This window comes from Rhipicephalus microplus, chromosome 2, assembly GCF_043290135.1.
Source record: "Rhipicephalus microplus isolate Deutch F79 chromosome 2, USDA_Rmic, whole genome shotgun sequence".
In the NCBI taxonomy this organism is placed as follows: Eukaryota; Metazoa; Arthropoda; class Arachnida; order Ixodida; family Ixodidae; genus Rhipicephalus; species Rhipicephalus microplus.
The window spans coordinates 254,058,220-254,130,308 of record NC_134701.1 but is presented as its reverse complement, the minus strand read 5'-3'; the positions used below and the strand labels follow the sequence as shown (position 1 = coordinate 254,130,308).

The following is a 72,089-nucleotide window of genomic DNA, read 5'->3' as shown; positions in this document are numbered from 1 at the left end:
TGGAATGGTCGTCTGCACACAATCAGACGCTTCTTCAGACGCTCAATGTGAGTAACGTTTAATTTTTTTTTTAACATTTCAACACAAAATAAGCCAGAAAATACAACTTTTATGTTTGTTCGTTTTGGATTTCTTTTCTCGACGCAAGGTAGCACCTCGTCGCGTAAAAGCCGTCCAGACTTCTTTCAATTTTCGGACAGCATGGAGCCCCGCCACGGTGGTCTAGTGGCTAAAGCACTCGGCTGCTGATCCGCAGGTCGCGGGCCCGGCTGCGGCGGCTGCATTTCCGATGGAGGCGGAAATGCTGTAGGTCCGTGTGCTCAGATTTGGGTGCAAGTTAAAGAACCCCAGGTGGTCGAAATTTCCGGAGCCCTCTACTACGGCGTCTCTCATAATCATATGGTTGTTTTGGGACGTTAAACCCCACATATCCATCAATCGGACAGCATGGGCTCGGTGCTGTCTTTTAAGCAGTCTGCGTAGACTGTCTACGTGCTGTCTAAGAATTGGAACACACCCACGAAGGGTGCCGTTAAACTGCCTACCACTACGAATCACATAAAAAACAGCGCCAATAACGAGGGACAAGAGAAAGAAGGAGACAGCGGCAGGAGACAGACAGACAGCAACCACGTTAGCTACCACTACGACCACGTGAGGACACTGTCTCGTGTGCAATGCGCATGCGCGGGCATGTGTGTGCACTCGCCACGCTTCGTGAATGCGGTTTCACGCGGTCACTTTTGATCGCGATCGTATCCGATTCGGATTGATGGATTTCTTGATCGTGATTGGCTTCTTGACGCAAGCTGGAGAAAGGAGCCTGTCGCAACTGAGAAAATGGATGCACATCGCGGTTAGTCGCGATCAGCATTGCATCGTGGGGCATGGGTAAAAGTCATGCCGGGTTAATTACGTGCACTTGTAGTTACTGGGATGCAAATGGGTGTTACAAACGTAGACCCGTGACATACGTATTTCACTGTGTGAACGCAATTACTTTTCTTTTCATTATTTTGCATCACGAGTCAAACAGTTCCGGGTTCATAAAAAAAAGACACGAATTTTCTTTTTCAGAAAAGGCGATAATAAATTCAAACTGAACTGAACAACTGAACGATACGGACATAGCGAGCCACTTGCAAATATGAGGCGCCCTCATGCTCCCCTATCACTATATAGATGAGAGGGAACTTGTCCGGGTTTAATTACTTCCCCGCCTGTGTTGCGTGATAGCTCTAAAGAGCTCGTTTTGTGCCAATTCCGGCGTCGGCGTTGGCGTCGTTGGTTGTGAGCGAAAAATCGCCATCTTGTAATAAAAAGTATTATATTGTTATGTGAAAAGTATTATATTAGTATTATATATTATTGTGCGTGACCGAAAAATTTGGAAAGATGCAAGCAAAAAAATAAATGTTAAGAATTTTAAGGTCCATGATAGGGTCGAACCCGGGCTGTCTGTGTGTCAAGCAGGTGTTCAAATACATAGACACGGTATTTACTGATGCTTCATTGAAAGAAAAAAAAACATCATAGGAATGACTTGCAGTGGAAGGAGTTTCCTTAACGCATCATATTTATTGCGTAGCAGAAAGGTGTAATCACGCTAGGCGTCAAAACGTGTGAATCGAAACAGGATGGACCCGTTTTAAAGGCCCACCCGTTACGTAGTGCTCAGACATATTTAACCATCAGCAGCAGCAGAACCAATGCGAATAGCTGCTAGGTTGGCGTATAGTGATTCGCAAAATAAATAGTTATAGCCTGATGGGCACTTCACAACCGTGCTGCGATAAGCACTCGGCCAATGTTACGTGCACAGCCATTCTTTTTTTTTTTTACGGCATGGTTGAGGCATGCACCGAGAACTGAAGCAAGCTAGAAGTTCAGAAGGCGATGCACACGAGGCCCGATTACGCTATCGCGTCCTTGAAGGCGAAGCTCAAGAGTCGTCATTTTTTTTTTCATTTAAAGCTTCCATATCCCCCTTAACTTATGTCGATAACAAGTAAAAACTACTGATCACTATATGGCCACGAAATAATTTTCCTTTAAATGTAGCTCACGTGGCGGCCACGTCTGCTGTCTTTCAAATAGTTTGCCTAAAGCTCTGCGATATCACAACGTGTAATCGTATGTTAGTGACGCGCTGAACGTGTATTTTTCTAAATGCTATCGTGGCCTGATTTACTGCTGATATATTCAGGAATGCGTATAAACTCCTCGATTCAGGCGTTTGCTGCCTGTGGCTCCGCGCGCTCATCTTCGTGTGCATGTGACGCACGTAGCGATAGGTCGCGCTATTGGCGGCGAATTTTTCGTTATCATCATCGCTTATCGACCACACCACTGCGGTCTCCGCGAATCATCTTCGTGGACGAATCCTGACGAGTATATCATCTTCAGCACAATTCTGTCCACTACAATGCGAAGATCTGACGCCGAATCTTTATTGCTTTCCTCCTCCTCTCTCTCTCTTTGTGTCTCGCCCTCTTTCCTGCTATTTCCATTCGCATCTTGCCATACATCGCGCGACCATACAACCCACGCCTGCAACACCCATTATCAGTAACTGCAGAAGCGGAAATATCTGAGTGTATACTTTAAAGACAATGTATTCTAGAATGTCTGTGTCACCAGCTTGACGCGCGATCTTTGCAGAGCCGTCGGCGCCGGTACAGTATCGCTAAGCTGGCGCCCTCAAGGCCACTTTTATTAGCTTCACGCTTCTGCATTTCGAAGTAATCCCACAGCATATCGGTCTGCAGAACAATACCGGTAGAGATTATCTGGGCCCCTTACCTCGCAAAACAGCGTGGCTCGACTGTTCGAAGAAGATCCTGGACGCGCACGAGGTTTTAGCTCTGGGCCGTTTGTACAAGAAATACTCGCTGATCAAAGCCAATGAAACGCAAGTACGCAATGCACGAGCAACGCATTACTGTCAGCAAGTGCAGTGATGCGCTAAAAAATACGAATATTTTTTTTTAATCATGTGCACTTATTTGTATTGCCTAACCAATACAAACTTCAGGTAAAGGTAATTTTTGTGCGGTATATGTATGAATTGTATGTGTCTACACACATGTGGAGATAAATTTGCTGTCTTTATAAAAATTGTTAAAACTTTTTGCTTGTTTGTTTTAGTGCGCTTTCTTAACTTAACAAAATGGGACGGTATGTTGAAAACCGTGTCATACAGATAGGAATGCCTAGAAAAATCAAGAATCCGTGGTTATCTCCCAGTTAAAAATAGTGACAAGGAACGTTCCAACCGGGTTTGCTTTTTGCGGCACTAGTTGCTCAATTCTGCCAGTAACCGTAGCAGATTATGATATCCAGGTCACTTAAACAAAGCACGTTCTTGGTTTCTTTTTTTAACGACGATTTTCTTGGGGACCTTCGACGCCAAAAGTTTGGTCTGTCTGTCTGTCTGTCTGTCTGTCTGTCCGTCCGTCCGTCCGTCCGTCCGCGGTAACGATACCCCACACGGCACCAAACGATACTTCAAACGGCCAACCTCTTCCGCAGCGCCCACCAATATTGCTCAAGGTTTAGCGTTCATACTTGTGCGATTGTCAATTAAAAGCAATTATCGCGCATATTTGAGGCACCATAACAACACGTCGATGTTTTGTATGTGTGCCGTTATACTAGAGAAGGCACACACAAGTTATTCTAAGGACCGTAGCGTTTATCACGCTGCGCTGACAGTGCAACGCGATGCTCAAGAAGGCAAAAGTTTTCAACGCTTTGCTAAGACGACCCGGTGGTGGTCCCTGCCCGTCGCTTTGCGTTGTACTCCTCTCGCCTCCAAAACAGGCGAGGCACACATTTTTCTCCGCGGGCGCGCGCACCTTCCTTCGTTTCGAAGATAACTGCCAGATGCGCTCGTTCGTCTTCGCTGCACGGATCGAGACTCTCTAACGCAGCGCTTCCAGAATACAATTCACCGATTTTCTCGCGCAGAACATCGAATGAACGTCTTATTCGCTCTCTCCACACGCAAGACTATCGTCTTTCGACGACATTTGCAGTGAAACATGCAGATACGGGTACATTTTTGTTTTGTCACGTTGAAGAACTTCGCGCGGTTGAAACTTCCGGAGCCCTACACTAAAGTGTCTTTCATAAATCATACCATGGTTTTGGGACGTTAACTTGAAGAACTATTAATAAACTAAACATGTAATGAACCTAGGAAACATTACACCGAGCTTTTTTTTTTCGAGTTTCCAAAGGTTCTGCAAAACAGTGTGGAATGGTACACTCTATATAGACGACGAACATTGCAAATACCGGTATTACGTATTATAGATTATGAATACACTTCTATTGAGACGGTATCATGCATACCAAAAAATAAAGACTCTTTTCCAGCAAAACACGCCCTCCTAACTCCACTCGCACAAAACACACGCTACACGAAGCAGTCACGCGTGCAATGACCCCTACACTCGTACAAACTATGGTCGCCGAATGCTGCAGTACTTGCTGCCACAGGCTCTTAATTCCTCCGCTAATATGATAAACTAAACAATTAAATAGGCTACCATAACTAGTGAACCAAGTGCAATTTCTGCCGCCATGATTTTTAGTCCTGTCATCTAAATGTAAATTGAGAACTGTACCTATCAGCCATCGCAATGTTTATAGGTTCTTTTCTTAATAGCACTTATTTCTTTGTCCACTGTTGTTTTTGCCTTGTATAATTTCGTAAACGGGGTGCTAGCCTTTGTCAAGCCATTAGAGGGCTTTTGCGAACCCTCCGTAGCCTCACCAGCATTATATTCTTTCCATTTGGTGCTGAAATAAAGTTTTATTATTATTATTATTATTATTATTATTATTATTATTATTATTATTATTATTATTATTATTATTATTATTATTATTATTATTATTATTATTATTATTATTATTATTATTATTATTATTGCTGTTGTTAATGATGATGATGATCATGATGATGTCTGTCCATGAGTTAATTTTGTGTTCTTTTATAGTTATTGACGAATTTACAATAAGAACTATTACGTAAGAGAGAAAGATGAGCAGCCTTAGCCCCTTCTAAGCACCAACATACACTTAAACACATTCAATAAAAATATTAATGTGCAGCTGCTAGAGGCTTAACAATTGAAGCAATATTTTTGAAGTTTATCAGCTGTCAGAGCTTTAAAAATGTCCCGAGATTTAAGCCACCTGTGCTAACTTTACGAAGAATTCAATATTTTTTTCTCGGTTATTATAATTTTCGCACCCTCTAACAAAATGATGCAATGTACGCGAGAACTTTCGCTCACGTCAGCTTACAGATGAAGCCCGCAATAGAAACTTATCACTACTCCTGACATGCCCCGCCGCGGTGGTCTAGTGGCTAAGGTACTCGGCTGCTGACCCGCAGGTCGCGGGTTCAAATCCCGGCTGTGGCGGCTGCATTTCCGATAGAGGCGAAAATGTTGTAGGCCCGTGTACTCAGATTTGGGTGCACGTTAAAGAACCCCAGGTGGTCAAAATTTCCGGAGCCCTCCGCTACGGCGTCTCTCATAATCAATAAAAGGTTGCGGGAGCACTATCTCTCTTTGCATAACGGCACGCCTTCCCATTTAGCTTCGCATTGTGCCACGTGTGGGTGCACACCTCTTCTGTCTAACACTGTTATTATTTTTAAGCACCACGATCAATTCACCCGTGAGGTGTCTGAAGCCTTTCATATTAACAAGTCACGTGATGCTTGCGTAAGCCAGACCTCGGTTACATTGCACAAAAAAGAGTTCACTTTTATTGATGAGCGTATCACTTAATCTCGTTGTACCTCACTTGTCATGCGCGGCTATTACTTTTTAAATTCTTGTTGCTCGGATTAAACTTTCAGTTGTGAGTGCAGCGCTGTGTGTGGTTCTCTTCTTTGTCTCCGTCTTTTTTGTGCGCCGCTTTTCTTTGAATATGAATACGCACCAACTCGCCCAACTTTCTATTCTGTTATCAAATAGTGGTTTTGAGACGTTAAACCCCACAAATCAATCAACTCCTGACATGTTTGAATAGAAAAAAAAAAACCTAGCGTAGGTCTTGCTTAACATCCCACGACGGGCAGCACTCCAGTACGCCCTCGAAATCAACTGTACAACTGAAGTGATAGCGATACGGAAGTCAAGATCAGCCAACGATCCCCGTATATATACTTACATACAAGATTACCGTACCGATAATGTTCTTTTGTCATTAATGGAATCTATTCGACACCTACCAACACCTCCACTGACCCTTTGTTTGATATGTTGTAGACGGGCCTACGTGGGCTTTCGCGACCGGAATTCTCGATTACGAAGCAACTTTTGTGTGAGGCCTTGAGTGGCGCATTCGTGCAGATTTTCCGTCTATAGAACGGCCTCCGTTTCCATGAAGTCCGCGCGAAAGCGAACTATCTGTGATGGGCATACGAATGAGGACATAATGCCAGCTATCGCTAAGAATCCACCGATGGTAAACACAAAAAATAAGGACGAAATAAAAATTGGGGCACACTGGGACTTCAAGAGCAGGTCGCGACCGCGTAATCAGGCCTCGAGCGCACCGCTTCCCGAACTGCTGAACCTGCTTCGGTTCTCGGTGCATGTCTCAACCGTGCCGTAAAAGAAACGAACGACTGCGCGCGTAACATTGACCATTTCAAAGTATGCCCCGCCGCGGTGGTCTAGTGGCTAAGGTACTCGGCTGCTGACCTGCAGGTCGCGGGATCGAATCCCGGCTGCGGCGGCTGCATTTCCGATGCAGGCGGAAATGCTGTAGGCCCGTGTGCTCAGATTTGGGTGCACGTTAAAGAACCCCAGGTGGTCAAGATTTCCTAAGGCCTCTACTACGGTGTCTCTTATAATCATATGGTGGTTTTGGGACGTTAAACCCTACATATTCAATCAATCGTTTCAAAGTATCATTGAACACCTATTGCAAGCGCAGATGTTAGGTGCTCAAATACGCCATAATCATTTTTATATTGCGAATCAGCGAAGGGCTTACTATAGGCGTCCGTAAGACAATATGCGAATTAAGCAGTTCACTTTTATTATCTTTCTGCTGCTGGTGACGATTGAATATGTCTGGGCGCCTTCTACTGGGTGAGCCTTTAAAACAGTCACTCGTTCAATTCAAATGATTTGACGCCTGGCGCGATTCTACGCGTCCGCCACGCACTATATGATGCGTTATTAAAATTCCTTTCACTGCATGTCATTCATATAATGTTTTTTTTTTTCATTGAACTTTCAAGAAATATCGTGTATCTGTGGTAGAACACCTGGATGCCCTGCAAACGGCCTGCAGGGTTCGATCCTCGCTTTGACCTGACAATTTTTATTACTTCTTTGATTTGCATATGTGTCGCTTTTTCGGTCAGGGACACGATGATGATTTTTCGCTCACAACCAACAACGCGAGCTCTGCAGACGTCGGAATTTCTGAAAAACGGGCTCTTTAACGCTATCGCGTAAACACATACGCGGAAGTATTTAAACCCGGACCAGTCGTCTCTCGCCGAGTGATAGGCAAGCATAAGAGCGCCTAATTCCTGTATTCTAAAACCGCTCTTCACTCAGCGCTTCGCCTTCACTTGAGAAAGCCGTTGGGAGCGCCATCTCTAGGTATGGCAAGTCACTGCATATCAGCGATAGTCTGTTGCGGTTATAGAGTAGCGCAGCGTCATTTTCAGTCAAGTGGTGGAGCAGTGCTCAACTCTGTCAAGTGAAGGGTGAAACTCGAGTCAAGGAGCGTTTGTGAATATGGGGGTAAGTCACACCCACACGCCAGACAGCCAGTCGCGGCTGACACGCGACTATGACTCTGTGCATATCGCGGAATCAATTCCAGTAGGCCATGGCGGCCACGCTCCCATTAAGCGAGATTAAAAAAAAAGAAATTCTTGAAACTTATATAATTGTTGAAGAACCCAAGGTTGTCGAAAATCAAGCCAGAATTTCCCACTGAGGCATCCCTCGATGTCGTATTTCCGTTTAGTAAGTTAAGCAAAACCACTAATACTGATAATTACTGGGGCTTAACGTCCCAAAAGTACGATATGATTATGAGAGACGCCGCAGTGGACACTTCCAGGCATTTCGACCTCCTGAGGTTCTTTAACGTGCACCTAAAGATCCCCAGGTGGTCGGAATTTACGGAACCCTCCACATACGCAACACCACACAATTTAATTTTAACGCAGTTTCTGCCTATATACTCCGCTAATATGACGCGAAATGTCAAAAGCCTGTGTGATCACTTGTAATGAATTAAACAACGAATGCTTCCTTGTGTGGGGTATTTGTGAATAGCCTGAACGCCTCATCCTCTTCCTAAATGTACAATCCATTTTTTTTTTTTTTTTACAGTGAAGACTGTTATCAGATCGCAACACGTGTCACGCGCGGAGCTGCAGTTGTCCGCCGCCGCCGGTGTCCGTAGTTACTATCGCACGAAATAAGAAAAAAAACCTCAAATAAAAACCACCAAGGGCATAGTTGGATGCGAACCCGAGTCCACAACGTGCTAGCCCAGTATTCTATTGGTGGGCCACGCCAGTGCTTGGGACTGGTTCGCAAACTTGTCTTAGGCAGGCTTGATGTCGGGGAAGGAATCACGTCAATATGAGTAATAAAGCGTTTTAGAACAGCCAAGCAACGGCCAGGCGCCACTCAATGCGAATTGCGTAACGAGTGGGTCGTCCACTGCTTCGACCCATTACAAAAGCTTGGCCCCCACCCAGTTCAGGCGTAATTCTTCATAGTCGTCAGTCACTGCATGAAACACAAAATGAGCACAAAATTCGTGGCAAGTGTTAAGCGGATACCACGCTTCTCTGAAGAATGACGAAGGATAACACAGTGAATGCCAGCTTACTACACAGACCTTGCGATTATTTATAGCGTAGTGGGTACCCAGCAAGTGTGCTTCTAGCATTCATCCAAAGAGTGTTTAAAAAAGGCTCTGAAAAGTTTCTCTTCGAGCATTCGCTGTGAATGTGCGGTGCGTTGTGCAAGGGCTTGATGATTTTATATATATATATATATACCGTGACCTTTCCTTTCCTGCATTCACTGCACTTGAATTAAATGCATCCATGCATATTTTTAGTAACTTCGCACTGTTGTATTGAGTTTTTTGTTTCGCTCCTCCTATGTTTTTGCGTGCGACCAACTATGGTCCCACCAGCCTGCCCTCGATGCGGCGCTGAAGCAAGATCTCGCCGTCCCGTCGTGAGACATGCATGAGCCCGGTCCCCCGAAACCCTGGAATATTCAAAAAGTTATAACGAACCAACGGTAATGGTATTCAAAAGAAATAAATAAGCCAATGAATAACATTCTCTTTCCATCACCTCACTTCTTCATACTTATATAGCTCTCACATGTGACATCTGATCTTGTACGCTCAACATGCCTTTCAGTCTACAGTACAATGCCTTCAATCGCTGCACGGTTCTCTTGCAAAAAAAAAAAAAAAACGAAGTGTAGCTAGATAACTCCAAGACAGAAAGTGACACAGGTGACACAAATTGATTACCTAAACATCTACAACCTCCGTCAACGATTACTGCAATCTGACCACATTGTGGAGAACCGAGGCAGTGTCTGCTATTTCACTTTACTTTCTTCGTTTTCTGTTTAACAACACAAAAAAAGATGACACGCTTCTTTGTCTTTGACGTGAGTGGTCTCGGTTGACATTATTGAGAAATCCAGTGTTCCGCGCTATTCAGTTTCAAAACCACGCATGGGCGCGTGTCAGTTTACTGAGGAACAAAAAAAAGCTATAAAAATCGACTTCGTTGTTCACATGCCAACGATCCACCTCTCGAAGCTCTCATTGTGACGTGGGCAGCATTTGTTCACAAAGAGCCTCCAGACACCGGCATTGTATGAGAACGGCTAAGCTTTTAGACGACCGTGTGTTCTAAGACCTAAATAGAAAGAAAGAAAGAAAGAAAGAAAGAAAGAAAGAAAGAAAGAAGGAAAGAAGGAAGGAAGGAAAGAAAGAAAGAAAGAAAGAAAGAAAGAAAGAAAGAAAGAAAGAAAGAAAGAAAGAAAGAAAGAAAGAAAGAAAGAAAGAAAGAAAGAAAGAAAGAAAGAAAGAAAGAAAGAAAGAAAGAAAGAAAGAAAGAAAGAAAGTAGTCTCGTGGTTTCGGTGCTCGACTACGCAACCCCGCAGGTAGCGGGATCAATTCTCAGCCGTTGCGGCCGCGATTAACTCGCGGCAAAACGCTATGCGCCCGTGAACTTAGACGTAGGCTCTCGTTAACGATTGTGGTTCGGGACGTAGAGTCCCAACGAATTATTATGTTTATTAGATTCAAAGTAAAGTGATACCCCACTCGCCCCGATAATGAGCGGAGATGCCACCTGGTGGCTACTGGCTGAAGCGCATCTATAGTGTGGATGGCTCCCTAGTTGTGTAGTCTGCTAGCCACATAAGGCTAGCATGTGCGCGCAAATTACGTAAATCATTAAAGAGCGGTTTGTCTCGTTCTGTTAGTGCAAGTTTGTCTGCTTGTATACGCTTGCCTAGCACGATCTTCGGACACGTTTGGCCTTGTTCGGCTGTATATGCACGGCAATGAGATCGGTTCATGCACTTGCCGGGAACGCTGTATCGTCATCGTGTTCGCCAGTATCATATCGGTGTGGGTGCGAGCCGCTCTTTAGTTGAAACACATCGTAAAGTGCACTTGTTGTCATCCCAAGCATGAGAAATGTTAGATATTGTGTGAATGCAGAATTTCGGCGACTAAGTGATAAACGAAGTTTTGCATTGTTGTTAGCTATCTAAATGCGGAGCTGTTGCTTATCGGCTATACGACCAGCTTAAATTGTGCTTGGAATAATCTTTTGTTGTATGGTTCTGGTCTCACTACAGCGAAATATTTCTGTCAAGTAAATTCTGACACTTCGATACTCAAATCGTTCCTTGAAACGAGCAAAAAATGGAATCATGCCCGTGGAGGTGATTAAACTTGTGTCACCATGCGCAATTTCAACATTGGTCGATATTTGTACAGACACACCCACGTGCTTAGATGTCGGTTCGCATGAAAAAATCTAGATGGTGAAAATTAGTTCAGATGGCCTGCTTCAGACTTATGTCATATAATTTCACGCAAAACTTCGTCCTTTTTTTTAATTATTCGAGCACTTTTGTGGCGTTGTTATAGGCTGACCGAAGGAGCGGACATTATGCGCTTAAAAAAAGTAATAAATGTCCCATGAAATAACCGAACCTTTTTTGCATCACTGTCATGCACATATTCAACCGAAGAAAGGTGCGTGCTGAACTGTTACCTTTTTACACTATTGTTATTGGAGTGAGAACAAGCATGCGAAAGCGCTCTTATCCACGCAGCTTCCCTAACTAAAGTTATCAAGAGAAGCTAGAGAGAAATATAATTTTTTGTAGCTCCTGGGTGGAATCCTTCAGAACCCCAATAAAAGTTTTTCATCCATCCATTCTGCCACGGTTCCGTACTTTGTCTTCACTGCAGCAAGATGTATAATGCAGTGAAAGCATACAGCGGAGCAACGCCAGCTTTCTATCATTTAGTTACGATAGCAGATACATAAACACTAGAGGCGCGTTCACAGGGTCAGCGCAGCGCCACTTTTATTCGCTGGACAATCAATAGCACACGCTCAACACGAGCACGTATGGTTATAGTAACGTTGGTTAGCGATAGTTAAAGGTGTAGAGTGCTGCAAGTACGGCAATTCAGCTGAAGCACGGGAGCGACGTGAACTGCCTCCTAAACTTCGAACGGCCTTGTGACTAGGCGAATCGATAGTTTTGAGCGAATCAATAACTTTGACTAAGAAATGATTGAGTTTCGTTAGTGCCGACGCCATGTGTCAAGTGCCTGGCGGGTGACATTAACGGTTCGCACTCAGACGGTAACGGCACACTACGTTCCGGTTGAACAACAACGAACCCCGAAAATAAAATTACTTAAAAGCTGTACCTCGACGGGGAGAACACCCGGCATCACATTTATATGTGGTGCAAGGCACTGCTGTATGACATCCCAGATGAAAGCGCGCAGCAGGGTGTTTTACTCTCGTTTTCATTGTTGCTCTGAAACGCAAGACAAGCGTACAAGCGTATATGACGGAGGCAGTGATGGTTACGAAGGTTAATATTACAAAGAAGTGAACCTGTTGGCGTAAAAAACTCCCCCAAATAAGTGAAGAAAATTTTTGGCAATGGCTCTAATAAACTAATAAACAATTACAATGACATGAAGGCGGGAAGAATAAGCAATGAAGTAATCATAAGTCAAAGTGTCGATGACACGTCGTTTACTCTGGACCAACGGCACTGTCTGTTAAGTAGCGGTGGCCCAATACATTGTGGCAGCCCCTCGCATAAAAAAGAAAATATGAAAGAAAACAGTCTGTCCACTACAGTCTATCAAGCGTGCGTTGACCGCATACGTGTACACCAAAGATGACATGCAAATCAAGTTGTTACGACAAAGGTGCGTCTTATAATTGGGTCATGAGGCAAGACGTATCAAGTTGTGGGGGAAAGCGCGCCTTATAATGCGTTGCCGCACGCTTCCACCACGCTGCGTCGAACTGTACATGTAGCAGAACGTCGTGTAAAAGACCGTAGAGCGAAATGCGATATGTTTGATAACCAGTCACTCGAGAACGTAGGTGTGCGGACGTGTCGGCATGCACCGTTGCAAGCAGCGGCTAATTAAGCGTGCTACGGTTTGTCACGCACTCGAGTGAGTCGCGAACGATTCCCATCGGTTTGCCCTAATCACTGGAAACTGCCGTAACACGCGTGACCGTGTTCGTCAAATGCGGATCGATGATATCCGATGAAGCAGATTGGAAGAGGACGAAAAAACAAAAACAAAGGGTGAAGGGGTGTGTGTGTGGAGGGAAAGGCATGCTACTCCGCGATGCACGATTTCCCCAGAGCTCGCCAAAGCAACCCAGCCAGTGGCCAGATCGTTGCCTGCGTCTGGGGATCAAGCTCGTGATGTGACGCAGCTTTAGCGGGAAGCCTCTGACGTCAGTACTCCCTCGAACGTTTCAACTGCGCTCCCGATCTGCCAGTCGCAGGTCTGCACGAAAGCAAGCACACTGCACTCGTGACGTATACATAGTCATAAGCGAACCGATAAGAAACAAGACTGTTTCACAACGAATGAGTCTTATATAAACATCTTAGTTCGTATCCCTGCAGCCGCTAGAATCTTTGGACAGCACTCGTACTGATTTCGCTTCGTTCAATTAATTTACTTTAAGCCCTAAAGGGCACGTACGTTAAACGCAAACCTGAAGGAACTGCACTGCTGAGAACAAACACGCGCACCGACCGAGTTAAATATTGTCGAGTTAGTTTTTTTTTCTTCTCATTAGTTGTATAGTAATTACTTGCGAATGCATTTTCGTTGTGAGAGGATAAACAACCCAACACCGTATAAGTTATGTAATCGTGAATTACACAAGACTTTTATGTTTTTAATGTCTGGCCAATGTCATAGCTGGCACACCTCGTACTTGAGTAAAGCTAGAGGATATACATATATGCGTCAAAAGCGAAGCAAGAAAAGAGAACAGAATACTGACAAGGCAAGAAAGCTTTGTATACAGTATAAAGGGAAGATTTTTTTTTCGAGTAGTCTATAACTTTTATAAGAGTAGGAAATGGAGTAGTAGAAAGTTCTCTTATTCTTTTGCCACACTCACCATAGCAACTGCATGCTTCATTGAAGGATGGAACAGGTGGGTGTGGGTGGATGGCCGCTAATAAGAGAGAGAGACACTCTTTATTAAGAAAAACAGATATTTTTGCCAGCGTCTATATATTGCTAGCACGCTACTCTGTACAGGGATGGGGAAGGGGACTGAACTACTTCAGTGGGAGTCGGGTTGTAGATATTGAAATAAATAAGAAAAGAGAGCTGAGGGTGGGGGGGGGGGGTTGTAGAAACACAAAGGGCGGCGGTCAGTCAACCGCAGATGTGGTTGAGTGGTTAGAGTATCCACCTGCAAGGCTGGAGGGACTAGGTTCGATTCCCAGACGGAAGCCTGTGTGCCGTAACGGTGACACAATAAGCCGGCTTGCAAAAAAAAAAAAATAAAAAGCAGAGACATGGGCCCGACCTTTATAATTTCAGGGACAAGAAAACGCGGGTTATACTGTCCAGGAAAGAGCACCTACTGCCAGGAAAAACCACTCGCTCACCAGCTCTATTCATCGCCATTACGCTCATGCAACAAAGGACGGTATCGGCGAAAGTACTAGATAGTGTTAATTTTGTATAATATTGCTATGTCGTTCATTCGCTGCCATTCAGACTACTACTTTTTAGTCGCCCATTCAAGCCCGAAGGAAATTACTCAATCTTTATGGGCAAAATGCAAATTTTACTTTTGAATGCCGACGATAGTGGCATTCGCGTATCTAGACTTGAGCCACAAAATAGGATTGAACTATATATTAAAGTCCTCAAAGTCCAAGTTTAATGTGAAATTGTGTTGTATTATGGTTGGCATGCATGGTATCCGAGGGTAACTATATGCGTTGAAGTGCAGCCCTTGCTATTGCAGAACTCCACTGTTATGTTTCTCAGCGCTGCGTTTCCCCCCGCCGCCTGGTGGTTACGGTGTTCGAATGCTGACCCGCACGTCGCGGGATCGAATCCCGGCCCCGGCGGACGCTCTTTCTGTGAAGGCGAAAATACCAGAGACCCGGGTACCTATAGACTATAAGGTGCACGCGTTAAAAACCCAGGGGGTCGAAATTTCCAGTCCTCCCCTACGGCGTCTCTAATAGTCATATGGTGGTTTTGAAAGATTAAAGCCCATAAATTATAATTATCTTCCCTGTTACGTCGTTTTCCGCCGTTCCCGGCATAACTCTCATAGGATCTAATGACATGAGAACCCCGCAGTTAGCCGTCAGAACTACGCAACCATTCTCGTAATCGTTATGTGCGCTTCGAGTCGGGCGAGCGACCACGGAAGAGAGCCCATGTCGACTTTTCGGGTGGCTTGGCCTGCCTTGAGCATAAAGGCTGTTTCACATGACATTTTCTGTCAAATGAAACAGCTTCGTTCGCAGCAAAAAAAAAAAGAAAGAAAGGATCGTTCTCTCTCATCGCAGCAGACAGCAATGAGCGTACAATATATTGGATTTTTTTTTTATTTGCAGTGGAGAAGTGATTGTCGCCGCCCGTTGTAGTGGCGACGAGCCGGTCAAGCCGTTAAATCTGAGATCCTCCCCTGCTATCCCTAAAAAGTACTGCGTATGTTTCATTTGTCCGCCCGATTTTGGAATGTGCATGTTGTGTGTGGGATCCGCGCCAAAAGTCCTTGATTGATCTGATCAAGAAAATACAGAACAGAGCGGCAAGGTTCGTTCTCAGTCGGTATAATAAGCGAGGTGCCAGCTTTACTCAAATGAAAAACGACCTGGGATGGGAAGCGCTCTCCTCTCGCACAAGAAAAATTGCGTTTGAAATTGTTATTTCAGATATACCACAAGAAGACTGGCATCAATAAAGACACTTACCTTAAACCACCGCATTATCTGTCTAGAAAATGTGATCATGACCTTATAAGATTCAAGAATACCGGACTGGAACGAACCTTTATGCTAATTCTTTTTTTTTTGTTCATACTGTACAAGAGTAGAATCAATTGTCTTGTGACCAAGTGTGCTGTCATAACGAAGACTTGTTTTTTTTCAAAGCTGTAACCCCCCCCCCCCCGCTTACACGCCTTTGGGCAAAGCAGGGTATTTCTGAATAAATAAATAAATAAATAAGTAAATAAATAAATAAACTTGCCTATATGTGTTTTTTTAGGTAATGGCCGATGTTGCGCACTTTAAAATAGGTGTATATTGGAAAGTGTTCTTAATATGGCCATACTCGCGCGCTCTTCGTTGCCGCGGGTGCCAAGCCATTGAGGTCCCGCCCGGACTATAGGAACTCCGACCGTTAGTCAATAGATATGATAATGGTTTACATCCGTCTATCGTATAGTTACCATTCACGAAAACTTAATGTCATAACGCACAGATCGTTACCTTACATTTGATTTTTTTTTTTTTTTTTTTCAGAGCAGCGGGAGACCTGGCTTCTCAGCCCAGACCCAGAGGAACAGCTCTGGGCTATTCGACGAGCCGAGGACGCCGCCAGGGCCTAAGGGCTCCTTGCTGACACCTAGGCGTGGAATTCGCAACACCGAGGCCACCAGATTCTCAAAACAAAGTTTGTTTTTGTTTTTTGTTTTTTTTTCTCCTGAGTGTCAGCTAGTCGCAAACGGCCGTTCAAGACTACGCCAGCGGCATCAATCTCCCCCGAAACATTGCGGATGCTTAATACAGGAAAGATTCACGAAGTGTACAAATGCGTGCACATTCTTTGGTTCCCTGCCCCACACGCCTCTAGGTCACCCGGAGGTCAGTCCAAATGAAGTATCACAAAACGTGGCTCGAGGTCTTATGTTCCGATACGCGTAAGCAACAGGCACTCAAACGGACTTTTCAGCGCCGCTAAGGGAATGGGACGATCGGCCCACTATATTCTCAAATAACTCAACACTATCGATTGCAAAGGCGGGAGTACCCTCTGCCTCACGCAAGCTAAATCGGGTCCAGTCCGTTCAATGGCGGCAGCTACAAACACGCACACACACGAACCCATGTCACCATGCACCACATATATCTCGAAGTCTATAGCACTAATCTGTGCCAGTACCGTACCCCCAGAGCCACTCTTCGTCATATCTTACGGGCATGTCCAGCGTTAATCTGCAACTCTGGGTTGAGTGATCCAGCAGGTCAACGAAGCTGCCGGAAGACACAGTCACTCCTTTATCTCCTAGATGGGAGCCTATAGCCCATGGCAATCTGCCGGAAATTAATAAAGCTAACCTCTCTCTCTGCCATAAAGGACGGCAGCAAGTGTTGCTCGCCATGCCAGTAGCAGAGTGAAGATCGCAAACCATTCGAAGCGAAACGAAACCACCATGAGCGCCGCTGGTGAACAGAAAGAATAACGCGAATGAAACTACTTTTTTTGTTGTTGTTGCAGTCGTGGCATGTGAAGCAGCCTAAAGATTAGTCGCATGAGTGGCGCAGACAAAATGTACTCTGGGTTGCCGCGAACAAAAGCAAATACTTCAAATTTTGCATTGCAAGCATGACGTCTACGACGCAAATTGGTTTTATCTTGTTCTTAGCGCTCACGAAAGTAAGGTCTTCAAAAAGTTCTTGGTCCCACTCGTTGGACTAGTTCTTAGTTTGACCCGTCGCACTGGTCATGTTATGCGTGGATCTATAGAGTTCCATACTCCCGGTGCTATACAGGGTGTCCCAAATTACTTGATTCAAGAATTTGGAAGAAGGAAGACGAAGAAAGTTTAAGCGGAAAGACAGGGAGGTTAGCCAGTTCTTAGACCGGCTGGCTACCCTGTGCTGGGAAAGGGGTGAGAGGAATGGAAGATGTTAAAAAGAAATGTTGCGAAGAGAGGGAGAAGTTACAAAAAAAAATTACTGCAGCTCTGGATAGACTAGACGATCGGCCTTTGTCGGAACAAAGGATTCTGGGTCATTGACCGAGCCCATCCTCAGCCCAGAAGGCTTTGAAAGCTTTGCTGCACTTTTTGCGGACAACTGGCCTCATAGACAGACTTTAGTGTCTTATACTCTTTGATGTTGCCTTTCCAAGAATTTGAAAGTGAAAGGAACTTGGGAGGCGAATCGAACCAAAAAAATGCGTACTACTCGCACTAGCCTGTAGGCACTCAGGCTATCTTTATTTATGCGCATACTAAATAATTAATAGTTCCTAGTTACTTATTGTTTAATTATGGGCTGGAAACTCAAAATATGAACACTGAGATGTATAGCACTTTCAGAAACCACCGACTACATTGTTTCCTGTACGATACGTCTCGCGCTGTTATTTTTTCCACGTTGTAAAGAGAGCCCGCGAAACGTGAAAAGAAGCCGTGTGACAGACCGCGAGCGCACTGCTATAGTGCTGCATGCTATACATTTTCTTTACAATGCGGAAAAAGTAACAGCGCTAGACGTATCGTACAAGAAACAACTTATTCGGTGGTTTCTGAAAGTGTGAACATTCAAAAAATTATGAACATCCAATGTTCATAATTTGGGTTTTCAGCCTATAATTTAAAAAAAAAATAGGTAATTAAGAATTATTAGTTATTTAGTAAGGGGAGAAATAAAAAAAGTAGCCTGAGTACCTACAGGCTAGTGCGAGTAGTATGCGTTTGGTTCAATTCGCCACTCAAGTATCTTTCATTTTCAAATTCTTGGCTTGAGTTATGTGGGACACCCTGTATACAACTTGAGACCCATTTTTGAACGTTCTGGTAAATTTCAAGTGTCGCACTACAAGCCACGTGACCTTTCTGAGTGTTTACTGCTTTAGAGTGACCAACCGTGGTGGTCTATTGGCTAAAGTACTCGGCTGCTGACCGGCCGGTCGCGGGATCGAATCCTGGCTGCGGCGGCTGCATTTTCGATGGAGGCGAAAATGCTTGAGGCCCGTGTGCTTTGATTTAGGTGCACGTTAAATAACCGCAGGTGGTCGAAATCTACAGAGCCATCCAATACGGCGTCTCTCATAACCATATCGTGCATGGTTTTGTGACGCTGAACCCAGTAATTATTATACAATGCTTTACAGTGCGGCAACAAACAGCTGCATAAACGAGCTGTATACACTTCTGTCAAGTTTGCCTAATCATCATACATCTGTAAAGGTCATAATTTTCGCATTTCACACAGAAATGAATTGACAACGTAGCAACCGACACAATCAAAAGGCCCCGCCGCGGTGGTCCAACGGCTAAGGCACTCGGCTGCTGACCCGCAGGTCGCGGGATCGAATCCCGGCTGCGGCGACTGCATTTCCGATGGACGCTGAAACGCTGTAGGCCCGTGTGCTCAGATTTGGGTGCACGTTAAGGGACCCCAGGTGGTGGAAATTTTCGGAGCCCTCCACTACGGCGTCTCTCGTAATCACACGAGGTTTTTGGGACGTTAAACCCCACATATCAATCATCAATCGGCACAATCAAAAGCGTACGTTTGCGGTTGTGTATACACTCTTTGGCAACAGGCGTGTTAAGCCTGCAGCTCAAGTCAACCTGCTACAGTTTCTACGAAAGCGGCGAAAGTTTTCTGATACAGCAAGCAGCTAGTTTGCTTGGCCTTGACGTGTGCGGCATAAACGGACACCCACAGATATGCATCCGCGTGCCGTCCCACAAAAACGTGCCCGCGCAGCCTGCATGCCGGCGGGTCACATTCGGGACATTCGAAATGCAAGAGAGGCACGCCGACCACCTTTATTAAGCTTAACGAGCCGTCGGCGGGGTTGCTAATGACAGATTCACTGGGTCTCTATACCAACCGGTCCGGCCAAATGAGATTGCCGGCACAGAGCTCTCGTTCGAGTCCACGTGGGAATAAACATCATCACAACAGCGCAAGGCCGCTGGAGAGCACGAAACTAACTTTGACGAACGTATGCGTCCCCGTAGCTTTAGCAACGTACTTCCTCTGTCACGCTGTGCCGTATGTTGGATGGAAGCGATACGTCGTCCATGAGTTCCAAGGTCGCATAAACCTTTTTCTGTGTCCCGTATCAGAGGCTGTTGAAACAATGGTTTTCCTTCAGGAGTGCGCTTTGCCACAGGCAGGGCGCGCCTTCGTTTTATCTATCGACCCACACTCTTAACACTCTATCACTACAACAAAAACAAAATAAAGAAGAAATAAGTGATTTGACCTTTTTTTTTTTTTTTGGCCTATGACAGACAGCCAGAGATGGGTATATATAAAATGTGGTCATGTATATGCTGACAGTAAAATAGTAAGGTATGCGTGTAAATAGGTTATGAATGTGTGAACTGCGCGAAGAAAACTGTGTATTGGCATGATATTTGAACTGGTTTCAGTGTGTTATTATGTTTTTTTTTTCTTTTCCGTATTGTTAATTTTTGGGCACCGTTCTGTATTATTATTTTATTTTTCGCTGCAGAACTTTATGATATGGAGTAGCCGAGGAAATAAGCACCTCAACCTCTCCACAGCAAAACAGTTAAAACAGAACAGAACAGAACAGACTCTTTTTTTTTTTTTGCCAGTACCAAGAGTGAACTCTCTTTGGAGACCATTACGCTTTCGTCAGAGAGGCGTGGTACCCAAAAGAGAGTTAAAATGAACTCTTTAAAGAGAGTCATGCACGTGGGAAGACGCCCACTCTCTCTCTCTTCTGAAAGTACACTAGTATGAACTATTCTGGCGTAGAAACCATTTTACAAACAAAGATTCAGGATAATTGCCTTTTGGGCGAGCCGGTACACTGTTGCACTCAAAAAAAAAGGAACACGAAAACACTAATATTGAAAAAAAAAAACTAGAGGCAGAAAACAAACAGTGGCACAGAGGTTATTTCCTGTTTCCAGTTTTTTTTTTTTCTATTTGCGAGTTTCACGAATACTGGCTCAACCGTTTAGCTAAGAGCACATGTACGAAGGGGAAATCAAATGAGGGGCGGGAATATCAATTACGAGACAACAGTGCCGAGTCCCCCCATTGAATTTTTGCATACACATATTGCAGGTCTGATCTGGTACAGTCACACTGAAGCCTCCACTGCGACGAGAGTGAATCTCTACATTATTTTATTTTAACATGAAGTTTATTTGCGAATAAAAGGAAAATATTGTTAGGAGAACATCTCCGTAGGATGGCTTTAAATTTATCTCTTCCAGTGGTCTTTTCCGTGAACGTTTGCGAAGCCGTAAGCGATTTCTCGAGGGAAACAAAGGATGTTAAACTTAGGCATAAATTCCCTTTCTTTTTAACCCTATCAGCTTGTTGGGTTTTCTTTTTCTTTATTTATTCTGTTTCTAATCCACGTATTACAACTTTTTTTTTTAATATCCATATCTAAACGTGTTCGGCTAATACAACAATTTCAATTATAAGATAAGGTACCATCCAAACCGCCGTGCTAGGCTGCGCCATGAATTTAAACTTACCACTAAGCCATGAATTCAAACTTACCACTAAGCAAAACTTACCATCCGGCGAACTTTGCCCAGCACAATTTGTAGAGGGCCTAGAGGCTCGCAAGGCGGAACGACTACTTGTTGCTACGGAATTTGTAGTTTGCATTATAGTAGCAGCGTTTCACTTAATAAGCACGCTAGATTATGCTCTATTCGGTTTCTCGACTCAACTTAGTAAATTTACGTTTCCGCAGGCCATTAGTACAGTGTTCTAGAACGCTGTAGCATTAGGAAACCTAGCTGCAGCTTGCGTGCCGTCGAGAACAGCCGCATCGTGATAAACACTCGTTTCGGCCAAGCCAATCCTCAGCATCATTTGCAGTATTTTCGTGTTGAGCCGGGTTGAGCCATGTGTGATTGACGGCGACCGTGTTTCTTGTGCGTGTCATCATGAACACGAATGATTTTTTCAAGAAACTTTGCGTCGGCGTGAACTTCAATGTGAACAAGTTCAGATCTGATGCGGAGCGCTTCAAGGTACCCTGATTTCAACGCTAAACGTGCCCGAAACTTGCTACACACATGTGGTTCTTTTTTTTTTTTTTTTCTCCCAACTGGACCTGGTCGAGCTCGTCGCTCGAGTCCGGCGGGCCGTCCAGGCCAGAGGGTTCCTGGAATAAGGGACCCTCCCACCTTCACCCACAAGCTTAATTGAATAAATGTTTTCTCTTTCTCTCTGTAGCTCGCAAAAAAGCTGCCGGAAAATGCTGCAGGAGCGGACTTCGAAGACGCTGCTCACAACCAAAGCGGTAAGCAAGCTCATCTACATTTCAGATTTTGCTGCAGGGAACACGGCAGCGATAGATTGGAGAACTGTTTTCGTATGGTGACAAAACTAGGTTGTCGCTGGATGTTAAACGCTGTGATAAAGCTGTATGAAGTTCATCAACTCGTGTAGGTTTCTGCGCAGTAAGATCGCCGTGAAACAGCAGCACTTCTACGATATGCAAATTACCTCGGCCCGTGGATGTGAAAGGAAGTTGCTGATGAGCTTCAGCTTAGTGTTCGGAGAAAGTTTCATTTTGCTCGTTTTCCTTTGTTTTTTTTTCACTATCATTACTGTAATTACTAAGCTGCTATGATGTTCACTAATATGATCGGCAGCTTTGATTTGTATCTGCACTGATCACCTGTATGTTTCTCGTACAGCGTTGTACATTATGGCGTTTAAATTGATATGAAAACAGACTTACGGTGGTTGACCACGATCGTGACGGTAAAAACACGTTTGTCCCGAATAGCAGCATAAAGGCAAAGCTTGTGTAGCGGTACAGTAGCGAGACTCTTTCTTTTTTTCGAAGGAAGATGGGCGTAACAATACTTTATGTATCTATGTACGTGTGTTTGTCCGGGTGCATGCATATATATACACATGCAAATTTGAAAATTTCAAAGGAGGCGGGGCGGGGGCTAAACCTCTTCCCAACAATCTCGGCTACACCAGTGGTGTTATCAACACATTATTGTCAATGCTTTCCAGAAGCTAGTTAATTGTATAATAATAAAAAAAGATAAACCTGCATAATGGTGACCACACAGTTATGCTTATCACAGATGATGTCAAATGCATTCCAGCTGTGGCATTGAACTGCTGTCTGCAGATTGCAAAAGGTGTATTTTTTTATGTATATCTTTATATGCTCATAAAGTGCTTTGCTTCTTAAATGTTTCAGCTAGCGCCGGTACCAAGCGGAAAATCGATGGTGATGAAGCCATGGAGCAGCAGGTGCATGTGGTATGCTAAGATTTCTGTCGTTTTCTTCCACTGTTGATGAATAAATATGGCGTGAGTGTAATAGAAGAACACCTTTGCAGCCCAAGCCCAGCAAGAGGCAACGCATTCGAGCAAAAGGCACAGATGTTCCAGCGTTGCTCGAGACCTTTGAAGAACTGGCCACCCGCTACAAGATTTCTCGAGTACTGCTTCGCAATGTTAAAGACTTGGGCTATGAAGCACCGACACCTGTTCAGCGTCAAGCCATTCCTGCCATGCTTGAGGTATTCTTCACTAATCACATTCCTTTGTCATATTGTTACGGTGTTGTTTGTGTATCTGCAGAATGCATTTACATTGAACAATTGTACAGAGTCAAAATGGCTGACCTACACATCTGCGCACCAGTCAGCTTCTCTGGCTCATTGTCTTGCTTCACTTCTGTTTCCGTAAATATTACTGGTTTTGGAAAGCACATGGAATCATGGCATTGCCACTGTTGCACATTTTGCTGTAAGTCAAAGCACTTTTGGGGGATGGTTTGTTGTGTTTGAATACCAATGGTGGGTATATTTATTTATGTCCTTTGAGTTGCACAATTAAGTTCTGTGTAATGACTAAGTTCTAATTAGAACTGAATCACCAAAACAGACTTTAGAATGTAAATTGAGGTTCATTTTGTTGTGCTCTCAAGCTCCAGAGATGAGAATGACTTGCTTGCATTGCTTATTCCAGTACGATCGAGTTACTATAGCAGAATGCAAAATTTGCAGTAGGGCATTCATTGGCAGCCATCAGCCTCAGGCCCCACCTCCTGTGTCACCTAGTGCGGTTAGCAAAACAGGGTTATCTGATTTCTCTTTTCGTCTCATGTTGACCACTTGTCTTCAGTTTTCATTGAGAGCTTCTGGAGTTCATGATTTTATTATATAAAAATTTTATCTAGATAAACAGTGGTATAGTAGTGCCTTGTAGCGTCATAAGTCATCTTTTATTCTTTTTCTGTACAGCGGAGAGAGCTGCTCTGCTGTGCACCAACTGGTTCAGGAAAAACTGCTGCATTCCTCATCCCCATCATCGCACAGCTTCAGGTGAGTTGAACGTTAACACAACACCTTTTCAAAGAGCAATGCAAGCCACAAATGTGCTTGAACTCTGATTCATCGAAACGCCGACCTCAAGGAATAGGTAAAGTATCATGGAGGTTAATAGCATTGCTTGATACATCTACCATGCACACAACATAGCAACTTGTTCAGTAGCCATGAGAGGGAAGACAAATGCATAATCATGTTGTTGTTTTGGAACGTAAAACCACACATATCATTATTATGAGCTCGTGTCTTCCGAGTTGCACACCTTTGAAGCATCGTGTCAACATTTTCTGAAGGTACAGAATTCAATGCACAGTGCACACACTTTGGCATCACTAACGATGCCAAACCTGCCTGCCTCCTTGGTGTAAATGTGAAAATTTTAGGCCAAAGTGTGACTTCTAGTAAATTTCATTCAAAACGGCACCGTTAGGACATCCACTGTTTTCACATGCTCCATCCTGATAGCTAAGTAACGTGGCCACAATGATTTACTAATCTGAGATACTACTAACACAAGTTGCCTTAGGCATCTAGCATATCCACTGCTATTGACACCGGTTTCGATGATTATATTGTTACGTGATTTCGGCTGACTGTAACAGGGCATAGTGGGACTACCCAAAGAGGGTGCCTCAGACTGAGAGTGAAGAAGTGGACGTTGTAGGTCAGCTGCGTTGTGGCTACGGACTGACTACTGTTATTTTCCACGTAACAATCATAAATGTATCAGTACCTTCAAGCAGCTTTTTGTAAATGGGGTACTTCAGAGATAGGAACTGCATCACTGTCAAGGTGTCTGTTTCATGAAGTCAAAAAGGTTGAATATGTGGACTTGTTGGTAGTGGGTGATTTTCTTAAACTTTGTCGTAGTGCAGCAGAGGACACCAGGAAAAGTATGCAACCACACACAGCGCCAACTTGCTACCATAGCTCTGCAAAAAAATGTGGACCTCACTCCAGACTCACTCAAAACATACATATTGTTCTTGAAGCTCACTTGGACTCAGGCTCGCTAAAATTTTTTCAACTTGACTCACACGGACTCAAACTCACCAAAAGATGTACTCATTCGGACTCGCTCAGACTTTGACTCGCTGCTCAACCTAGGTCTGAGTGAGTGCGTTGAGTCGACTCGTGAGCGAGTTTGCTGACCTATGCTTCGAACAAGCATTTAGTATTTTCATTTTTCAGAATTGTAACTCTCGCCATCACATGACACATGTGGATTTCACTGTATCACGCAACCAACCCGTAAACCACGAGGGACCTTTTGAAATGGTCCAGTCTACCTACATTGTGGACAGATACTGCAACTCTTTCTTGGATGACCAAATCTATGGGTTGCTGGCACATGCGTCACTGAATATGGTCATGTTATTCGAGCAAGAGTTGCAGTATCTGTCTATACTGCTACAAATACTGCTGGAAAACACAAATAAATGTTTGTTGCAAGGTAGATCTGTATGCTGTCGATGTACGGTTTTTCAGGTGTCCATGTCCTTTGCTGTGCTATGACAAAGTTTTAAAAAATGACTGTTTTATGGCTCCGGTTGACTTTTCTTTCCTAGTTTTCTGCACTGACAACGCTCTTGTCATATTATTCAGCTTCATTTTTCTTTTTTGTCATTTCGTCAATAAACAAATATTTCGATTGACTCTCATTAATCGCTCTGGTTACCCACATATCATAGAAACCTCCACCAGTTGCCAAGGGCAAAAACGATGGCAGTGAGCAGCAGAAGGGTGGCTTTCGGGCGGTGATCCTGGCACCAACACGTGAGCTGGCACGGCAGACCTATCGTGAATGCCTGCAGCTTATTCGTGACACAGGACTTCACGTCTATCTCCTAAGCAGCCTCTCATCTGCCCGATCACGCCTCCCCAAAGCGCAGCGGAAGTTGGGTCAGTTTTCAAATCCTGTTTAATTTCATCAAATCCACTTTTTTTTCTAGCCTGAGTCTTGCATTAGCATGAACTTGTCTCTTGTTATACTATACAACGGGATCTTTACCAGTTCACTATTACAGGGACTGTCTTTGTCTTGGTTGACTACATGTTCTGATGGTATCTTAGATTTTCTTTATCTCTTAGCTTTTAAAACAATCCTTATGCTTACATATTTTTTATTGAGCAGTTCTAGTATTTTTGTACTTTATCTTTGCTTAAACTTGTGGATACATGATCAAACTTGTAACAACATCCTCCCAGAGTTCTGATAATGCCTGGATCATTCATATGAGAACAAGTGCTTGAGATACCAATAATTATCTGTGTACTGGTCAACACTGAGCCAAACGACTAACCTTCCAGAAACGAATGCATGATTTGGCATTGGCATGTCAGATCATCTGTTATGAATAGACCACCGAGATGCCAACACCTCCTTAGAGCAGTCACGCCTTTGCGGTTTTCTAACTGCAGGTTAGATTGGTACTGTGGTATTTCATCGTTTTTCAGAAAGTTAGTTTTGTTCAGCATCATGAATATAAATCAGATTTTATAGAGGATGTTGTTGTAAGTCATTTTAAGCTAGAAAATTATGCTGTAAGTTGAGTACAAGTGAAGTGATGTCTTTAACTATTTTTTTACCGTTAGCTCAACTGTCCCTTTTCTTACAGATATCTTGGTAGCTACACCAAATCGGCTACTTTGCCTGACAGACAGCGGAGTGCTCACTCTTAATAGGTAGGCTTCATGTCACGTATGACTTCACAGGCTTTTCTTACATAGAGCATGTGGTATTTTATTTTAAAAAGACAAGTTTACAAATTTGTACATACAGTCGACTCTCGTTAATTAAAACTTGAAGGGACATCTGAATTTCGTTTGAATTACCAAGAATCAAAAGTTCTCAGATATATGATTGTGGGTGAGGTGGCACCACACATTATGAATAGTCATTGATTTTTTAAGAACATTTTAAGCCTTTTTAAACCCTAGCTGCCTGCAATGAACAGAAAGCAGAGGTGTAAGGCTCACAAGTTTATTGGCCATTTACTGCTGATCAGACCTTTTAAAGAAATCGCGAATTGCCAACTGCTTTTCTGCTATATGCGCCTTCAGCACAAAGCTCTCAATACCAGTTGAGAACCATGACGGTTTACCATGCATATGCTTCGTTTCTGACATTTGTTTACTTGGAAAGCCTTTTTTTCTTGAAGGCTTAAGGCACTTATTTTTCATTTTTAGACAGGATTATATAAGCATGCAAATTTTCAAATAGTAGTGAGAAAGCAGCAGATATTTTTTGGTAAGGAACCGCAAAAAGTATAAGTTAACCGAATGATGTAGTTTTTTTAAATACATTGAAAGAATAGAGGGTCAACCAAAAAATTGAATTTTGTTTGGATTAACCGAAAGTATGAATTATCAGAGTTTTAATTATTGCAAGACTATTGTATGGTGTACAGAAATGTCATGGTAAAGAAATTGCAGTGATTTGTGCCTTTTTGCTTTGCCATCAGTACAAAGGGAGAAGCACATTTTTAATGCATAATAAGCAGTTGGCACTTGCATTATGAGTCGCTGAATTAGCATCATTTAAACTGTTGTGATAAGGCAGCCACTAAAGCCACTGGTGGAAAGAAATTCTACTCTTGCCCTTGTTGGTTTGAAACATCCTGTATCACTGCTGGTCTTTCTTATGTTTATTGCTTGCTACCATGCTCCAACTTAATTTGCAATAACTCAGACCTCCCTTGAGATTAGTGTCAGAGAAAGGCTATTCAGCTGCTTCCCGAGAAGTGCCATGTGATCGGGATTCTCTCGTATCTCAGTTATGTTCAACAGTGCACTGCTGAACGTAGACCGCCTTGCAACAGCACTCTAGGGCACTCGACAATAACTAGTCAAGCATGCTATAAGAAGTACAAGTGAGAGTGAAAGCACCACAGATTGTTATTCGTTAATTTGTAAAAAACTGGCTCTGCAGAACTTTCTCATGATGTGTAACTTGTCTACCCCGTGTCCTGCTGCAGGGTTGAGTGGCTGATTTTGGACGAGTCTGACAAGCTGTTCGAAAATGCGGGGGGCCCCCGAGGCTTCCGTGAGCAGCTTGCCAAGGTCTGCCAAGCATGCAGCGCAAGCCCACTGATGCGTCGAGCCCTGTTCAGTGCCACGGCTACTGACCAAGTGGAGGCCTGGTGCAGGCTTCACCTCGATGCTTTTCTCTCGCTCACCGTAGGAATACGGTGGGTTACCATTCGGGCCAGCTGACATGTCAGGACAAGCCGGATCTTTTTAGCATAATAAAAGTTCATTTTTTGCAGAATTCTGTACCATACCGAACAAGTCCATTAGGTGTATCCGTGTACTCAATCTGTGATGGAAGACTTTTGTCAAAATACCTTTTTACTTTCATTGTTCAAGAACAAGTTTGCCTTTGAGCATTCACTTTCATTATTGTAACAATAACCGGAGGTTCTAAGTGCACAGAGGCAGAGGGAGCACTTGTACATAATTTCCTGAGAATCAATGCACCCAGAATTCAATCTCTCTTTTTTTTCTCTTTTCATCAGGCACATTAGTACAAGATTGAAGTTTTTACAAAGTTATAGATTACCAGTTAACAATGTTACGGAAACCTCTCATTATCAGATGTTTCCATAAGATTGCCAACTTTTTACGTAAAACCTGGTAAAAATTTGGATCTTCTACTATTGTGGCTATGTCAAAACATAAAACCAATTCCTCTCATTAAAAATTTCTTTAGCAGCTCGATGTAAATTGTTGACTACTTTCAATAATATCCTCTTTATGTTTTCTGTACATTCTCTGTACCTAGTCTTCACAGCATGTTAGAGTTAAGTCAAGCATTTGAAAGACTGTGAGCAAGCTTGAATAATCTTCTTATCTAAAAAAGATGTTTTGGGAAACGAGTGTTTTCATGAAACATTGCCTTATCACAGGAATGCAGCTGCAGACCTTGTGGACCAAAAGCTTCAGTTTGTGGGCAGCGAGTCAGGAAAACTTCTCGCCATACGTGGACTCGTCAAGGAGGTCAGTTTCATTTTATGCATTAAAATATGCAGTATTTATTCTTTTCCATGAATCTTTTGTACCAAAACTGAAAGCTTCATTCAGTGAAGGCACTGGAACTTAACTACAATGCTTCCTTTATAATAGTACAGTGAGTTCATTTAAAAAAAAAACAGCGAGTTCATTTTAAATAAACTTTAAAGGGACTAGCAGCATTTTTCCACCCTAATTATGTAAGATTTGCCATGTCACATTGTGTGCATTGACCAGAATTTTCATGGCACAGTTTCTGTTTACTTTCTGGAAAGGCTTAGAGGACAATCTGATAGTTTTTAATTGTATTATAAGCAATATGCAAATGCTTGCTTTTGTACTTTGTGTTCCCTTCCCTGAAGTGTTCATGAAAGGAACACTAAAGAGGAAAATGCTTTTTCGCGTATTAGTAAAGTACAATTTCACAATACCGAAAACACCACTCTTATTACGACACCACACTTGGTAAGCAAGAAAACCTGCAAAAAGAAACTGCAGGTGGAGACGCCACCGTGAGATTCACCCACAAAACACTGTGACTTCATAAACTTTGAAGGTGTCTACCTGGTCCTATGTAGCTTCTTGAAATACGTACATTGTAATCTGTGGGTGCCATAGACTTAGCATATGAAGTTTTAGAAAATTTCATCAAGCCAATGTCATGAAAATATGAAAAATAGTACACTGTGGAATAGTACACTGTGCGAAAATTGCGGCACGAAATTTATAAATGAAACTTCAACATTGATTTTCTCTGTGAATAATGAACTTGTGGCAGTGAAACTTATCACATTAGAGTTCTCAAAGTGCAGCTTATCAATCTAAAGCAACTCATTTTTCCTCTTTAGTGCCCCTTGAACATGCTATTGCAATGAAATGTGCATTTGTGCATTTAAGAAACGTGGCAACTTTCTTCACATTACACCTGTGCGCAGGGAAAGCTCCAGCCACCAGTGCTTGTGTTTGTACAGAGCAAGCAGCGGGCCAAGGAACTCTTTGCCGAGCTCGTGTACGATGGCATAAACGTGGATGTGATCCACGCCGAACGAACTCAAGCGCAGCGCGATCGTGTTGTGCGAGCTTTCCGGTCGGGACAGGTCTGGGTACTCATCTGCACCGAGGTCTTGGCGCGCGGTCTGGACTTTCAAGGAGTGGGTCTCGTCATCAACTATGACGTACCACCATCTGTTGTGTCATACGTTCACCGCATCGGTGCGTATCCCTTGAGTTTCGGACACCGTTAAGTGGCCCTTAAGAAGACGTAGCGCAGATAGAAAAGTTGCGACGTTTGGATATATACACTCAAACCTCATTATAACAATGTTACATCTTAGACGAAAATAAGTTTCTTATACCCGAAAATTAGTTATCAAGGTTTATTCTTAACACTATATTCATTTTTCGTTTACTTCCTTATAACTGATATTTCGTTATATCCGGGTTCGTTATGTCAAGGTATGAGTGTTGTACTTGCAGCCAGGCTTGGATGCTCTCAGACACGCCATCAAAACATACTCAATTTTTCTAATGTAATAGAGTAAATGGGAGAGACAGAAATAAGGCGGTAATTGTCCTTTAAGCTGAGTGAGCCTCCTGCCTTTTAACAATCTCATTACTGCCTATTTAAAAACAAAATAGACTATTTGTGGCAGGACCAGGTGCATTATATCACACCTTACATCTAAGCAATTGGCGAGTGCTTTCTCAGTATTTAGAGTTTGCAGAAGCTCATGCTTCTAAAATAGAACCTACCAAAACAGTATTGCCTGGTTCACGAGTCATCACCTCCTGAGAATCTCCATGTTCTTGTGCAGGTCGCACGGGCCGTGCTGGTCACCCAGGCAAGGCCATCACCTTCTTCACAGAAGACGACGTAACGGAGGGTCGCCTGAAAAGCATTGTGCATCTTCTTCGTGAAGCTGGACAGCCTTTGCCAGATTACCTGCTAGGAAGCAATCCAAAGTGAGTTCCGATATATAATATACTGCTTTTATTCTTTGAAGAAGCATGTGACTCTAAGTGAATGCTGAATTTTCGAAATTTGATCCCAACGCACGATTATTGCTAAGTGTCTATGATGTTTATCACTTGGCCAGTCTCACCTAAGATGGCCAGTCAGAGATGTGATGATAGAGTATTACGCTTGTCTCCTGTAGCAAGAACACTACTGTAGAAGCATCTGGTAAAGTTATCTTTCGTTTCTTTTTTTTTCATTATCATCATTGACACAGTCTTGTGAAGAATTTAAGGCATTTGTTTGTTATGTATCAGCTTTATTGTTATTTAAGCTTCCAATTCCAAACAGTAGTGCATGTATATGTCATTGTACAGTATCACAAGTTGAAACGGGACAATTTAGGGCTAAGTGGTGCACATACTGTTGTTTTCATCGTCTCCAATTTGGGCCGTATCGGCATAGTTTCGACTCGAATGCATAGATGAGAGCCGAAATAAACTTTAGAGACCATATTTGTTGTGACATGATGTTATTTTAAGCAATTGTGCTTACTAAATCATTTTATATTGCAATAAATAATTATAATAAATAATCTGATGTTGCATTTGAATCTGAAAGTACTGCACATAAAAACATTCTCAATTTCTACAAAATAGTACGCATTTGATGTTGCTAGTGAAAAAAAAAAAAGAAAATATGATTTTTTGTTTAATCTTATATTCAAGGTTATTTTTTCCTTATAGTATTTGCTGCGTTCGATTAAAAATTTTCAGTTACTGGAGCACCCATACTTCTCGGATATATTCACATTTTCTTTTCATTGCAATGTAACTGATGCTGTGTTCTTAATGAATGCCTTAGCTTTTTGATTGAAGGAGCCTAACGGGTTGCATTCGTTTCAGACAACGAGTGCGGCATCAAACCGTTGCTGAACGTGAGCCTATCTCAACCATCCCTCCAGACTTCAAGAAGAAGAAGAAGACGCGACGTACAAAAAAGGCATCAAGTGCAAACTTATCTTGAGTTTTGCTTATATTAAAGAAAAACTGTTAATTCATGTCTTCTAATTCTGTCTGAAATTCGCTTTTTCTGCCTTCGATGGGCTTCTGTACCTGAGCAAGTGTAAAGCATGACTGTGGGACTTCAAGAACCTTAGACAAAGTATCATGTCAGCTATAGGCATGGTGCTGGTCTGTTTGGCCTAGATCTCATGAAGATGTCCTATGAGTGCAGCAACAGGTATTGTTCTTTCTTTTTTATGCATTTGGACAGATTCCAGTTTACAGCAGTTCAAGTTTCTAGATACCATATGAAACATTTAGTCAAATAAACAGGTATGAAAGGAGAGGCAAGGAAGTTTGCTAAGTCTTTGTCACACATGGAGATAACCACATGTTAATAAAAAATTAAGATAGAAGCCAGTGTACAGCTATTCTTCGTCAAAAAGAACAATTTAGTTACAATTGTATTTATGTGAAGGGGTAAATTATATTGCTATCTATGGCTTAGCAGACTGGTAACTAGCAACAAGACAACTTCTTCCAGTCCTACACCAACATGCACGCCCCGCCACAATGGTCTAGTGGCTAAGGTAATCGGCTGCTGACCCGCAGGTCGCGGGATCAAATCCTGGCTGCGGCGGCTGCATTTCCGGTAGAGGCGTAAATGTTGTAGGCCCGTGTGCTCAGATTTGGGTGCATGTTAAAGAACCCCAGGTGGTCGAAATTTCCGAAACCCGCCACCACGGCGTCTCTCATAATCATATGGTGGTTATGGGACGTTAAACCCCACAAATCAATCGATCAATCAATCAATCGATGGTCGCTAGGAATACTTGAAAGGGAGCAGATCTGCGAAAGGAAACATATATTATGCTATCAAGGCTTTATGTAGTATGAAGAGCAGCACTTGGTTATGTAGGTATCAAGTGAATTCTGCAAATATCTATTCACTTATACTGTGTGCTGCTTTTGATTCCACTGAACAGTTGTAAAAGGTGCTCCTTTCCTTCTGCACATTGGCATAACATTTTTATTGTTATTCCCCTTTGACTCATGCTCATTTCTCGCATATCTCAAAAACTCGTACATCAGCATTGAATAAGCTGAAAAGTTTGAATTGTCACTGACTCTGCCTTTTGCAATAGTTTTTCATCCGTACTGCTTTCTGAAAGCAGTTTCTCCCTTGCCTCATTGCAATTTCAAAGCTCGAATTGCTACTTGAGCAAACAAAATTTTGTATTTTGCGAGCGTCACTGAAGTGCACCTTTTGTACTGCCTCCCTTACACTATGCCTCAACAGTGGCCTGTAAGGTATTTTTAAATAAATCAACAAAATAAAATAACCTCCTGAACGGTGTGCCACCCTTACTTGCATATCATCCTTGAGGTTTGAGCAACGGAGACTTGCTGTAGAGAGGATAATAATTTGGTTGAAGTGACACAAATAACCGACCACTAGGGTAAGGTAGCGTACATTTAATAGACAGCCACATTTTGCGAGACTACTAACGATGGCACAGTACACTGGTACATTAACTCACCGAACTCTCTGAAGTATGTGGCGGGCCAACGGAATGCATATCTTCCACAACAGTAAGCCTTCACGTCCTCTCAAATTTTGCCGCGTTACATCGGCAAGGGTGCATATCTGCTGCAATAACACCACCATCATCACAAAACGTTTAGTTATTTAATTAAAACAATGAATCGATTCTGAAGCGCACAAAGAAGACCAGTCACAGCTAGTATCTATTCGAAAGCGAAACCGAAACATTTAGTTTCTTATATGCACTCGATCACACTCGATGGAGCCACTTATGCTCATCGTTATGGATGGCTGTCATGGATGTGAACCTAAGCGGGCTGATCTCGAGAATAAACCCAAGGATTTAGAGTGGATCACTATGGAATAATGTACCACCGCTGTCTATGGACCAACTCACAACTCTGCATCATCGTTTTGAACGGTAAGGCTACCGATCGTTCTCGGTCCATCGCAATTCCAAGTGTGATTAATAGGCTTAAATGTCCGTGCGTTATGCTTGTTTTCGCTTTCCGATGCGTTTACTTGCTGGTTTTTAGCGTGCATACGTAATGGCTTGGATGCTGTGCTCGAGATCTTCACCGTGAATTATCTGAGAAGACTCCGCGCGCGCGGGGTGAAGTAAGCTTTGCGCAACTACGATGCTATTTACCGTTATCAGCAGAAAGTTGTTACGGCTTGAGATAACAGTTTCCGAACCAGATAGTACGACGCTTCACTCTACTTGAACTAAACTAAAGGTGTCCGCTTTCCCTTTTGACTTGGCAGTAACATGATACACAGGGCAAGGTCGTCTCATGCATCAAGTTCCATGCAGCAGCTGTTAATCCGTCGTTTCTCGACGAGTAATGACCAGTAACGCTGTCGGAAACGTATGATTGTCTAATTCGAAATGTCTTGCTAGAGTGACACATTTCACTAAGCTGATATCTCTAAATGATCAGGCGATACCTTAAACTTATTGTTTCATTTGGGCATGCATAACATCATCAAATTACCGTAAATCATACATCAAGTCGTTCCGATGTGTTGATCGCTACCAGACAGAGCATATGCGTATAAATGTCACACGCTGGTGTGTTCGTTGTGTTCGCAGAGACAGCGTAATTGTGCCGAAAGTAAGCCGTGGCTGTAATCTCTACGGCATGCATTGTTCTGTCTGCAGCTTTCATAGTCCAAATATAGAACTCTTTCTCAGATACGTATTGTTTTGAGCAGCTAAACTGCAGCATTCGGCCAACTTGGGAACCGTTGTCGATGGCAGACCCACTACAGAAGTAGGTATGACTCTGCAGGGTGCCAATCCTTGCATCTGGGCTTGTTTTGCAGAGACGCACCTTTGACAGTATGGCTTGCACTGTGCCAGTGACAAGGAGCAACCATGTATGGACCACTGTATCCTAGTGCCAAGTGGTCAGGCTGTGCCGCAGCTTACCTAGCCAAAGCGCATGGCCGAAGGTGGAGCCGAGCTGACCTCACAGGCACCCTATGTACTGGCAGAGTACCAGTCGCTTGATGGCATCCTTGCTCCTATCAGAAACCTCACCAGGGTCAAGGTATGCCTTCCTGCATCACATCATCATTTTTCTGCCAGGTTCAACATATCCAGTTCTAATCCACGTTCTCATTACCTGCAAGACCCACGTAAGCACTCATTGAGACTAAGTCATTCTAGTCTGCCAAGCACGGAGTCGTGTTAGCGCTCCCAAGCACTCCCTTTTTCTGTTAGCTATCTTCCACTGGAAGAACTTACCTAGCACTATCGATTGTGAGTTGCAGTATGATGAAAATGAAAATGTGGACTGCGCATCGAAAACTGTGTCACCATCCAGACCAAAGAGCAGTTTCGTAGTGCAAAGCACCAATCGACAAACTCGGCAGTGTGTAATGTTTCCAGTGGGCAAAATTTCTTCGCTGCGCATACAAGGAGGATTGCACAGGTGTAGGAAAAAAAGCGCAAAAATTGTTTTTCAAGATTGAGGGTGTGCGTAGCATGGCACTGTGATCACCACAGTCTACTATATGAGTCTGTTTCTGGAGTGGTAACTAGGTTACATGGTAACTTACTTATATTGTGTAGGTTAAGCAGACGCAATTCTTTTGTACTAACTGGCCTGCTGGTATTGTACACTTCTTGCTTTCAGTGTTTTATGTAACAAATCACAAGATTATTGTTCGTAAAAGTTTCATTTTTGGGGTGCTAGTTTTCAGGAATAAATTGACACATTTCTAAATTCTCTCACTGATCCTTTGTTCTGTGCTCAGTATGCCTGCTTTGACGCTTCCAAACGGTACCTTGCCTTTGGGGCTACGACTGGAGATGTGTTCATGTTCCACCGAGACACCACTGCATACATCACTACAATCACAAACAAGGTTCGGACTTTTCAAACCATTCCTGTTCACTTAATCAGTGTTGTTTTGATGGTTTCAACAAGAAATGTTACATATCTTTCATTTTTTCTCTTCAAGTCAGTGCTTTACATTTGCAATTCATTTTAGAGATTTTTCATTTAGTGCGACCTTTAAAGTTTTCAGGAAATCTTTATTTCATATCAATCCCAATATTTGAAGGTTGTTCCTGAGCAAAAAAAAAAAAAATCAGACAGGTGTTATGATGATAACATAGCTTAGCATTTCTTATATTCTAGTGGTCATACTTTGTGTTTCATAATGAAACAGCCTCTCGGTCCATTTATTGCTTGATAAAATATTTATTTCAAAGTATGTTATGCTGGAACCGAACAAGTGTAACTCTTGTTTTTATGGTACACATTTTTTATTGTTCTCCCCCTATATATTTACGCATATTCTTGGAAACTAAATTTTTCTAGTTACAGGTGTCTTTAATGTATTCAGACACTCACGTTTGTCTGTATGACTCATCATTACTGAAAGCAGCTGCAGACCTCCCAGTGCTTCATGTATACTCTTTCTTTTGTCCATTGTTTAAGAGAGGCAAAGAGATTTGTGCTTTTTTTTTTCATCGCACTCATCAGCTTGCAAGCTGTAAGCATACTTAAAATTCAGATCCATTCTCATCTCACACATGTGCTTACCTAGATGTTTCTTGTGTCTTTCTTCTATTTTTATTTTTTGTAAGTCATCACTGCCACAATTATACTAATGTAGTGTACATAAAGTTGAATGCTTCACAATTAGAGCTGAGTGATCAATCAAACAACTTTCTGATTATTCATTTTTAGTTCACGTTTCTTTTTTATCAGTATATTGACCTAAACCTGATTGACCAAACAAAAACCAGGCATTTGTTTCCTTAAAAAGAATTGTCACAAAAATCTTGTGTTAATTTCTTCTTGCTTTTGTGCTGTATTACGTTGCTACTAACTACAAGATCATGGCAGAGAACCGACGTTTCCTAAATAGATAATTTATTATGTATATTATTGAAGTCAATGGAAAGCACTGTATTTTAGTGTAATATTTATAAAAGTAGGTTTTATTTAAAAGATGTTTTATACTTTTTTCTGCTTCTTGAGCTTAGAGCTGCTTTTTCATGCCACCACTTTGTTTTGATGAGACAAATTTGTATAATTTCTCAAAATAAAATATACATAAAATGCGGTTTCAATAACAAGGCAAGATGTAAGGTTTCATTTATAAAGTTTTTCTCGGTGCCACTGCTTTAAGTGTTCTGATAAGAGCTTGCAAGTGATTGTTATGGATGAGATATGTAAAAAGGCTTGCAATTGGAGATAAGAATTTTTTATTTCAGGAGGGTGCAGTGTCACAGGTTGCCCTGGCACCGGATGACTTTGTCCTTGGCATCGCCACTAGGTTTGTAAAGCCATATTCGTCTACTGAGTTTGTCTTGTACTACAGTACACACTACACGTTTCTGTAACTGGTCGCGCTCATGTAAAGCACAGTTTCTTTTTTTAGAAATCGATTCTCATAAGACATTCAAGGTAACAGATATACAAGTTTGCGATAATAATTTTTTTTCTTTTACTGGGCAATATTTTTGTTTGTTTGTGTGGGCATAGTAATCGTGTCGCTGTACTGAGCACAGTGTGTTCGTTTTTGTGAACGTTATATTTTCTGGATTTTCTCATTAAATGCGTGCTCTCTTGCAAGCATCTCAAATATGACAACTCTCTAAATGTTCCAAAGGTTCAGGAAGTGAACTCAGTGACTGCATTTATTATTGTACATATATCTACCTAATATTTTTCTATTTTGTTTTTTCTGTACCAGTGCTTCAGCTGGCACTTTTTCTAATTTTTTATCAGTCACTGAACTTTACAAAAAGTGTAGTGATTATAGAGCAGCGATAAAGAATGAAGGGCTCTATATTGAAGCACTGCTTGTCCCATTCCAATAATTTCGTATGTTTCCTTACAGAATCCATCTTTTTCATGTATTTTCGTTATGTTCGCCATATATTTTGAATTCTATGGAAAAATACAAAATTATAATCATTGGAATGGCCTATGGAACGTTTCAGTAGGGCTTCTTATGTAGCGTTTGGCAACAAAACAGTTTGCTTTTGTGTATACACTCAGACCTCGATATAACGAACCCTGATATAAAGAAACATCTGTTATAACAAAATAAATAGTAAATAGTCTTGCAATAGGTATAGTGTTAGGAATAAACCTTTATAACATATTTTCGGATATAGACAACTTATTTTCGAGTTATACGCAACTTTGTTATAATCAGATTCGAGTGTACATGACAGTACCTTACTCGTCATTTATCAACATTAGATGATATGGGTGACACTCATTGCACATACTTACAGTCGTGGGCATGTTGTCGTCCTGGAGCACAATGCTAGGAGACCCACCGTGCAAGCACAAAGGCTACAGCTGTCTTTCGAGCACAAGGGAAGCGTGGTCACATGTCTGGAGTGGAACAGTGCGGGAACTCGACTCTTTGTCGCCGACAATACTGGAAAGGTCTCCGTCCTCAACGTGTCTACGTCGAAAGTACGTTCATGTTCAGCCCAGCTTCAGCCTCATGGTGCAATCGCCCTCTTGCACATGCTGATTGTATGGGGCTAACACACTTATGGCGTACAATTCACTGCTGACATTTTATTTACATTTGGCTGCCCTTCCCATCATCGCTTAAAGATTAATTCATTCTGAACAAATGGATAGACCTGCTGACACTGTTCATTTGCACTTTAATTTGATATTGATGTAGTCAAAAGGCTTATTCTGTGTTGTGTGCTTCTGCCAGTCTATTTGTTTGCCATAGCTCATAGGACATCTTATATAAAGAAACAGGAGATGAATCATGCTGCCCAGGCCCCACTTCACAGTTAACAACGTGCCATATCAGAAAAAGCACTGGCTATGCAATTTCTAATCTCTGTAGAAAAAAGATGACTAATGTTGGAATCTGGTAAGCAGGTACATTTAACATCACACATGCTGCTTTGATGCATCTCTAGCAAAGTATGTGACAGCTTTGTGTGAGCATATGCTTTCCGCAGTAAGAGGTGCATCAATTTCTTGTTAGAGAATTATGGCCTCGTTGTGGGGTATAGCTTGCATTCATGCAGGATAACTCGCACCTTCTTCCGAGTGTGAGCTAGTACTGACTGCTGCAGAGAACTTGAGGTGTTTTTTTTTTTTGTGCTTGCATGCGCACGCGTAAACAACATGTAGCTTAGGCGCCGTGGATGGTAAAGTGCATTCACTTTCTATTGCAGGCCAAGAGTCTGTTCCAGTCGCCACCGAGCACCCTGATGCGCCTAGACTCAAAAGTTGTGCAACTGAACTTTGCGCAAGATCGGCTGCTTGCTTCAACACTGACAAGATGTTATCTTGGTGATACAATTAGGTGGGCAGTTCGGTGCGGCATTGGTGACTAGCTGCTTGCTACCGGAGTACTTCCTGCGGTAGCATATCATCTGTCAAAGGGAGAGAGGGCGGGCCTATGTAGAAGCTGTAGTGTACGGTATTGCATTCTGTGGCAGTGACATATTTAAGTCAGACAGGAACGCAGGCAGTGGACAGCGAGATTGATGGGCACAAACATTTGCTGCCGTCGTAGCAATGCATGACAAGCGGGGGGTGAAGCAGTTTGATGGCATGGAGCTCTGTAGAATGATGGAACCATTCTAAGTTTGCTGAGAGAGCATGTTAGTGTAATCAATTTTCTTTGAAAAAAACCCTAGACCAATTGGCCGGCTTTTATTTATTAAGTTGTGAGCACTTTAGGGGCCAAGCTGTCATACTCTGTCGTATGCTTTTGCCGCTTTGTGGGATGTTCCATGTGTAGCATATTGAGCGTGTGCTCTTGCTAAGTAGAAGTTGTCTTCCTCCTGTTCTTGGAGCTCCTTGATGATGATGAGTGAGCATGTGGTACCACAAAGTAGAAGTCTTCTATCTCTTGTTCTTCGAACACATTGATGATAAGTGAGTGTGCTCTAGCACCAAAGAGAAATCTTCTTCGTCTTGTTTTTAGAGCGCCCCTTGATGAGCACGCTCATGCAAAGAAGAATTCTTCTTCCTTCAGTTCTTCAGGTTACTTGATGATTACCACTTATCATCATCTCAAAAAAAATAATTAGTGCACTTGGTGTAATGCAGGTAAAATTATGTATAAAAGAATAGGAAAAAAAAGAGAAAGCAAGTACGAACTAGAAAGAGAAAGGGGAAAATTGCAAAAGTGGAAAGAGAAAAAACTTATAAATAAATAGGAAAAAATAAATAAAAATAATGAAAGAGAAAAAATACAGGAAAAAGTGGAAAGAAAGAAAAAAAATGTTAGAAGAGGAAAGAAAAAGAAAACTGAACAGAAAAGAAGAAGGCTGCCCATCTCTGCTCTTCCTTTAGGCTTGGCATCAAAGTTGCCTTAATTTTTTCTTATTTGCTAGGATCAGAAAGCAATGTGATTAAACTTTAGTGATTGTTTTATTTTTATTGTACGTGTTATTTGCATGTCACAACTCACTGGCAGCTCATTCAGGAGAACGGAAACTGATCTCTAAGACCTTGCTCTACAGTGGGGCACAAACGGCACGAAGCAGACAAAATGAAGGGGGCAGGACGAGCACCCCTAATTTAGAGCTTTGTTACACCAGCTAGCCCCACTATAGGTACTCAAAGGGCTTGCTTTTGCAGAGTGTAGGCGCTGGAAGTGAGATCACAGCAATCTTTTCCATTTGTGTGATACGGCTTAATTGTCACATACTACTCAAGAACTGTATAAAACCAATTTAGTCAGCCGGCACAATGCCAGTCCTGTCCTACATTTGTCACTTAGGTGGTTAGAAAAACTCCTGTTTCGATAAAAAGTGGTGCTCTGGAGACCTGGAGTAATGTCTCCTGATGGATTCTTCTACTTGGTTGCACTACTTTCTTGCTTTGCATTGCAGCGTCATGTTGTTCTACCAGCTGTGGTCATTGGCTTTACACTGCTTGTTTCTTTGGCGCAGGGAAAAGTTCACCCAAGTTGGTAAGAAACTGAGGGATGGAGAGTTTGGTGGCTGCTTCTACCCGGGCAGCAAGCCGCAGGATTCTATGTGCATTTACGCAGCCCGTCCAGGGTCAAGGATATGGCAGGTAACAATGGTTTATAATTCTTTGAAGAATGTAGACGTGACTTGTCGATGTCTCACTAAATAGGCAGGCAATGTGCAAGCAAAAAAGAGCAGGCCACGCAGGAATAGAAATGGCTAAGAAAGTGAATGTTTGTTTGTTTGTTTTCTTGTGTGCATTTTCCAGTGCTTAACATAAGGTGACCTGTACTGGCAGACCTGTGTATTTTTTGGTAGGTTTATCTTGCTTCATTGGGACAAGTGTGATTAGAGCACAGAGGACAGTGTTCCATTTTTTTAAGACTTTTGTTCCTCTAAAATTCTTTCTATGCTTTTCTTAAGTGAGCAGCAAGGTTCTAATAGCTCAGTCAACCCTTTGCCTAAGCTGGCTGAAGGTTATGTATGATGTGTCGACTGTTGAGTGGTCTGTCTATTCTTACAAATTTTTCTGGTGGCTCACAGTATTCTTTGATTACCTGGCAGCTGTCAAGTATGGAAAACTTTCCATTAACCTATTGCTACAAATGCCATGACAACCAAGTAAACTCGCCTTGTGTACTACTGGTGTTGTTATGAGTGTCCGTGGGCATGTATGTTTTCTGATCACCCGCTGCTGCTGATGGATAGTTAATGGTTTAGAATTCATTGAGCATTTTCATTTCGAAATGAAAGGACTGAATTAATGCTCTGCACACGCAAGCTGTTGTCAAGTAGGTGTCGTACAGTCTTGCGTTGCCTGCCACAGTGGTTTAGTGGCTAAGGCACTTGGCTGTTGGCTAGCAGGTAGCGGGATCGAATCCCAGCCGCATTTTCGATAGAGGCGAAAATGCTTGAGGCTCGTGTTCTTAGATTTAGGTGCTCGTTAAAGAACGCCAGATGGTCAAAATTTCCGGAGCTCTTCACTACGACGTCTCTCATAATCGTATGGTGGTTTTGAGATGTTAAACCCCCCACCCACCCTCCCCCAAAAAAAGTCTTGCGTTGTACAAGTTGTAGCTGTTCTTTGGCATCTTCTTGTGCAGGCTGATCTCAAGGGCAGCGTGCTCAAAACTCACCAATTCAAGGAAGCTCTTGCCATCAATTCTGTCAAGTTAGTTACGTATAGGTAAGTAAGTGCTGTGACTGCTCCTGTGCTCATTACAGAGAAAAGTGAATTGAGTTACAAAGTTCTGTGTCTGGTCATGGACTACCCTTTGCACTTGGTGAGAAAACACCTTCTGTGGATAGCAGACACTGCTATGAAAAACAAAGCCAAATCTCGCAGTCTTGTGCGATAAGAAGAATTTAGCATTAGAGCTCAAAGTTGCCATTTTCTCAGGCGCCCACCTTTCGTACAGAAGCCCATCCTCACTCGCTTCATAGCTGACTGTGCCCGCTGGCTGACGTCGAACAGCGGTTAGATTACCATGGGTTGCCACCACGCGCCACCTCTGCACTCCATAGTCTGGTAATGTTACCCAGTGAGCCATGCTCCCATGCGTGGGAATCACAATGGCAAACAGCAGTAGCCCTTCATCATGCGCTAACGGTCATGCTGACATAACTTCTTTTAAAGGCGCAGCCCCTTATGGTCATGGCTTCTCCGTTGGCATTGGCATTGTGTGCCGTAGCCACCGCTGACAATGACGATGGTGCTGATGATGATGAAAAACAAACGCGTTCCGGACCACACATTCTCTTTCTGCCATCACGGCGCAACACATGCAAGGTGCCCACTGTACGCCATGACGATGACGCTGATGACAATGCAGATGGTGACGATGGTGATCGCAGACAACGACAGGCTTGCGCAGTAGGTGACGTCTCGGTATGCACCTATGATGCATTTCGTATGACTGGAAACGACCAAGAATCACCAGGGAAACGTGCCCAGACCTCGTCTTTTCCAACTTCAAGCTAGACCCGATGCCGCAAAGCAGTAATAATGAAGGCAAAACAACATTCACGACTCAACACAACAAACCAGTTATGACAAATAAACATTTTACATAAGTGTACGCAGCTTGGCACTCATTTAGTACATGCCTGAGTGGTCAAATGTCACTGGTGAATTACGGTAACCCTGAACGATCCCACAGCTTCGCCCACTCATCATCATTCACTTCGTGGATGTGCCGGGTTTTTTCCTCATGCTGTCCCTTCCTGCTCAGCGACTGGCACGCACGTTGGACCCACAGAAGAGAGAACACTGAAAGCACGTGACGAACCCCTGTAACTCCGCTCGTTTTCGACAGATTCAATGGATTTTAAAAAGTGATAATCGACTTATGAGTCAATAAACTCGAATGCTTAGGTCATTCAATAATTACTTGGAAAAGTGGTTCATTACCCTTTAAAATATAAATTTTGATACAAAGGCCACATTTTTGCTACAGGTGTGCGCATGATTTTCGTTGTTTTGCTGTCACAAAATGATCCTGTCTTCCGGTATACCTTGTACTCTTGTATTGTTTTTAACCTGTTGCATGTTGTTTCATCTGTGTAAGGAGGGGGTCTCCAAAAAACCATTCAACTAATCACGCTTGTGCTTACTCAATTTTCCAGGTCCGATACCAGTACTCTTGGAAGCGCCGCATCCCCCCCTGCCTCAACAACAGCATTTACAAAACTACTGACTATATGGGCAAGGTACGATTTCACAGGAATGCTTTCTGTCCTTTCTTTGGGTTATTTGTAGTCCACTTTCAAGTTGTGCAGCATCATTATCTCAAATAATTAATATTACTATACTGAGAAAAATAATAAAGGGGAATTTGTAGGTTTTGTCATCTTCTGTGCCATATAATTCTTCTTTTAATCTTGAAATATAGCAAAGGAAAGCAAGTTAAAAATTAAATTTCCTTTGAAATGATAACTTAAGTTTGACACCAGTTGAATAATCTGCCTGATATTATGTTGATGGTAGAGCACATATAAATATGTCTTGGTACTATTCTTTGCAGCAATCATAGTTCGCCATTTCTAATATCCTGGAGTTCCAATGGCCTTTATGTAATCAATCCACAAGAAGGAGAAATAGTCCTATGGAATGATGAGCTGAAAGGTGAGAAAACAAGATGAAATTTATGTTCTGCTGTTTTATGTTAGTCGTGTGCAATGAAACGTCCACACCATAAGCCATATGTATATAGTTATAACCTCTACTCGCAAGGATATGCATTGACTTTATTGGGGTGATATGCCTTTAATCTCTTTCAATAGCCTAAGATACGATGAGAAATTCAAAATTACAATGTAGTTTGTTAGCCTTATTGTGATGATTCTCAGTTACTCTTAGTGCAAAACTTTAATTAGTCGCTGTGCTTTTTCTTCCATTTATAAACTATTTATATGCTTGCACGGCCAATCAAAATGATGAGAAATCTCTGTGATGTGTGGTTAATTGCGAACAAAGTAACCATGCATGAATATGTCTCAGTACAATAAATAATTATAACTTTGTAATTGAGCCATAGTGGATTTAATTTAACTCAAACGTCATCACAGCCATTTATTAAAAAAAATTTTTGAATCCTTGAATAGAAGTGCTATGTCAATGCTGCAGTTGTTTTATTAAGAGAAATAAAGCTAATCTTATGGTCCTGCTTTCATCTTTTCAGATGTGAAAGATTTGAGGTGCGTTCGCAACAACATTTACATCCAATTACACAGTGGTGAATTTTGTACCTGTTCCCTGCTGACGCCAGTGCAGGCCGTCTTGTGCTTCTTGCAACACAGCCACGCAATGCTGTGTGGTCAGTTTCTGTGTCAAAACCAGCTCCTCATTCCCAAGCCCGCCTTTGAAAAAACCGTGCCGAGTGAACTGTGCTTCGATCTCTACGACAAACTGCAAGAGGCTGGTCAGATCTCATTGGCTGCATCTGTCGCAAAGATTCTCCTGGACAACTACGACGTCGACATCACTAAGAAGCCAGCCAAGCCGAAGGCCGATCTCACGAAGGAAGACAGTTTAGACTCGTCGTCATCTAACCCCGCGCACGTCTCTGTCGAGCGTGCACCAACGAAACGGCGTAGCAGGGAAGCCCAGAAATCCAGAGACGAATGGGGCGTCTCGTCTCCTCGTCATGTCCGCTGTCACTCGTCAGAGCCCATCAAGACGCACGTGGTGTACAGCCCGAGACCAGCGCGAAAGACGGTAAGGCGCGGGAGCGACCCTGCACCACCGAGCACAATAGAAAAGACTCTTCCAGCAGAGAGCTCTTTGAAAGTGAAGCCAACCAAAGCATGTAGTCCAACTCCGGCTCAGAGAAGCATTGGCCCGTCTAGCACTCAGAGAGAGAGGAGTCTGAGCCTGGACGCACCTCGACAGGGAGCACACGAATCTCAGCCAGCACGAACACTCTCAGAGAGGCCACGGCAGCTACCGACCGCATCCAAGAGCCCCGCGCTCGTTGGCCTCAGTGTCGGAAGCCGAGATCAAAACAAGGTACCAACAAAAGTCAACAGCGACGGCAGCTCGGGCAGGGAGACCCCTGAGGATGCAGAAGTGTCACCGACCCCAGGGTGCTCTGAGGTTGAGCGGGGCAACAACAGAAAAGCTTACGGGAGTGCTCTGCGCATTCTGCCAGCCATTCCTGCATCGCCTCTGGATTCGCCCATGAGTCCGTTAGACAGGGTTGACCCAGAAGTGCTGGCCAGCATGTATGCAGAACAAGATGTGGGCTATGAAAGCGTCTACCAGTACCTCAGCTTGGGTGTCTATGGTTCGAGCCTTGTACCGGCTGCCTTCACAATGCGGGGAGCTGACCTTGCTCAGCTGGCTAATGTTGCTGACCTTACGAAGCTTCGAGATACGTGAGTGCTCTCAAATATGGCCATTTTGGTGGGTATAAAAAAAAGACATGGTCGGCCTTTTGGAAGAGTTCTACTGTAATTGTTGCATCATAATATATAAAGGGATGAAATGAACAGATCCATCCATTTCTTGTTAGTATCTAGCAGCGTCTTTGTGCGTTATGATGCATGTCCACAAAATAATTGTCTATACTATTGTTTAAATACCTAACAATTAAAAAAAGTGCCAATACTAAACAATAGTTATTATTTATATATAAGTTGCATTTCTGTATTCTAGTAGTGTATTAATGATGTATATATATAGTTGCACTATTTGTGGTTATCAAATTTTCAGGCATTTAGGGTGGGGTAAGTCGACAAGTTGGGCCAGTTGGTTGGGAATCATATTGAGCTTGGTTAACAGCCAAGTTCAACATACACAGTGTAAACCAAGTTCAAGATAATGGATGGACTCAGCTGAAGTTAAACAGAGATGTGATTAAAAATTACTGGGAAAAACCTTCGTCTTTCAGGGCGCACAAAGTGGCCTAATTATTGTGCCAGTAGCATGACCATATGTTTTCATAGCATCTAACATGGAAATTTGGGTTCCTTACAACTCGCCCTCGAAAATTTTCAGTAGGAGCTAGTGAGGGAAATTTCATTCATTTAGTGCAGCCAAACTAAGCTGACGGATGTCAAATACCAATTCTATTGAAGGTGCTGCGTAATTCGATGTGGCTTTCACCTTGAGAACGTGTCATATTATGGTTGTGCCGGAATTATTGATGGCATGTAGGCTTGGCTTCAAGTTTGTTGTTTTGATTGTGCCACAAAAAGCCTTGGTCACTTTAAGAGAGGTTTTGGAATCAAACTTTGTTTATTCTGTAGTCTTTCATCAAGGATATCCAATGGGAAGGACACCATACTGAAGAATCTCCGTGGCCTTGAAAGCAAGTTGAAGTACTTCTCAGTGGACCAGGTGGCAGATGTGGGTCTCACATCTCCATTGTCTGTGGTACCAGAGTGCACTCCAGGTGCGTTTCATGCTGTGCAGTCTGAGTTGTCTGACTCATCATAAGCAATTTGCGGACATCACTCTGAATGCCATAATGCAAAGAGCAAGTAAAAATATGTGTTGATAGGTGTACTATTAGTGTTGCATGTCTTCATTTGTCAATGACATAACTCAGTGTAACCGAACTGTGCAGGCCTAGACATTGTTTTATGTAAATGCCAAAGCAAACAATGTTAAGCCAAATTCAAAGCAAGAGTGCACAATAAGCATGAAAGCATACGAGCTTTCATATACCTAAAAGGAAAGGTCTCACAGTCGATCTCGGATATATCAAACTCTAAGAGAATCGCAAAATAATTCGATATATCAATACTTTGAAATAAAAACTATGCACATTTACGGCCTAATTAAAAGTATTTTGGGCCTCAAAAATCATTACATGCACTAACATAATGATTCACTCACAGTATAATGAACAAGGTATGAACTGCAAGTTACCGCAATTTATTTCGCATGAAAGTGGTTATGACGCATCTAAATTCGTCACCTCTCCCGAAAAAAAAAAAAAGTTTACGACAGCGCTTTACTTGATGTTGTTTTAAGCCGCAGACATAATATTTATCGCTACGTGCAGGTCAACGTTCTGTTCAACTCCCGAACAAGGATTTATCAGGGATGGGGTGAGAAGTACACAAGGTGCAAAAGACAACGCCAAGCCATGATGCTTAGTTTCTTCAGTCAACATGTTTTATTGATGTCACTTGTGGCTTTGTAGCTGGCAGCCGCTGCTTTTAGCTGCTTTGATGCAGAAAGCTAGTAAAAGCGTAGCCTCCCAAATGCGTTTAAAACCGAAAACACCAATAGATACGTCACGAGGGTGCACATTTCGAAGGTTATTCTTTTAAGGCTCACATGGCAAGTTGAGGTCCCTAGATGAAACAAGTTTCCAAGGTAGCGTCACTCATTGCTCTCGATGCCGTCCTCCTCACTTTCGCTTACTTTCCTTTTGTCTGCCATCCGGGTCTGTAATTGCTCCATTCCTTTCACGTGACCTTGCAAATGACTGGTGGTGTTATTTATTATTATGCAAAAGGTTCAAAACGAGTACGCATGCGCATATGGCTCCAGCCAGATTCTTGCCGTGACCAGAGTAGCCAGGATACAAACTGAAGAGGAGGAGCATTTCAGTTGGCACTCAGTCGGCCAAGATTATTTGGTGGTGCTCGTTCAATGCAATATCCGAGTTTTTCAATAATGCTGAGTTGGCATAAAAAAACAGAAAATGGCTTCGTTCTTTTCAATTTACCTTGTGCTATCTGAAATGAAGCATGCCGTGAAGTGTATTTATGAAACATATCACGCGAACGCTTTCGTGCAACGCTGTCGACAAAAGTCGACGCGGATCTGCGAAGCGAGTTTATTTGTCGGTTTTTATTGAAACACCAGGAGCGCGTATAATGCGCGTCTAGGGCATGCCAGTTGGTACAAATACTTGTGCATATGCGTACATATCCAGAACAGCCGGAGCGTGTAAACAACGCCCCTTCAGGAACATTTGTGCTTGATCAGTTGACCAGAACGCGGCATAAAGTACCGAAACACGCTACTTCGGGACACCTCACCATTAGAACTCTCACTTTTCAGGAATATCTGCGTACCGCACCAGAATCAATTTGCATTACGATTGTCAAAACGGGCACATTAAAAAAAATAAAACCCTCATCGCAGTGCTGCTAGTCAAGCGTTCGTACCAGTTTGGCCGTGGTGTTTCCTTGCGTGTGCACAAGCCGGCTGTAATCACTCGTCACAACGTCTCACCATGTGGTCACTGACAGGATCCAGTAAGAAGTGCATTCACTGAGGCACAGCATGAACAAAACACATTTGGACAACTGGATTTGTTATAACGGAACGAACTACGATGTACGACGCGAGACGCCATGGCTATTGGTGTAAAATATATAACTGCACAGCGTTGCCAGTTAAGTGATGCACATCCCGCTTGCTCTTGTGTTGCACCGTTTATGTTCATAAAAGTAACCGTTTAATAGTACTCATTTCATTCTATTTTTCATTTACATCTATTCACTGTTGCAACTGAACCCAAACATTCGCTTTTTGATGAAACTTTTGAACCTTCTAGGAAGCGCTTCAAGAACATAGGCGAGGATAAAGGGGAAAGGTGTAGCTACCTTGGAAACTTGTTTCATTTAGGGACCTTAGCCATAGTGCGCTAACGAAAAAAGAAGGGAATGCAAACATTCCAATGAGATAGCCAAGTCACTTCGCATTCATATCTTAGTGTTCTCGGCAATCGGTCTTTTGAAAAAAGTCACAGCTTTGCCGCAAAGACGGAGCAATGAACGCGATAGCAACAATTTGAAAGGTCGCGCGCAGAGTGGAAAACAGATCGAAACGTGCCCCGCGTTTCTCGCGCACAAATGACACACGAAACGTACTCACAGATATGGATGCATGCTAATAAGCGTCTCATTTGTTACTTCGCTGAGTCTGAAAAGTACACGCTTTTTGCAAACGGAGACTGAAATGATTGCAATGACCTTTGCGCGCCCGATAACTACAGCAGAATCGTTCCACGTAAAGCCCGAGGCCAGCCAAGACGTACGATCCTCCCCTCCTTGCCACCGCGAGATAAGAGCGAGCGAGAAGCATAGCTCCCTTTTTCTAAGCCGGGCAAACTACGCGTAGGAGATTAGAGCGGGCTCTGCTGCGTGATGTGGCGATGTGCGCTCATTGCGCCACCTTTCTGGTAACGCCGAAAACATAGCAGCGGTAAGTGGTAGATATAAATAGCTTGCTGTTTGAATGGTGAAGAACGTTCTCCGGGGTGGCTCAGTGGTTAACGCCTCACTTTCACGATGCAGAGGTCCCACATTCGAGTTCGTGCGCCGGAGTGTTTTTTTCTGGATTTTTTCTTCCTTGCGTTTTCACATATATAGATACGTATACATATACGGTACATGACATCGACGCCGGCGGCGAAATCTAGCCGAGAGTGTTCATATAATTGCTATCGCAATAAAAATCGCCAGGCCTGCGCGGAGCGCGCAGTACAGTCACAGCGAAAGCTGAAAGAGCGGCTTTTCAGAGCCTTTTCTAATCACTCTTTGGGTAACTGCTACAAGCACACTTGCTGGGTACCCACTATTCCATAAATAATCATAATTGCTGTATAATAGGCTGGAATTCACTATTCTATCCTTCATCATCATTCAGAGAAACATGGTATCCAGTGCAGACTTCCAAAAAAATTTGTGCAAATTTTTTTGTGCAGTGGCTGGCGATGATAAAGAGTTATGTCTAAAGTGGGTATGCGACGCAGTTAATATATCATCAATAAGAAGTTTTTTTTAATGGGTTGGAGTGTTGGACGATTCACTCGTTATGCAATTTGCATTGTGATGCCTGGTTGTTCCTTTACTGTTCTAAAACATTTTATTACTCATATTAACGCGATTCCTTTCCTGACATCAAGCCTACCTAAGGAAAGTTTAAAAATGAGTTCCAAGCACCAGCATGGTTCAGAGATGGAATACTGGGCTGGCACGCAGGGGGCCTGGGTTCAAATGCCACTGTGTTCTCGATGTTTTTTGTTTATTGTTTAAAAAATTTTTTTTCGTAGCTCGTGCAACAGTGATTACAGACGAGACCTGTGTTGTGAGACCTGTGTTGTGAGACCTGTGTTGTGAGACCACACGAGACCTGTGATGTGATATCATAACAGCTTTCTCTGTAAAACACTACGCATGCGCGTTAAGACCTGCAGATGGCGCATCAAACGTACCGATGCATTCGCAAGCACCGTGCAACGAACCATATGAGCGCGATAGAATAACACCTCCATTTTTTCACCTGTGCACGAAAAGGGATCGGTACTTGTTAGAACGTGGCCAAAATTGATCACTATTTCCTAGGAAAAATGCACTTTCTGTGCTTTGGTGTGGCGCAGCGTTCGATATAGCGGATGTGCCGCTGTGCGAGAGTTCGATATACGGGTGCATTGGTCCCATACTTTTGCATAGGAAATTCAAGGGGTTTTCTTAACTGTTTGATATAGCCAATAATCCCAAGTTTGATATATCCGGGATCAACTGTAAGTGACAGCTAATGCACTTTTCTGAAGTCTTCTCTACCATGCATTTTAGCAGAAAACTCTCAAATTAGGTGCATAGGCAACTCTACTCTATTTGTAGTGTAGTAATATTACTTATTGCCTTTTTCTTTTTTTTTTTATTACAGCTGATCCTAACTTAAAGCCTGGAGAAAAATTCAGCAAGCACCTGACTCCAAAGGATGAGTTTTGGTCTTTTCTTCCCAGTGTGAATAGTAGCTTCATAGAAGCAACCTTGCGGGCAAGGTAAAACTATAATCTTTTGTAATTTGTCTTGTTTTGCTTTTTTTTTCCTGTCCTTCTTTTGCTGTATTTGTATTTCAGCTTTATGATTTTTTCTGAATACTTATGAGAGTTGCAAATTAATGCCAACAGTGACATACACTATGACAAGTGACAAAAAAAATTGCCATTTTGTCTTGAGTCTGCTATTTTCAATAATCTGAGACTGTCATTACTAAATTTTCTTCATGTGCAAGCATGAGCAGAGTTAGTTCTAAAGCTCATCTTTCTCCATAATTTACGATGACTAATGTTTACTACACTTGTTGAGTTTCACCAAAAAGTGTTGCGCTTGATCGTTAGCATATTTGTGTTTCTTTTTTCAGCGCAAGTGCAAATGACCCCAGCATATTCTACCATGGTCCCAGCCTTGTCATGGTTCTTGAAGAATGGCTCGAAGCTTTACATTCCACTCAGATTTCCATAGTCAACCAGATAGCATCCACGGAGACTGCGAAACTTCCTGCCGTTATAAGCCACTGTGATAGTGTACAGAAGTCTCCCGATGAAACATTCTCTTCTCCCAGCTCCCATTGCGACACCAAAATCAGCGAGCAACTGAACCTTATAAAATCCATCTTCACGAGCGATCCGTTTCGTCTCCCCTCCGAAGTGGCCGAGAAAGCCAAGGAGCTGGCAATGCTGTGCTTTCAGACCCGAACCCTCGGCACCGTGGAGAGAGTCGCCGCAAAGGTGTCCGAAGTCGAAGGTCGCGAGAAGCTCGCATCGTCAATGTACAACGGCAGCTCCGCGGCCACAGATGTGAAGCTGTCCAAACACGGTAGTACAAATTCGCTTTGCAGCGAGGACGCTTCAACGCACTGTGACCTCAGTCTCTCTATGCGGTCCTCGGCATCCGAGAAATACGGGTTCCACCTCTCTGACATGCCGACCGTTGACTCGTGCAGCGAATCCGCCATGTTCCAGAGCATGTCATCGTCTTGCGGAGGTCTCTCAATCAACCTGGACTTCCGGCCTGAGGAATCGGTGCAGCAGCCCAGTGCGCCCTCTGTGAGAAAGACGTCCTTCAGTCAGTGCAGGCAAGAGACGAACGGTGACAGAGCTGAGGGTGCAAATCAGCAGCGAGGTTCCGAAGAACTTGCCACTGTTCCAAGTGCTTCTCCCAGTCATTCTCCCCTTACAGAGAATGAGAGTGTTGGAGCGCATAAAGCCATAGCAGTGCCAACAGAGGGCTCTAGTGTTCTTAAAGACGAGTGTTTGAATGCTGTCAGTATGAATGGTTTTGCATTGCACCAAGGAGCGAATTCATGTGAGAGTGTTGCAGGCGAGGGTTTCACAGGCCAAAGAAACTTGTCAGTTTACAGTGATCTGTCGCCTAGTCAGGGTTCCCAAAGTGAAGCTACATCAGTGTCCTGGATGCCAATGATTCCACAGAGTAAGGAGAAGGCAGAGTTGTTCAGAAACCACGTGAACGATGCCAAAACTGCACTCTTCATCCGGTATTACTTTCATCTCCTCGATCTTGAAGTTTTGTGGGATGTTGTGCAACTGACGGAGAGTCCGTGTTTTGAGACGTGGAGCACTGTGGTGTTGGGTGTGCTTCAAGAGTTGAAGGGTCGACATCGGAACGAGGGTGGTCCTGAACATCTAGTCATCATTGCACAGCAGATGCAAAACATGGCCGGTCGGCCGTGGCTGCTCCTTGCCTACTTTATGCTGTAAGTTACATGTTAATGTCCCATCTTGAAAACGTATGCTATTTCAATTAATGTCCTTAACAGCTGTGTTTTAGTTCAGTTAAATGCAGTTTGCTAAACTGAAACATGCAGCTCAGTGGGACTCAGGTGCCATACACACATATCACAACTAAGTTTAAGACATGTCATTGGCCCAATCAGAGGAGGACCAGAAGAATACTGTCCTAAGGCTGCTGCTTTTTTTTTTTTTTTTTTTTTTTTGCAAGCACAATTTCATTCCAAAATTTGGAGGGAGTGGAGCTACTGGAATTCAGAAGTGCATGTAAATTATTTCTTTTTTTATTTGAAATTTCTTACAGGCCTGTTGGGCATTGTGTAAGGGGGGCTCTAAAATAACATCAATGAGCAAAAATTGTAAAGGAATCGAACACCACTAGCAAACGACAATTAAAAAAATTGAATGCTTCATACATAACATGTACATAATGCATAATACATAGTGAATAAATACGTGGTGTATACATAATAGTGGTACAATACACATATATACATATACATACACCTGTATACAAAAATTGTGCTTTTATTAATGGACAATCAACTACTTCAGTGGAGATGAGCAATTAGTTGTTGGTGTATGTGTCGGGGTTGGACAATGAAGCTATGTTGTCTGGCAGGTTATTCCATAATATAATGGCTCGTGGGAGTGCTCATGAGTTGAATGTTAATGTATGGCCATATATGCATGTAAAACTTTAATTATTATGTAATGTTCTGAATGTTCGGAATGGCACATTGAGATGAAATGAACGTGACCTGTCAGAGTAGACATACTTGTGGAATAATGCTAGTAGAGCTATGTCACGGCGCATTGCTAAGGACTGTAGGCAAAGATAGGTTTTAATTCATGTGATACTGTTGTAGTACATATAGTTTTGTGATATGAACCGTGCTGCCCTATATTGGATGGATTCTAGTGCGTTGACCATGTTAATAGGATGGGAAGATGAAATGGAGGATGCGAACTCAAGTTGAGGGCAAACAAAGGTGAGGTGAGCTAGTTTATGAGCCCACCTTATGTAGGAGGCAGGCCCTATTAGTCATTTTTATGGCATGTTTCTAAGCCAGCCTGCCTAAAATGACATCTCTTATGATAATGTAAATGTGTTTCCTTGATAGCTTTTTGCTTCCTTTGCTAGAGCATGCTCAGATAGACGAGGGTGTTCTTATTTTTATTTATTTATTTACTTATTTTTGTACAGCAATGTGCGATTTCAAATAATCGGCACCTTTCTTCTGTATGTCTGTCTTCACAACTACTATTTAGTAATGTAATCGGAAAGCTTCATGTTCTAAGATGGCCACTGATCCGTTTGAATGTCAGAATAGGGCTCTAGGTCTGGTAAATGTAATCAGCATGGAAAAAGATTATGTGATAGAATGGGGTCAACAAATTTGTAAGCATGAGATGTGGTCAATTGACTCAATAAAGAGGTGAATGGGGATTTATCGTCTGACTGCGTGCACTTTCCAAATGCAGTACCGTATTTACACGATTGTAAGACGACTCGAATGTAAGACGACCCCCCATAAATCGCATCGCAAAAAAAAAAAAAAAGAACGCGCGCATTTTACACAAGGGAAATTTATTCACGTGGTTGCGGAGGATTATTCATCGTCGCTGGAGTCATCCTCGCTGGTGCTGCTGCCGTCATTGCTGCTGCAGTCCCACAGCACGTCGTCGTCAAGTGCGAGTCCACACTTCGCGAACGACCGCACCACGGCATCGCGTGGGACGGCCGCCCATGCGGAGAGGACCCACCCGCACACAGTAGCCAGGGAGGCTCTCCTCACACGCCCGCTTGGCGTAAGTTCGCGGCTTCCTGACGAGCGCTGAGTGTTCGAGCGCCGAGTGTTCTTCGAGCCTACGGCACTCATGTCAGACAGAAGTGACTCGAGAGAGCCGGTCGTGGACACAAGCGACAGGAGCACGCGGCGACGCGCCCGCTTAGAAAATTGTATCACAAAGAGGAGCTCTTCCGTCAACTACCAATACCCCCCCTACGGCGGCTCCTTCATCGATTACCGGTGCTCCCTCAAGAGCCGTGCGCTCGTCATAAAGGCACTCATAATGTGCGCAGTAGATGCTAAAAAAAGAAAAGCTTTTGTATAAGCACGCGGAAAACTATGCGCTTTGGGTTGAGCGGGAAGCTATTCGAGATGACAATACATGGTTCGATTTCGATTCTAAGGTACATGGTTTGATTTCGATTCTAAGACGACCCCCCAACATTGGATTGTCAAATTTGAAAAAAAGGGTCGTCTTACAATCGTGTAAATACGGTAATTTCAGAGCTGAAAGGCTTCTTGTGGAATAGCACATTATATTATTATAACTGCTGCTTGCTGGGGCAAGACTTATGTCAAATTGCATATTTTTGCACCTTTGATTTCACTCTGTGACACACTGTGTTTTGACTGCGAGCACAAGCAGTGTGCGGTCGCAGCAGGTAACATGAACATAACACTTTGGTCATTTTGTTGTTAATATTAGATTCAGAACTGTGACACACTCCATGCATAATAATGGCTACTTGTTTTGCAACATAAAAGTATGAAACAGTGTTTCAGCAAGTTATGTGGCACATACCTCTGTCTTGCTTGCAAATGTTACAGTTAAACTACTTTTTTTATCACATATGCGTGCAGACAGAAGCCAAGATTTCCAAATATTTGTCTGCTACATAGGAATCGAGTAGTATAAGTACCATAACTGTGGTATTATCTTTTAATACCACGGAACTGTTCCCACTCTTCAGTGTTCCTTGTTGTACCGGACATAACCTGTCATAATAGTTTTTTTGTCTTTGTGTTGCTTTATAAAGCATCTTGTGCGTTTAAAGATTGCAAAATGGTTGCTGCGTTAGCTCGACTTACCATTTAATTTTTATCAGTCCTTTTTGTCCAAACAATCAATTATAAGCCATGCGAGAAAATTTCCGTGTTTCTAATTAGCAGCGACGCTCTCCTGCAGATTGCACGAAGTGGCACAGGACAAAGCAGCGGACACCTTCGCCAAGAAAGCCAGCAGTCTGTCGGCAAGAGACATTCTTTACTTTACTCAGCTGTGCAAGGTGGAATCCCTTTTTCTCGGAGCCATGCAGGGTGCTCTAAGCTGCTTCACCTTGCCGCAGATGTAAGTGCACACATTCATCAACCACGCCTTTGAGAGTGTTTCGCGCTTCTACTAAATTTAGGAGCACACCTGTTCTAGGGCTAGGCCTGATGATAGATGAGTATACTCTTTGCATGTCATGCTCTAGTTCCCAGATAAGGTGGTAGCCAGACAGTGATACGGGGAAAGGCGGCTCTACGATGAATATGGCCCAAGGTCACTGTAGCAGGGTGAGATAAGCAGGGCGAACGGAGGAAGTGCCTCAGACAGGCTGGCCGACGTTTCGATAGAGGGGCCTATCTTTGTCAAAGTCGCCTTGTCATTCTTCATGTCTTGGTTTTAAGGGGGTTGGTATGGACGGCATGTATGAGCAGGATGGGTGTGACAAGCGCTGGCACACGTCCTATCCCTTGCATCTCGGCTCTACAAACAACGTAATCACAGACACCCACAGAAATTCGCAAAACATCACGGGAAATTGCAAAAAATCATAGAGGAAACACACAAGAACTATAGCTCTGCCCTTTCTGCAGATTTCACACTGAGTGGAGCTGTGTTAAGTTTTTCTTTGCTGAAAATAGCAAAGGCAAAAGCTGTCACTCTATTCTCATTGTAAAGGTGAAGCTTCACGGCGGTGGCATACGTTCAGCTGTTGGGTTGACCTTGAAAGTTAAACGACATCAGAATCTCGACACTTCTGGAACTGGCCAATACCAGGTACTTCAGAAACACAGTGGTTTTACGTTTTCCTCAACAGTAGTAGCAATTTTACATGTACAATTCATGGAAGTATGCCTGTTTTTTGGGCAAGGAAATCACGAAGGGCGGTGTCAAGGGGCAGAGGCTTTGACTGTTTATTGAACACATAGTACAACGAAATATATAGGCACAGACATGCTGAACAAGGTAGGTAAAGTTCGAGTGCATACCACCTTAATCTCAACCTGTGATCTCAGAACTTTCTCTCTGCCATCGAGAGACACAGTGAAGTATCATAGATACATAAAGAACCTTGTGCTTTTATATGGATTGGCTGCAGCTATTCATGTCCCTTCTGCCCAGAATCTGAATCTTGTTCAGGCATGCTCACACTTATGTGAATTGCATTAAGTCAATAATTGTGCCCCATCTTAACATTTTAGCGAAAGCTTGTGTTCCACGCACGCTCATTGACACACCTTCCTATCTGGCTAGCATACATTTTGTCGCAGGATAGTGGAAATTCATGACCAATGCTAGCGGCACATTTTGTGTATGACTCGATCGTAATCTGTAGTTTGTAATCGTAATAGCAATCGTAATAGCTCTCAAGCCACTGGACACATGACCTGAGCTGCTGTTAGCCTGTGCCCAGTAGGGCACCTGGCAGTGGGCAGGCTACTTTGCACGCTCAAGAGATTACAGGCACTGGGGATGCAGATCCAGTCATTCTACAAATCCTGAAAGCGTTTCCTACAAAAACTGTTGTAGAAATTTTGTTGTGTTTCTGTTCACTTCTTGTTATCTTTGATCGAATATCTGTTGAGATTCATTTGAATGTAATGTAATTTCTATACAAAGAGTCTACAGTTATGAGTATACAGTTAAATGAATTCTTGCTAGTGTGTTCAGCGGCTCGGAAACATTTATTTATTTATTCATTTATTAACATGCCCCTAAGGGCTCTTCTTACAAGAGTAATACATAAAGGAGTGAGTGCATTCGAAAATGAAGGAGAAAATAAAAAAAATGTGGAAAAAAATTTGGGAAATCTTGGAAAAGTTTCGTGTAGGGGTTAGGAGTGGGCCTTTTAAAGAGATTATGGCATTGCAGTTTGAAGTGTGCATTCTTGGCTTCCTGGTTTGCATGTGTACATGTGTGTGTTCTTCTAGGCTCTCATCACTGCGCAAGTACCTTGAAAATGAGGAAGTTCGATGGGAGTGGGTGACACAGTGCTTGCAATCTGTAAATAACGAGTGCCTCAAGTGTTCCTGCGGAGCTCCGAGGTGAGCAAAGTTTCTAAGAGGATATACGCTTCCAATTTATGCTTCGACAGCTGTACATGTTATGCATGCGGGCTGTTTGTTACACTTGCTTCATTACGTTTGGATTTTAAAGAATTTTAAATCAAACCCACAAATATCCTGTAATATTACAAGCACTCATAACAGTGTCAAGCTTGAGTGATTGTTTGTGTGCCATCAAAATACCATGAAGCAGCAAACCTTTTTTCAGAAATTGTGGTTTGACACCAGCTTAGGATAGAAATTCTGGTTATGTTGTTGCCAGCTGCAGCATAGCCATCTCCAGGTCACATTAACAGAAAAGGACCTATGAATCTCTTGTATTCTGAAAAATGTTCTAAGCCCATTTGCTGCTTGCTTTTCCTGACTTTTTTTTTTTTCGTTTCAGCTACAACTCGCACAAAAGTAATTGGCCTATGTATGAGCACTTAAAAGCTGTTTTGTGCAACAAGGACTGGATCTCCCAGAAGAGCTTGGAGCTTTGTCGGACATACGCGTAAGTCAAATGTGTTTGTTGTTTCGTTCCTTTCGGTTTGACGACACCTGTAGCAGCTCTTTAACCATGGCAGATAAAATCGATGGAAAGCTCTTCTTTACCATAAATGAGAAGGTGAATGGGATGATCATCATATCAGTAGTTGTACTAGTACTGATAGTAGTAGTACTGGTAGCAGTCGCATTAACGGTAGAAGTAGTACTTGCAGTAGCAGAAGTACTAGTAGTAACAAAGCAGTCTTAGTAAAAGTAGTAGTTGAGTGCAGTGTTTGCAAAGAAAGGTGACTGCCCTGGCTAGTGCAGCAATGTCATAGGCATCACGTAGATACAATATATTGTCATAATGTCGTGATGGCACGCAGCAAATCGTTTACCTTTTATTGCCGAGTGTTGTGAATTCGCGACATACCGAAAAACTCCGAGCAAGCGAGTCACAAAATGCATGCCGCCATGAGTGCCGGCTGTCAAGTATGCATGAAGAATGTAGCTTTCAGAGTGAAAAATCTAGCGCCGACTCCTCTAAGGCATGTTATGCTAGAAGCACTTGTTTTGTAGCTGATGGCGGAAAGCACGTGCAACAGCTGTCGCTTCAATTTTTCTTGCCTGGGTGATGTACTAGGTTCTATCTCCAATAATTTTGTTTATTTGGTGTGTACGCACTCAAGAGAAGGCACATGACATGTTACGTAGTTCTGAAGCATGTTTTTTGTTGTAAGTTTCTCGCTTCTGTGGCAAATGGAGGATTTGCGACGTACATAAAAGTGTGCATTAATGTAGCATTTTAGGTAATTTCACTGTGAAATTATTGAAAGGCAGATATTTAAGCTGAAAAATGGAAACAATTTTTATTTTGTATGGCAGTTTCATAATTTAGTCATGAAAGGGTTATTAGGGTCATAGCTAAATTCGGATACAACTTTAAGTAGGCGAATGAAGCGAGGCATCTCTCTGTGACCAACAAAAGTCGTCTACCTCATGCACTCAACAATGTCTTCAAGGGTGAGGTCAGCAACCACGCGGTGTATGACGTCAGTGTAGAGTGCGCGCTCTTTAGTGCAGGCTTTTGTTTCACTGCTTTAAAGGAAGTTGCACCGGGCTATGGCTACTTTTATGACTGGATTACTGTACTCTGGACAAGACCATTTGGTTACTTGTAACAGTTGATTTCATACTTTCACCCATGTTAGGTTTTGGCCTGGCTATCTCTGTGCACTGAAACACTTGGGCCATCGGACAGAGCATCTTGTGAATGTGATACAGTTGGGAGATGCTGAGCTGCTTATGCCGGACAATTTTCTAGGTAAATATTTTTTGCCAGTTATAATATATCGATTTTACACTTGTATTTGCTGGCAACTGATTTGTTTTCGGTTTCTGTAAAATTGTGTTACTATCCGAATCACAACTATACATTAAAAAATGCTGAAGTGGAAAGATTAACCTATAATTCTTCTTGATGGACAGTCTGGAATGCCTAGCAATGTTGTTTGTTTCATGTCAAATATACTATGTCATTTCTTTTAAATGATCACACAACGAGTTCACAGTTGGCTTTATTCAAATTTTATCATTTTAGTATTTATTATGAGATAAACAAAGATTAACTTGATCATCATAGTTAACGGGCCTTGAACTGCTATCTGTAGTGTTGCTAAAATTATCTGCATTGAACACCCAAAATTTTAAAATATGTTTCTTAAGTATACCTTTTCATCTGGAGGGCATCACTAGAACTGGCACCTTCAAAAATTGTATACTTTTTTTTCTATCTGAAACAAATGCAAAACTATGTTATAGGGCTGTTAGAACTGATGTCATTAGCACTGCATTCATCTCATCCTTTTCCGTCCTTGTTTGTTCGGTGTACAAAAAGAAGTCAACATGGATTGCCCACATGCCCAAGCATACGTGTTTTTATGTGATGTCATCTTCCTGCAAGAAGCGGGTGCAACAAACCGTGGGTAATAATATAAACAAAATCTATGGATATGTACTACAGTTGAACCCTTAAGAGGCATGCATCAGACAGGAATTCTTTTTTTATGAGGTGTTTTTATAAGCATGGTGTACCAGGTGTGTGTTTTTTTATCAACCTCTATTTTGATGTAAGCACACTGGTGTCTCTTATAAAGGGGCTTGGCTTTATAACAACATAAATGGCAAATGTTTTTGTTGCTCTATCTATGGCAAAAAACTTTGTTATTTCCCAAACTAATAGCATAAATGCTCCAGCATTGCAACTTACTACAAGTATAGTCCGAACTAGTACATTCAGTGGGTCCCTAATTTGCTGAACTTTGCATTGTTCTTTACCTTAAATGGCATTGTTTAGACTCGCATGAATCACTCAAACTCATTTCCTCCAATTGCTGCCCCCCACCCCCCACTCCAGGGTTCGTGCCGGAGTCCCCCCAGGAATGGAAATTGGCGATGGAGCTGGTTGGGCGCCACCGCACTGAGAGGGTCGTCGTCACGTGCCTGTCGTGTGGAAAGCCACAGAAGTCAACGGAGACCCAGACACCGCTGACATTGCAAAGTGTGGCACAGCGCATGCTGGTATCTCTGGGATTTGAGCAGGCAGCAGCCATACTGCACGATCTGAATCTGCCGCGCAACTCCTTGGGCCAAGGATTCTACCTCGCCAGTGTGCTTCTAACGCTTATCGAACAGCAACAAGCGTGAGTTGGTAATTCTTTTGAGGAGGGGTAACAATGCGAGGAGGCAAAGCAGAGTCACACATCGCTTACTTAATTTGACATGCATTCTATGCATTGCTTCTAGAGCCATCATCGCGCACGTACTAAGGCCCCATTTGTGCCTGCCAATTTTCGACAAAACACTGGAGCGGTCCTGCTACTTGGCAGTCACTAATATGTTGCGAATACACTGTTCTATTCAAGCTTTCTGTAATCCATTATTCCCATGATCAGAATTTGGGGACATGTGCATGTAGCACCATCTCTCGTCGGCCACAGTGGCGGCCTGCCGTAACTGAATGTAAAAAGGCAAAAAAAAACTATATTGGATGAAAAATGCTAGTTATCAAAGACGACTTCCGGTTTTATACAGCAGAGACTAATTTGAACAATCAGGCAAAGTTACAGTGTCGGACTTCAAACCCACAGCGTTTCTTAAGTATGATGTCTCGTGTGTTTCCATGGGCGGTGTTCAATTGTCGTGGCAAGCCACACGCCTTGTAGTGCGATGCTGTGATTTTGCCAGTTATGTACCTGTGAGTCTCTGCTGTATCTATTCCAGAGTCATTTTTGAGCCCCGCCGCGGTGGTCTAGTGGCGAAGGTACTCGGCTACTGACCCGCAGGTCGCGGGTTCGAATCCCGGCTGCATTTCCGATGGAGGCTGAAATGTTGTAGGCCCATGTGCTCAGATTTGGGTGCACGTTAAAGAACCCCAGGTGGTCGAAATTTCCGGAGCCCTCCACTACGGCGTCTCTCATAATCATATGGTGGTTTTAGGACGTTAAACCCCACATATCAGTCAATCAATCAGAGTCATTTTTGATAACAAGCTTTTTTTCAAGAGATATGATTTTTCTCACCTATTTTCCATTCAGTTGTGGCAGCCTGCCGTTTCTGCTGCCGAGAGATGGCGCCACATCCAGATGTCCCCAATTCCTAGCAATGCTTCTATTCATTGTTGCTCTTTGGCTACAAGTTTATGTGTGCAGAGTGCCATACCAGGCGTCTGGTCACAGCTGCTGCATTTCAAAAATAAGCAATTCTTTGGCACAAAAGTAGTACTACGAAGTTCCCGAACCGCTATTTCATCAATTAACATCGACTGAATATTTGCCTTCGGTGTCCTTTTAACACACCGACAAAAAAGAAATAACATTAGTGAATTTTAGGTTCAAAACGAATAGGGATTTAGTTAGAATAAATTCAAATTAGAATTAAAATACTATATATCCCATATTATAAAAAAAAATCTGCATATTTGTCATTACCCAACCAACCTGCAAAATATTTTTTTTTCAAAATTGAAACAAGGCCTGTGCTTATGCTATTCTTTTTGGCTCAAAGGAAGTGGAAACAACTTTGAATAGTAGCAGGACTTGTCCTTCGGTAGAATGCAAGCGATAACCTGTAAAAAATTGTTACAGCGAGCTGTGATGAAATGGCTTTATTTACAAGAGGTGAGCGATGGTCGTTCGCGGCAGCGCACTGCGATCTTGCCAAGACTCTTCGTCTTCCTCTCCTTCTCTTCTCTGCCTTTTACTAGCCCGTTACATTCCCCCGCAAGCAGACGAAGCCAGTAGGGCCAGTTATGATGCCCACGGAGGGTATAACGGTTTCAGGCGAGCAATGTGAGTGAGCTGCGTTCTGCTCGATCGTCGACCATTGGACAAAAGACGAGCTATTACGTAAGTGAGCTGGCTGAGACGCTCCAAAACTAGAAATGGGCCTGAATAGCGTGACAGAAGCTTTTGACACAATCTACGCTTGCGTTGCGGTGTCCAAAGCAACACCAAGTCACCTTTTTCGAATAATACCGGTTTGTGACGGTCGTCGTAACGTTCCTTCGAGCGACGTTGAGAGGCCAGAGTTCGAAGACAAGCGATTCGACGGGCTTCTTCCGCGAGGCACAGGGTGTCCGATACAGAGTCGTCATTGTGTACAATGAAGGGTAAGAAAGTGTCTAGGGGGCTTAGTGGCAACCTGGCATACAACAGATAAAATGGGCCGAAGTTTGTTGTTTCATGTTTCGCCGTGTTGTAGGCATACGTGATAAAAGGCAGCACTTCATCCCAGTTCTTGTGATTGGAAGAAGCGTACATGGCAAGCATGTTGGTCAGCGTTCTGTTTGTCCGTTCAACGAGGCCATTCGTCTGTGGGTGATACGGTGTGGAATGACGGAACTGTGTCGTGCACATGCGTAGTAATTCTTCAACGGCATCGGCAGTGAACTGGCGGCCACGGTCGCTGATAATAACACGCGGTGGGCCATGGCGAAGGACCACGGAGTGAAGCAAGAAGTCCGCCACGGATGCCGCGGTAGAAGAGGGAATAGCTGCGGTTTCGGCATACCGCGTAAGATGATCGACGCAGACGATTATCCAGCGCTTCTTATTGTTAGATAACGGAAATGGACTCATAATGTCAATTCCTACTTGTTCAAAAGGCGCGCTGGGTGGTGTTAATGGCTGAAGGGGACCTGGTGTAGCGGTGGCCGGGCGCTTGTGACGTTGGCACGTCTCGCAGCTAGCGACGTCGTTGTTTCGTACATCTTGGGCCAGTAAAAGCGTTCCTGCGTGCGGTTCAGCGTTCTAATGAAGCCGAAGTGACCGGACGTCGCATCGTCATGCATGGCACGTAGAACTTCGGAGCGAAGGCTCTCAGGGACAACTAGAAGAAAACGTGCTCCAGGTCTGGAGTAGTTGGTTTTATAGAGCAACTTGTCTCGGACCGTAAAGTGACCGCTGTGATGGGAGGCACGTGCGGCGGCAAGAAGAGGATCCAGGTTGAGATCGTTACTTTGTTCTCTCTGGAAGTCAGCCACGTTGGGGAACGTGCTTGTAACAGCGGCAAGGCAATCGTCAAAATTCTCAGCATCGCAGTCGGTAGTCGCAAGAGGAATCCGGGAGAGGCAGTCTGCGTCAGCGTGATGACGGCCACTCTTGTACGACACCGTAAAGTCGTATTCCTGATGTCGTAGCGCCCAACGTGCGAGGCGGCCAGAGGGGTCACGCAAACCAACAAGCCAGCATAACGAATGGTGATCGGTAATTATCTTACATGGCCTCCCATAAAGATAACAACAAAACTTTTGTATGGCGAAAACAGCTGCCAGACATTCCTGTTCCGTAACTGTGTAATTGCGTTCAGATTCGCTCAGGCATCGGCTGGCATATGCCACGACATGCTCTGCGCCATTGTGACGTTGTACAAGCACCGCTCCTATGCCGATACCACTAGCGTCCGTGTGGACCTCAGTCGGGCAAGATGGATCGAAGTGACGCAACAGTGGAGCTGACGTTAGTACAAACTTAAGTTGTGAGAATGCGGCGTCGCCCCGCCGTGGTGGTCTAGTGGCTAAGGTACTCGGCTGCTGACCCGCAGGTCGCGGGTTCGAATCCCGGCTGCGGCGGCTGCATTTCCGATGGAGGCGGAAATGTTGTAGGCCCGTGTGCTCAGATTTGGGTGCACGTTAAAGAACCCCAGGTGGTCAAAATTTCCGGAGCCCTCCACTACGGCGTCTCTCATAATCATATGGTGGTTTTGGGACGTTAAACCCCACATATCAATCAATCAGAATGCGGCGTCACATTCTGGTGTCCAGTTGAAGGTTGCATCCTGTCGCAAGATGCTTGTCAGCGGGGTACACGATCTACACAAATCGTGGAACGAAACGACGAAAATATGTGCATAGGCCGACAAATGAGCGAAGTTCTCGTGCGGATTGTGGTGGTTCAAAAGAGCTCACTGCTTCTATCTTGCGAGGATCGGGTCTGACGCCATCCTTGTCGACCAAGTGCCCAGCACCAGAGTTTGACGTTCGCCAAAGCGCCATTTTTTAAAATTTAGAACCAGCCCAGCTTTTTTGATGCAGTCGAGAACAAGACTGAGACGGTTGTTATGTTCCTCAAATGTACGGCCAAAGATCACAACATCGTCAAGGTAGCACATGCATATCTCCCATTTTAGACCACGTAATACTGTGTCCATAAATCTTTCAAAGGTGGCTGGAGCATTACAAAGGCCAAAAGGCATGACGTTAAATTCAAATAGGCCATCCAGAGTTACGAAAGCAGTCTTTTCTTTGCAGCCGGGTTCCATAGGTATTTGCCAATAATTAGACTGCAAATCAAGCGTTGAAAAATAGGAAGCGGGGTGCAAGCTATCTATGACGTCATCAATCTGCGGTAAGGGATATACATCTTTCTTCGTCACAGTGTTTAGACGCCTGTAATCTACACAGAATCTCCAGGAACCATCCTTTTTTCTGACAAGAATTACCGGGGCTGCCCACGGGCTGGACGACTCTTGCTCGACACCTTTGTTCAGCATGTCCTTTACTTGTTCGGTGATAACTTTGCGCTCAGAGGATGACACTCGGTAGGGCTTTTGGCGGATGGGGTGTGCAAAGCCAGTGTCTATTTTGTGACGAGCGCGGGACGAGGGTAACTGAAGGGGTGCATCTCTATGTTTGAAGTCGAAAGCAGCAACATACCGAGAAAGGACCTGCACCAGCGCTTGCCGTTCCATTGTACTGAGAGTCTTGCTGATCATACCAAGCATTAGATCTTCATTATTGCGAATATCACAAGGAGAGGAAGAGGTGGTGAGGTCCGTAACTAGTGCTGCTATTGAGCTGCGTGAGGCTTCATCGAAGAGAGCTGTCTTCATCCCACGAGGAAGCACAACCGGCATGGCAGAACAGTTCGGTGCCCACAATGTTGCTACTCCTTTTGTCATGCACACAACAGAACAGGGTACAAGTATGTCCTTCTTAGAACAGTTCTTGCGTAGAGGCCCCACTACGAGGTCAACACAAGCAGCATCAACCGTTGTGGAAGAGACTCGAATGGGTGTCAGGCACCAAGATGGTGCTATCACTTAATCAATCACACTAAGTGTGTTCCTGTCTTCGCCACGGTAGTCTTCTTCGGAAAGCAACGGTAGAAACAAATTGTTTAATGATATTTCCCCACTACCACAGTCGACGGAAGCACCGCATTGCTCCAGAAAATCGATACCAAGAATTAGATCGTGCGAACAACGAGATAGAACCATAAATTTGGATACAAATACTTTTCCAGCCAATGAAACACTGACAATACATTCACCAAGAGGATTAAGCTACTCGCCACCTACACCACGAAAGGTGATTGTATCGTTCCATGAAAACATAACTTTGCGACCTAAGCGGTTTCTGAAGGCGAGGCTCATCACAGACACTGTAGCCCCAGTGTCAAGTAACGCCACGGTCGGTATTCCATCAATCAACACATTCACTTTGTTTTTCAGCATCACAATAGGCAGAGGTATATCTTGAAAAAACCTACCGGCGACCTCACCTCCATTGGCCGCGGATGCTAGTTTCCCGGCGGCGGCGGCGAAGAACGATGCAGAGGAGACGGCGAGCGACGAGAACGGTTGGATGGCGGTGTCAAACTCCGCTCGGATGCTGGCGAATCGTTGCGTCTAGTCTTGCGTGAAAAACGGTCCCTCGTAAACAAGTCGGTTGTCCGCATGTCCTATGAAGCACCGGGTCTTGGTGGCGAAGACATGGCTGGTGTCCTTTGTGATTGGCGGTGTTGTTGGCGGCAATACCGAGCGATATGCCCAGTGAAACCACAGTTGTAGCACACGGTAGGGTCACGGTTTATACTGTATTCATCGGAACGAATCCTGGGCCGCTGCTGTCGGCGAGGAAGTTCGTTATCAGGTGAAGAACTGGTTTCTGCCATTCTCTGGAATCCATTGTATTCGCCGTAAGTTGCATCTTGGTAGTAGGATCGGTACTGTCCTTGCCGCAGCGGGACGTAGTCCGGCTTGGAGTCCTGAGTATAAGAACGCGGCTGTCCTTGTTGTGATCCAGTGTCATAGGCAGGGCCTCAATCGTAGAGACGTGGCTGATACTGAGGTGTGGTATTAGAATCCTCAATGCCCTCCGTCACTCGGTGCGAGGAGAATGAAGAAATGTTTCGCTCGAACTCTGTTGGCAGGTAGGGGGTATGATTGCTTGGAGGGTGTGCCACTTGCACGTACAGGCCAAGTTTTTCGCGTACTATTTGCCGGATTGTTGATGCAAGATCAAGCGCCTGGTTGCTGTCTATACTCGCGATAGTCGTCACATTGGCTAGCCTGCCGAACTTCGGTGTGATGCGCCTCGTCTTTAGTTGCTCAAAAGTGCAGAAATGGCGAATGACATCGGCAACAGATGTCATGGTGTCTTTCGCGATGAGGAAACTGTAAACATCCTCGGCGATTCCTTTTAGAATGTGCCCGACTTTGCCTTCCTCATACATTCTGGAGTCAATGACCCTACATAGCTTTATTACTTCCTCAATGTAGGTCGTGCAAGTCTCACCTGGCACTTGAGCACGTTGCACTAGCATCTGTTCTGCTCTTTTCTTTATCGTTGTTGGGTCGCCGAAATGCTCTTTGATTTAAGAAGCAAATCTGTCCCACGTCGTTAGCGTTTCCTCCCGATTCTCGTACCACATTAATGCAGTATCCGTCAGAAAGAACGCGACGTACAAAAGCTGAGAAGCGGCATCCCATTTGTTGGCGGCGCTTACCCGTTTGTAATGGATGAGCCAAACCTCGACGTCTTCACCTGGTCTGCCGGCGAAGGGACGAGCATCTCTCAGCTGTGGAGCCGAACTGGTCGGCGCAGAAGTCGAGAGGGGTCGGTGTTCATCCGCATTGTGGGACATGTCCAGCCCAGATGGATTCGGTGGAAGTCCAGCAAGGCAACGGCTCCGTCGAAGAACTTGCGGTTCAGCCTCCGTCTTTGGGTGTCGATTACCCAGCACGTCCACCACAACTGTTACAGCGAGCTGTAATTTACAATATGTTGCATTGTAAAATTTACTATACTTAGAGCATATAAGTTGGTGTAACAAGCTTTTAAACTGATGAAATGGGCATGGTGAACCAATGTGAGGGTGAACCTTGAAGTGAAGCTTCATGGCAATCCAGATTTCTTCTGGATAGATGTTTTCAGGGCTTAGCACTCCTTCACTGCAGTGAAACCACCTTTACAAAAATTACATCCAGACTAGTAGGCACGCATTTATTCGTTCATGTCCAATACTTCGAAATTTTCAGTAATTTAAATTCAAATGAAAGCGAAATTGGAATGTTTTACTATTCGTTCTAATATTCAAAGCATTCGATTATTCGCACAAACCTACACATTACCCTTCATCATCCCTAATTTGGGATGGTTTCTTGTCACTAACGCACATGCTCAGCTGTCAATTTCTTTGTGTGGGAGCTTCTTTCAGCAGATCTTCGTTTACAAGTATTTTCTATTGTGCATTGATGCTGTTAATTTGCAAGTTTTGTGATAGTTTTTTTTTTATCAGTGCAATTCTCTAAGACAAAAAAAAAATCTGGAGAATGCCCGAGTGACGGAAGTACATACACATGCTTTCTGTGCAGTGCCCTAAGCCACCGCATGTTGTCTCGCCTGGAGAGCTATGTCTGGTCTCGGAGACCCGTCACGCTGCCGCCTCAGGTTGCGGATGTCCTCGACAGGGAGAAGCAGGGTCTGGCCGGCCATGACGACCTGACGGACGTGCAGGTGAACATTTCAGACTTGGACTTTCTGGGGTGCGACTTTACGCTACCGTTCTATTATAGCTGCGGGTGAACGCAGCAGCAGAAGCAGCAGTCATGTGATGCTGAACCGTGCTGGTGTGGATTTCAGTTCAGAGCAGGAGGTATGGCATTATTCGTTATGAGTACCACGACATTTTTGCTGCATTGAGTTGCTGTTTGCAGCTGAACTTAATATGTCAGATTTGTTTCCTGTGTGTAGCCTCTTTGTCTAAGTAAACTTGACATGGAATGAGGATTGCTTGACAAGGCTTGGGTAGTGAAACTGGGATCTGTTTCTCCTTTCTCCAAAACTAACAGGTTCTATGTATCACTGATACGTAAAAAACGCTCAACCTCGCTAACATAGCATGCTATAAAAGATTTGTACTATGAAGTTGCTAAGAGAATGACAAGCTGGGTAGGTTGTGTGTAGTCATTTACTGAAAAAAAAGCATCCCTCAAAAAAAAAAAAGAAAGAGAGGGAACGGCAGTACTGTATTTTTTTCCTTTCTGTCTTGTCTTCAATTTTTTTTATGCTGCTTTTTTTCAAAAAAAAAAAAAATGGAGTTGCTGATTTACTTTTCAGGCAATAAATATGCTGCACCGATGCCAGAAATTGAGACCCTTTTTGTTCCATTCTTCACTCTGTAGCTGCAAGGATCATTTGTGGAGGAGCCTGAAAGCCACTGGGGGGGCAACATTCCTCTTCTCTCAAATTGTCTTCTCTGCGGCCTGCCTCTGGGAACGACTGTTGATGCACATGCCGTCGTTATGTGCCACTGTGGTGAGCATATGTTCTTCTCATCAAAACTTGACTAATCTGACCCTCATTAGTTAAGGGGGCAGACCGGTCTTAGACACTTTTTTTGTTCATTTCTTCAGTGATCTTGATCAAACTGCTTAGGATAATGCAGTTTTTTTTCAGCTGATTTAAAATATTTAATTATTTTTCCTGTAACTCATCTTGTTCCAGAGATAACTGAAGTTCACCCGCTATTGTTTAAGGCCACCATAGAAAAAAGTGCTTAATTAAAAGTAATATTTAAGATATGTCAACATAGACTAATGACTATATAGTATTGAAAGTATGCAAAAGTTTTTTTTGTTTTTAGGCTTTTCTTGGTTATTTGACATTAAAATGAACTATCCATTTTCAAAAGCAGTTGGAATTGTTTTACAATTTTGATGAGTAATTAATTAAAAAGACTTGTGTTTTAAATTCTGCTCCCATACTTGCATTCTACACACATACAGGTTTTCATTGAAAAAAGAATTATTGTTGTACTTGCTCTAGCTGCAAAGATATTGAGGCCTCAAAATTGAACAGTCGTAAATTTACTTCTTTGAGTAAGATGGAAAAAACTGAAAAGACACAGCTTCTTCAAAAAGCAACTATCATGGTGTGCATGTTTTACAATCCTCATAAAAGTGCTCATAAATTCGTAGCAGAGCTTCTAACACAGGTGCCGGCAAATTTTAAAGAAGCCTCGAAGTCGGTTCCCCATTTTTTTGCAGGTTCTGCATGTTAGCAGCACCAAGAATCGGGACAGTTAGAATAACATTACAAAAAAATTATCACTACCTGGTGTGGGAAAATTTGCAGAGAGATAGACAAATACTTGCAGAAACCAATTATGTCAATTTTAAAACATGAATTTTTTTGTCACTTTTTGGTCCCAAAGACCAGTCTGCCCCCTAACAAAATTGAATCAGTTCAGTGTCGCAAGATGTTGAAATGAAGTACAGACTGCTGGGTAACCCCCCTTTGGGCGTGTGTGCACATATTTAGCCAATATGGCTCGTTAGCAGTGCAAATGGCTGTCATTCTTTCATTATTGAATTTCGCATACAAGTTGCAGCAGAAGCGACAATGACAAATGGTGTTTGCGATGGCTTTGTGTTTCTTTCGTGAAAGATAAAAAAAAAATCTGCCGAAGTTGACTTGTCAATCGTTTCAATGTCACATACTTTCTGTATTAGTAAAACAGTTAGCCGCTATTTCGATGATGCCATGAAAAGTTGAAGTGAAATTTCAAAGTACTAGTAGCCTGACTTTTATTATATCTAGACGTCTTTCTCTGAGACTAGTTTCCTCCTCTTGCGAAAACCATGTGCAGGTTGAAACCAAAATATTTCTTGTGTGGTTCCTCTGACAGTTTCATACGTTGCTACTGTGTGCCAGTTAGTTGCTGAAATATTTGAAAGACTTGTCCTTTCCGCATTCATAAACTACACATTAATTTGAATTTGAATGTCATTTGAATGAAGGTCATTTGAATTAAGGTAATATACAAGCAATGAGACATATGGCTAACAAAACAACTCTGTAAACAAATTCAATACCCCGTGTAAGAATTTCTGTAACTGTCAATTTCCCCCACAATTGCAGGTCACTGCTTCCATGAGAGCTGTCTTCCTAGTCCAGGAGACTTTTGCGTAATCTGCAGCGAGGAGGAAATCTGGAAGCGGTGATAGCATTTGTGATGTTACGGCACGTTTGAGCCAACGAATGGCTGCCCGCCGTGCGGCCAAAGCAACAGCGCCTTTAACTCCTGCCAAGACGCTCCTAAGCGCAAGAAAGTGTTTGTCGTCCGATTTTTGTTTCTTTTTCTTGCTCGCTGTGTATGTGGTTGCGTCGTCAAGACAACGGCAATAGCGGTACCTGGTGCCATGTTGTGTGCTAGCCCTTGGATGTATGCTGTGTTGTCCTCAGGCTGAAGTGTGCGACGTTGCGGCATCATTGGCATTTTTTATGAACGTTACCTGTTAGCCAGTTCAAACCTCTCAGTAGTTAGGGACTTATCCCCCCTCTGTAAAGGCCTAGACAATGTTTGCTTTACAGCCTGTTGGCAGGTACGTAGACCATTTGGGCAATGCTAGTACACGCGCCTGTGTACAAGTGGTGGCCACGTGGAATACTGTTTCCGACAGTTTCCGATAGACCGGGGAATGTCAAACGTCCGCATTGGCCAGTGCAGACTTATGCATCTGGCTAAAAATTACGGCGTACTATTTTTCGTGGTGTGTCGTTCTTGCTGAAATCACTGGCAAAGGTTGTTGTCTCAAAACTGCATCGCTTGGCAGCCATGCAAGAATCGCACTTCAGCTGCTGTCTTAGCCTGGACAGTTTGGTATAAAGAAACGTGTGACAAAATTACGTCTAAAACGCACATTTCATGTAGTTGCCATTTTTATGTCTGACTCCCATTTTTCCCTGAGAACTGCTTATTTTTCATCATGGCATTAAAGTAAGCCAAGTTTGATCTCTTTGAGACAGTATTGAGACTCTAACCATAATGT

The 72,089-nt window shown here is 43.3% G+C and overlaps 2 protein-coding genes across 2 annotated transcripts; both read left to right on the top strand.

The window, feature by feature from the left end:
• The first annotated feature begins 21,431 nt into the window (after nt 1–21,431).
• ais (DExD-box helicase 52) lies at nt 21,432–31,964 on the top strand. Its single transcript, XM_037421121.2, has 12 exons — nt 21,432–21,596; nt 21,802–21,868; nt 22,793–22,854; nt 22,935–23,117; nt 23,844–23,924; nt 25,622–25,832; nt 26,549–26,615; nt 27,908–28,120; nt 28,838–28,928; nt 29,876–30,152; nt 30,755–30,902; nt 31,800–31,964. Exons 1-12 carry the CDS (start codon nt 21,510–21,512, stop codon nt 31,918–31,920), a joined length of 1,608 nt encoding a protein of 535 aa, XP_037277018.2. The 5' UTR covers nt 21,432–21,509; the 3' UTR covers nt 31,921–31,964.
• Nucleotides 31,965–33,725: 1,761 nt separating this feature from the next.
• Nucleotides 33,726–71,592, top strand: p (WD40 repeat domain-containing protein pink). The gene is made up of 22 exons (XM_037421122.2): nt 33,726–33,865; nt 34,771–34,997; nt 35,707–35,817; nt 37,178–37,239; nt 38,210–38,396; nt 39,128–39,258; nt 40,859–40,985; nt 41,983–42,065; nt 43,505–43,588; nt 43,903–44,003; nt 44,560–45,754; nt 46,628–46,773; nt 51,015–51,132; nt 51,495–52,847; nt 55,861–56,022; nt 57,873–57,986; nt 58,393–58,500; nt 59,687–59,799; nt 60,892–61,177; nt 68,631–68,772; nt 69,441–69,573; nt 71,179–71,592. The coding sequence occupies exons 2-22, from the start codon at nt 34,890–34,892 to the stop codon at nt 71,259–71,261; spliced, it is 4,947 nt and encodes a 1,648-aa protein (XP_037277019.2). The 5' UTR covers nt 33,726–33,865; nt 34,771–34,889; the 3' UTR covers nt 71,262–71,592.
• Nucleotides 71,593–72,089: the final 497 nt, after the last annotated feature.

Coding starts and splice junctions, on each gene's coding strand:
- ais (XM_037421121.2), top strand. CDS start 21,510: ATGAACACGAATGATTTTTTCAAGAAACTTTGCGTCGGCGTGAACTTC. Junction 21,597..21,801: donor CTGATGCGGAGCGCTTCAAG/GTACCCTGATTT, acceptor TTCTCTCTGTAG/CTCGCAAAAAAGCTGCCGGA. Junction 30,903..31,799: donor CTGCTAGGAAGCAATCCAAA/GTGAGTTCCGAT, acceptor CATTCGTTTCAG/ACAACGAGTGCGGCATCAAA.
- p (XM_037421122.2), top strand. CDS start 34,890: ATGGCCGAAGGTGGAGCCGAGCTGACCTCACAGGCACCCTATGTACTG. Junction 44,004..44,559: donor ATGGAATGATGAGCTGAAAG/GTGAGAAAACAA, acceptor TCATCTTTTCAG/ATGTGAAAGATTTGAGGTGC. Junction 61,178..68,630: donor CTTATCGAACAGCAACAAGC/GTGAGTTGGTAA, acceptor CTTTCTGTGCAG/TGCCCTAAGCCACCGCATGT.